The following is a 72,089-nucleotide window of genomic DNA, read 5'->3' on the forward strand; positions in this document are numbered from 1 at the left end:
ATACAAATATTGAGAATTATATTAATTAACTTGAAAAAAAAAGTAATACAGATGCAAATTGAAACCAAATCCCATTTGTCCATGGACGAATTTATCTTTACCATATGTAACAATTCATAGAATAAGTTCATAAGGAAAAAAAGAAAGAAGACCGATTTATAAATTCAAGAGGTATATATCTTATTACTTATATTTATAGAAGTATTTTTTAATAGAGTCCTATTTTAGGAGTATTTTTCTAGTTGAACAGTAGAAAGAAAAATATTAATTAATTTTTAGAAGTCCCATTTATTTTAGGAGTTTTATTTAATATAATAAAAATAATTAAATAATAAATTGAAGAAAATAGCAAAAAGACAGTTTTGTCTAAAGAAGAGTCTTTTAATGAAGGGCAAAAAGTTTAAGTCACTTTTCTAAGAGTCTTCACACTTTTAATATATTACAGATTATAGATATAGATTTTATAGTTCGATTTGTATTTGTATTTTATAGTTCACACAATTATTTATATTTTATATAATTCATAGTTGTATTTTAAAGAATTGTGTTGCATTTGTAGTATATAAGATTTGTATTTTGTAGTGTCATCTTGTTTGTATTTATATTCTATTTTTGTTGATGCACTTATATTTTTAAAGAATTATCTTATATTGGTATTTGTAAGTTGGCCGCATATTGTATTTTTATTTGTTATTTCATTTGTTTGTACTTGAATTCATAGTTGACAACATCATTTGTATTTTTAAATACTTGAAAAAGAGTTGTTATTTTTCTTTCTATGAACATTTGTATTTATAGTCATTGATATAAATTGAACAATACAAATATAAATGATAAATTATATAGATCAAATATTAAATTATACAAATACAAATGTTACATTTGTATCAAATGATACATGTTTATACAACTTAAACTATACAAATACAAATAATACTTGTTTACATACAAATAATAAATTTGACATACAAATACTTATGATACATCTGTATTGACAGATACGTTGCATATTTGTATATTTTAGACTCAAGCAAATATAATTAATTCATATAATTTTTTGTATATAAATACTAATGATAAATTATACATATTCACGTTTAAACTATTCTAATATAAATAATAATTTATTTAAAATATATAGTGTGATATAAGTAAATATAGAATATAAGATATATATAATATAAAATACAACAACTATAAAAAAATAAGAGGAAAACAATACAAAAAATAAAAAAAATGATAAAAAATAAAAAGCAAAATAAGAACAACAGAAAAAGAAATATAAAAAAGTCTGCAAAAGAAAAAAATAAAACAAAAAAAGGAGAAAGGAAAAAGGAAAATATAATAAAATGAGAAGGTGAAAAAAAAACGAAAATGAGAAAAAAAAAAACAAAAAAATGGAAAAGACAAAAGGAAAAGGAAAAGAAAAAGGAAAAAGAAAGAAAGAAAAAACAAAAAAGGAAAGAAAGAAAGAGAAAGGTATCATGAGGTACTAAACCAGTCTTTTAATGAGACATTTCTTAATATATCATCGTAATATATCCATATGCTAGTATGGTATCATTCTTCAACAAGACATTCTGAAATCCTCGATGATACTATCACAGTATATCGATATACTGTGATGGTATCATGCGAAAATTGAAGGAAAGATGTCTTTTAAGTCTTGAATGAAAAATTGGTGACATTGACCAACTTAAAGGGCCAAACATCATTTGAAAACTTTATTAAGTTAATTGTGGACTTGATTAATATTTTCAAAACTTTCTAATCTTTTCAAAAGACAAATCAACCCAACCCACACCCTCCTTCAATCCAAATCAACCGTCTCTCTCCTCTCTCTCTCGACAGCTTCTCTCAACTCTCTCCCAACAAGATGTTCTGCAAAATTTCTCTCTTCAATCCCTGGTGACTTCAACCTCCGATGATAAATAGTCGGGCGAGTTCCATTTCGACTTTCAATCGTCAATCGACGTGAAGACTTCTCCGGCGATAACAACTTCGAGTTCTTAGTTGTTCTATTTCTTTTTTCATAGGTAAAAAATTATGAAGAAACAGAAGAACTTGATCCAACTACTCTTCTAGTATTGGTTGATAATTTTATTATTTTTTGCTTAAATTTGAAATGTGAACTAAATAAAACCCTAATTTCTGACATTTCTTCTTCTTATTGTCGAACTATTGATTTAGATTTGTTGGTGATTTTTATTCACCGTTGATATTCTTAGTGTATGTGTATGATGTGTTGGGGTTGCTGGGTTGATTTGTTATTTGTCTTGGTAAAAATGGTGTTATAATAGATGCAACAGATGAACTATCTAACATATCATTCATATGTTGCGACAGAAGACTCTACTATTTTGAAGAAATCTAAACAATATTGATCCAATAGATAACTCATTTTGTAACAGATGAGTGATATATTTCAATAGATTAGTGATCTATTTTATTATTTCCAATGGATTACTTATTCATTGCAACAGGTTGGTTATATCCTGCAACATATAATATGCCAAGTGCAATAGATTAGTGATCTGTTTTACTATTTTCAATAGATTACTCATCTGTTGCAACAGGTTGGTTATATGTTGCAACAGATAACCTTCCAGGTGCAACAAATCAATGATCTATTTTACTATTTCTAACAGATCACTTATCTATTGCAACAAGTTGGTTATATATTACAATAAATAAACTACCTGGTGCAACAAATTAGTGATCTATTTTTACTCATTCATTGCAACAGGTTGTTTCAAGTTGCATAAGATAAACTGCCTAGTGCAACAAATTAGTAATCTGTTTTTACTATTTTCAGTGGATTACTCATCTGTTGCAACAGGTTGGTTATAAGTTGCAACAGATAACCTTTCACGTGCAATAGATGAGTGATCTATTTTTACTGTTTCTAATGAATTAATCATCCATTACAACAGGTTAATTATATGTTACAATAGATAAACTACCAGGTGCAATTGATTAGTGATCTATTTTTATGGTTTCCAACAGTTTAATCATCTGTTACAATAGGTTGGTTATATGTTGCATAAGATAAACTACCTGGTGCAATAGATTAGTGATTTATTTTTATTGTTTCCAATAGTTTACTCATTCATTACAAAAGTCGGCTATAATTACAACAGATAAAATACCTGGTGCAACATATGTTTGGTCTGTTGGAACTGTCATTTTACTATTGTGCATGTTAGATTTACTTTTATCCTTTTTTAATGATGCATTAATCAATTATAATCTATTTTATGTTCCTGTTAATTTAAGATAATATGGCTCCCAAAAGAAAAAAACCGAATCAAGTTCAAGTAAAAGAACAAGTGAAGCAGGTCGGCTATATCCACCACTTTATAAACTTGCTTTACAAGCATTATCTCAATCACGAACAGAAGATATTGAACATGGGGAGGAGAAATATTTCAAAAGAGATAATCCAAATGCTAATAGCCCTTCCGCTGAAGAGTTGGTCAAAACCTTCAGCATTGATCGTTATCCTATGAGAATGCAGTGCGATGGTGCCACAGATTTAATGGGTGATTTTATGGTTAAGTCAGCCATGTGAAAATATTTTGACGCCTTCAGAAAAATACTTTTGAGAATAAAAGTTGGATTCTTATTTCAGGGAAAGCTACTTTGGACAATATCTTGATTTGATGAAGGACAACAATGCTCCTTTTCAGATGAAAATGGCATACGATCTTCTCAAGCGTAGGCTTATGTATGAAAACAAAAATAAGATGGATGAGGTATGAATAAATTATTGTGGCATGCCTGTTTATTTTGGTTGGAAGGAGTTTGCCATAGTTACTGGACTAAAATTTTATCCTCCTTCTCAAGTTATACCTACTCTGACCCAAAAATGCACCCCGCACACCCAAAAAAGGAAAAGGCAAGTCGAGTGATCGTAATGACCTGATGTCCATTATTGGTCCAAGCTTTAAAAACAAAAACTTGATAGAAGCATTGAAAGATAAAGGACTTTCAAAGAAGCACAAGCAATTATTGTGCTTGGTTTGGTTTGTACCTAATATTCTTTAGGCGAGAGCGTTAACAACAACAAAAGCCTCAGTTTAATAAATCTCTCCAAGGATCTTGAGTCATTTAACAACTATCCTTGGGGTTATGAAAGCTTCAAAATGATGGTCAAATATTTGTTGACTCTGTTAACGCCAAAGACAGTCAACTTATATGGATTTCCATGGGCTTTCATGGTAAATATTTCTTTTATTATGATATGATTTATTTTTTTTCAATAATGCCTTCGATTTATTGGCTTTATGTTATAGGCTTGGGCATTTGAAGCCATTCCTTATTTGAGATAACAAGTGAACTACTAGGAAGAAGTTTCCTGTCCAAGAATCCTGAGATAGTTGTCGGCCAAACCTGATACAAATGCAAAATTTCTTGATCTTTTCAATTCCTCTAAGGAAGAAGTAAGTCTAATTCTAATCAAGTTTTTATTTTAATTAATAATTATTTTAAATGATTCATCATCATTCTAATAAATGTACTGATTTATTTTAGATTATCTATGCGTGGCTTGTTCCGACCAACCAAGAGTTCAGATGCTATTTTTTCTTACTTAATGGTCTGTGCAAACTTTATCGGACCCTAAGATTGTTGATGGAGTAAAAATAAAATTATTTAGAGAAACAACCATCACAAGAAAAATAATTTTGGGGGGTTGGCTTGTTGTTGTTGATGATGGTAGTGGTAGTGGTGCTTCTGTTGGGGTTAATGATGCTCCTCTTATAGTTTTTGAAACAACAAGCCATTATGATTATGATCATACTGGTTATACAGATTCTTCTCCAGATTTTGCCACATCTAGCAAATGTTTTTCATGCAAATATCAAGACTGCAAGGTGAAACATGATGGAGTGATTAATGCTATTAATGCACTTACTTCTTCTGTAAAGAAAATGATATCTAAGAGGGGTGTCATTCCATCAAAGAGGATTTCATATCCATATACTCCACTAGAGATCAAGGTGGCTAAGAGGAGAAGGAAAGATATTTCCAAGGCATCATCAAGTATCAAAAAAAGCAAAATTACAACACCTCTATCTTTGTCTTACACCGTTGTTCAGTATGCAAGGGACACATGAGAGCAACATGAGCTGAAGAAGGTGAATGTACATCACCTGTTCCAATAAATAAATAGACACTTATCTGTTTCAATAGGTGACACATCTGCTAAAAATTATCAAACAGATATATACATCTGTTGCAACTGTTGTCTAACATGTTACATCAGATGTATTATCTGTTGTAACAGATAAGTCTTATGTTGCAATAGATGGGTCATCTATTCAAAATTATCATTCTGCTCTGATTTACCTATTTGAATTTATCCCAACAGATGATCCATCTTTTGCAACATAAGACTCATCTATTGTAATAGATGGACAATATGTTGTATATCTGTAACTAGCATTAACAATTCTGGCTTTCCAGGTGGATGTCACAGTAGAAGCTACTGCTGAAGAGCATAATATCATAGTTGATAATCCATCAACTTCTTCCAAAAAAAAAAAAAGTGGAGTCTGTCAGTTTGGGAGAACGAAAGAATTATCTATTTGAAAGGATCAACATCTCGGACGAGCTTCCAAAAAAACGAACACAGTTGATCAACGACTATTCAGAATGGATTGTCGATGGGCTATTAAAGCATCATGCCAGCAAGTACATAAATTAATTTAAAATATATTGATTTATACGATATTTGTTGTAAGAACATGACATTAACAAATATAAATCATCATGTAGAAATTAAAATGACGAACACTACAAAGTGAGTGAATTGAATCTTTGTTTTGATATGTTCGACTTTGTTGTTGCACATTCCAAAATGAAGAATTGGTTCTATTTGATGTCACAGCCCCAAACTTGCTGGAATGATGAGGTTTAAATGCCATACATATTACTATTAATTAATACTTTATTTAATTGCATCTGCGTATTAATTTTTCATCATGTAATTCAAAATGTTTGATAATATGTGCAACACATTGATGTCATTTTTTACTACCTCCAAAAGAAGGCCAAGTTACAAACACAAAAATAATACAAATAGATGACAAGCAATTATTTGTACAAAGTTTACATCAATAATGCCTACGATAGGTATTATCAACAACAACTGAAAGTTTCCCGAAATAAGGAATGCTTAATCAACATCATCAAAGGTTTTAACACTCCAGTTGGCTTACCTTGGCATTTGGTCGATGAAGTGTACATCCCAATCAATTGTGGTGATGAATTCCATTGGGTGTTGGCTGTCGTCTTTCTAAAAGAGAGGCGCATTCGAGTTTATGACTCAATGTTGCGAAGAAGACATTCCGAACCATCATCTGAGATACAAATATTGGCCAAAATATTGCCTACTTACCTTGATATGAGTGGCTTTTTGGACCAAAAGGTTCATACTAATTGGTTGATGATTGAAGCATATCGGGATAAAATGCGTAATCCATTTGATGTATAATATGTTGAAGAAATTGCTCAACAATCCATTGGTAGCCTATAAGTATAAGTGTCATGATTTAGTTTTATTTCATAAATTTTGTAACGCTTGCATGAACTGCAAGATATCGATTATCTGTTTTTTTAAAATGCAGGAATTGTGGTCTTTTTGTTGCCGCCTATGCCGAGTATTTGAGCGATGGATTACAAGTACTAAATGATGACTTGATGCCGGATTACTAAGCAAAAGATATTCTTCTCTTATATGGAAATACGGAGAAGCGAAAGCTCAAAAGCCGTATGCAAGCGACATTAACGATCCACGACGACCAAAGCCGAATTCCGTAGCACCAGATATAGAACAACATGTCCATATTGAGTAGATCTTTATAGATTGAGTCTGTCAATGTAATAACCTATCTTCCTTGGTTTAACTTGTTTATTTATTTGTAGAGTAGATCATTTGTACCCATAATGATTTTTTTACATTTCATTTATTTGTTAAGTTATTTTATGTAATTCCCAAAGGGTTCGATTTATTTTATGTTTTCTATGAATATAATTTAATATTTAGTTTTGAACATGTTAATTGAAATGGAATACTAGATTCAAATATCACAACAGATAATGCGTCTGCTGTAACAGACGACATATATTATCAAATAGATTTAGACATACGTTGAAATATGTAGGTCATCTACTGGAAATTATATAATAGGTCTTCCTACTTTTTAGATTTGCTCCAACAGATTACCTATCGTTGCAATAGATAGATTATATATTGCAACAGATCGTATATTTGTTGCTACAGACTGACTGGGAACATCTGCATAATGCAGATGACTATCCTATTCCAATGGATAATCAATCTATCACAACAGGTACTATATTTTTTATAATAAATATACAATCTGTTACATCATAAAAATTTAACTTTTGCTCGACATAAAAATTATTGCCACTATATGTAAAGTGAAGTGGCTTGAAAAAAAAAATAATTATCGTGTTCGTCTCTGACTTTGTGCATATTCTTCTTTATACATGAGCTCCAACCATTTAGTTAGGTTATTTGTTGAAAATTATATAATAGGTCTTTCTACATTTTTTAGTTTTTCCAACAGATTACCTATCAGTTGCAACAGATAGATTATACAATAGATTGTATATCCGTTGCGATAGACAGACTGGGAAACATCTGCATAATGCAATAGATGACCAACTTTTTCCAACAGATAATCAATCTATCACAACAGGTATTATATTTGTTACAATAGATATAAAATCTGTTGCATTATAAAATTCAACTTTCGTCAGACATAAAAATTATTGCCACTACATGTAAAGTGAAATGACTTGAAATACAAAATTGTTATCATATTTGTTTATGTCTTTGTACATATTCCATATTCTTCTTTATACACGGAATCCAACCATTTAGTTAGTACACCATAAGCCCAAATCTCTTGCATCTTTCCCACAACAACATCGTACATATAGGTCATTTATGTGCCGGTCAGAAAACAATCGATGTATGCAACGAGTATGACCCACACGCTGCACCGGTTATATTTCGTTGGAGATGGATGTTCTTATTTCAACCTTCAAAATCCCATGATTCCTTCCTCAAGACTTCCACCGATAAATAATCCATCAACTTACTCTGCGTCAATAACTTGGGGAAGAACTTCAAGAGTGGCTTCACATGGGTTAAAAATATGTCCTCATTGAAGACAGGTAAGTTGCACTCATAAACCTTAATCTTTCCTTTGTAGAGTAGTATCTCAACAGTGAGAAAATATTTGACTTCCACATTCATGACTGCAAGGATTCTCTTTGCCTTGGTCCAGCTCTTGCCGTATGGATATGACCTCTTCTCTCTAACATATTTAATCATGTCTTCATCCTATTGGAACATAGAAAGTAACTTATCAAATCTTCGGACATTGGGACCAGCCTGCCTACGGAGATCATCATACCTACTTTTGAAATTATTGTAGAAGTTGAGGTCCATTATCCTATCGGCAGCATCATAAGCATCCGGGTACGCTAGTTGCCTATCCCTCATGAGGTGGAGAATTTCATCAACATACTGTGGTAAAAAAAGACAATTTTAAAATAGGTTAGTAATTGTAAAGAAGAAAAATATAGTGGAAAAATTGTGTTGCAGAAGGTTCTTTGAATTAGTTCACAGATTACCCAACTAACACAACTTATGCAACAAATGTGTATTATGTTACAACAGCAAACCCAGCTATTGCAAGAGATTACACATCTGTTGTGTAGCTTCTAGGTTAGAAAAAGTAAACTTACATTGTCAACGTACCACTCATGCATATTTGTCATACTCATGAAGTCTTGGGCGTCAAAGGAATGCATGGTGTATTCTTCTGGAGGTTTCGTCTTGTCAATCATGATTTTTTCAGTTCCCCCTTCTCCTCGTCGTCAAGTGCCTCTTATATGTCTACCTTCTTCAGCAACCCCTGAACTTCAATAACTCTTAGAGTGGGAGGAGTTGCAATTTTACTATTTTCAAAATGGAGAGTATTTGTCGAATGTTTCTTGTCTTCCTCCAAACTACCACTTTAGGAGTGTATGTGTCACGACTAAAAAATGAGGGTCATAATGGCACTTGTCGCGGTGTACCTTGATAAGTAAGACTATCACCTAAACTGATACGAATAGAGAAAAAGACCAAAATAGCCCAAGGTAAGGCTTCTAGAATAAAGCTGAACCATATAAATAATCATAACAATGCGGAAAGAACTTATCCAAAATGTCAATCGTGCTCAAAACCAGGTGTCAATAGTGTAAGAACTACTAATACAATGCAAGAGTCAAATACATCGGAAAAACAACCACAAAGGAATAATAACTGTCTCTGAATACTAATAAAGACATTACTAGTATAGAAAGATAGGTGAACTTTGGACGCATGAATGTCCAACCGCTACCTTGGAAGCTCCAATAATCGCCCGAATCAAGTAAACTGAGGCACACTCGAGCTAGGACCTGCACCGAAAGGGCGCAGTAGGCATGAGTACAGTCCACTTGTACTCAGTAGGTATCATAGGCCGACCAAGCAAAGTAGTAAATAAAGCATACAAAATATACACTAAGGGCACGTCACCTACAATCAGAAACTGTCCCACAATGGTAGTCCACACCGCTTGCAGTAACAGTTCTAATATATCTCACATATATTACAACAACACACCAAGGTATTGAATACAAGTATAAATTAAGTCATATATAAATAGAACAAGAGAGAACATGTAGATACAAGATCATCAAATATAAGTAAACAAAGGTAAGACAAATACATATATGACAAGTCAATAAGGCAACACAACACAACATAAACACAATAAAGTAAGTGCAATGTATATGATGATGATGATGATGATGATGATGCACGAGGTCGTCGCACAACCTCCGGGATCGTCGTACAATCCCTGTATACACCTACGGAGCTAAAGCTTCCCAACATAGAACCTATGGGGGGTTCATCAACCTATATACAATCCACATATCTCATATCTTCTTTCTGGTATATCCCTCAAAAAGGGTTTTATAAGGTGTTACAATATTTTCTTAAAAAGGTGTTGCCAGTGTTTCTCAGATGCTCCAACAGTGGTACCAATGTTTCATGAATGAGTATGATATCAAGATGTAATGCTCATAACCAATCACAATGAGAATTTCCACAACCAATTATATGATATATTTCCACACCCAACCACAATGATACATTCCCACAACCACATGAGCCAATATCCACTTATTATTTTCATTTCATCCATGAATTTTCACAGGTCTCATATGCCAATAAAGTATGAATATAATCACAATACACCAATGGTACCATATTAAACAACACTATACAATTATTCACACGTATTTAAAGCTATCACTATCACATAGGACCCCACACGATCAAATATATCACATAATATCTCAATTTTGATAATTACATCACATATAGGCCCCCCCACACGGGCACAATACATAGATAGCCATTTTTCATGATTAGTTCCCACCCTTAATGTGCATTTTGTACCATCATTTACTACCCAGCCCACTCTGAAGAATTAAGCCATAACCTACCTCAAAAGCCGAAACCCGTCTGCTACACTTGAACCTGCGACCTTACTTTTCACGAATAATTCCAAACTCCACTAAAAATATCAAATATGAAAGCTACGCGTCAAGACAAAATCAAGGACACCCATATTGACTACTTTTGATTCGGGGTCAAAACGGACCCCCAAAATGGATTTTTGAAAAAGAAAGGAAAATTTGAAACTTTATCTTAAAAACATGTTTTCCATATTTTTAGGAACCTACAGCTGAAAATCTAAGTTAAATCGAGTTAAAAACAGAGTTCAAATAGACAAAAAAAAACTATTTTTGAGTTTTACCAGGTAAAATCTTTGAAATTCGGGTTAAAATCAAGAACAAGAGTTGTTTTAAAAGTTAAATTGATGAAAAACTAGTAATTATAAGATAAAAATATTATTCAAGTGAAAATGAGTGAAATTTGGATTTAAAATCATGCCCTAAGATTTTTGAAATTTTGAAAAATTAATGAAGAAATTACTAAGAAAAGGGTGAATTCTTACCTTAAATCCGTAATATAAACAAGAAATAGGTATTAATCTAGCTTTCCAAGCTCCCACAAACTTCACTTTTAAGCTTTCAAAATATTTAGGGTTTAACTCTCAAGAGGCAAGATAAAAAATGAAGAAAATAAGCCAAAAAGGGTGAAAAATCTTCTATATATTGCAGAATTTTCTGCAATAACTGGTGCTGTCTTTTTTTCTAAGTCGAAATGGACTTCGACGGGGTGCCCGGGGTTTGTTCAGAGTCTGATTTATGCAAACGAACTATGCAACCACACTAAATTTGACGTTCCAAACGCGATACCGCTACCAGATTTTTCAGAAAAATTCGTTTTCACAAAATTGACCCCCGAAACCCGAAATTACAATTTTTCAAATCGAGGGTCGAAATTAGATTTAAAAGCTGTGAAATCATACCAAACATGATAACACACTAAAATTGGCATTCCGGATCTGCTAGCGAAGTCGGATTTTCCATCCGAGGTTGTTTCGATCAAATGTGGGTCCCACACTCATATTTCTAATTTTCCAACTTTCCGATCAATAGGTCAAAATGAGCTCGGGTGCACCGGGACTTGGACCAAAGGTCTACCTAGACTAAAATTGATATTTCGAAGCTGCTGGCACAGTTCGTTTGGTGATCCATAGCACGGATCAAAATATATCCACATTAGTCTAAAATAAAGCTCTCGAAGCCGTAAAAAACCACAATATAACATAAATGATACCAAAATGCATCAAAAATCATGTCAACCACTCCCACACCCCAAAAATATCATAATGCAACTACGGGGAGGGGAAAAATATTCAAATCACAAATTTCACATATTTCATTAAATTTTCAAGTCGTTACATCATCCACCACTAAAAATCTAGTTCGGCCTCGAACTAAGGCAAAAGAAATACCTGAATCAACAAAGAGCTGGGGATAAGGACTACACATATCAGACTCGACCTCTCAAGTAGCTTCATCTACAGGTCGATGTCGCCATTGGACCTTAATCACAGGGATCACTCTAGAGCACAACCGCCTAATATCCCTAGCCAAAAATCAAAACTGGCTCCTCAACAAAGGACAACCACTCATCTAACTGAACTAACTCTCAACGAATGACATGAGACTCATGAAGAATATAACAATGAAGCATAGAAACATGAAAAACTGGATGAACAGCTGATAGATCAGGGGGCAAAGACAACTCATAAGCCACATCACCAACAGTCCGAAGAATCTCAAATGGACCAATATACCAGGGGCTAAGCTTGCCCCTCTTCCCAAACCTCATCACACCCTTCATGGGTGAAACTCGAAGGGAAAACACGATCACCAACACCAAATCTCAAATCATGAAGTCTACGATTAGCCTAACACTTCTGCCTACTCTGAGTCGCTCTAAGTCTATTCTGAATGATCCTGACCCTATCCAAAGACTCACGAAGTTAGTCCATACCTCGAAGTCTCACCTTAGAAACATCAAACAAAGCTACTGGGGAGCGACAACGCCTACCATACAATGCCTCAAAAGGAGCTATATCAATACTGGAATGGTAGCTATTACTATATGCAAACTCTGCTAAAGCTAAATGCTGCTCCTACTGGCCACCAAAATCCATCACGTATGCGCAAAGCATATCCTCCAAAACCTATATAGTCTGCTCTGTCTGACCACTAATCTGGAGGTAAAATGCTATGCTAAGATCAACCTGAGTACCTTTTATCCTGAAAAGTCTTCTAAGAGTAAGATGTGAACACAGGACCTCGATCTGAAATAATGGACACTGGCACACCATACAGATGGACAATCTCACTAATATAGATATGAGCCAACCTATTAGCACTGAATAAGACTTGAACTAAAATAAAATAAGTTGACTTGGTCAATCGATCCACGATGACCCAAACACTGTCAGAACCATGAGATGTAAGAGGCAATCCGGCAACGAAGTCCATAGTGATCCATTCCCATTTCCACTCGAGAATGGGTAACCTCTAAAGCAAACGACCAGGTCTCATATGCTCGGCCTTCACCTGCTGACATTATAGGCAACGAGCCACAAAATTTGCTATATCTCACCGCATACCGCTCTATCAGTAGTGATGTCTCAAATAACGATACATTTTAGTCACACCTGGATGGATAGAATAACTGGAACAATGGGCCTCCTCCAAGATCAACCTAATCCAGTCACCGACTTTCGGCACACAAACTCGGCCTCCAATATGCAAAACTTCATCTGAATCAAGTGAGGCTTCCTTAGCCTCTCCACTCAATGCCTTGTCTCAAATCAACCTTAATCCAACATTATTAAACTGATAAGCTCGAATCTTCTTCATCAAAGAAGATCTAGCCTCCACAAATGACAAAACATGTCCTGGTGTCAAAATATTAAGTCCAACCATCTGGTTAGCTAAAAACTGAATCTCTAAGGCCAAAAGCCTCTCTTAGGTCAAAAATGTGCCAAGCTACCCATGCTAGTCGACTTCCAGCTCAATGCATCCGCAACCACATTAGCCTTTTCCAGATAGTAGAGAATAGTTAAGTCATAATCCTTAACCAACTCAAACCAACAGTGCTACCTCATATGAAGATCTCACTGGTAAAAAAGTGCTGAAGGCTACGATGATCTGAAAAGATCTCATAATGGACTCCATACAAGTAGTGCCTCCATAACTTCAAGGGAAACACAACTGTGCACAGCTCCAATTCATGGGTAGGATAATTCCTCTCATGAGGCTCCAATATTGACGAGATGTTTACATAATTACCTTGCCCTCCTGTATCAACATAATACCTAAACCAACACCTGAAGCATCACAAAAGACAATAAAGCCCACGCCCTCCTTGGATAAAGCCAATACCTAAACCAACACTTGAGCTTTAGGAAGCTCGCCTTACAAGCATCGAACCACTGAAAAGAAATCTTTTTTTGGGTCAACTTGGTCAATGGAGCTGCAATGGATGAAAAACCCTCAACAAAACTTCGATAATACCTAGCCAAGCCAACAAAACTCTGAATCTCAGTGGGCGAAGTAGGTCTAGTCCAATCACGAATCGCTGCAACCTTGGCTGGATCAACCATAATACCTTCCTAAGTCACCACATGCCCAAGAAAGAAACAGACTCCAACCAAAACTCGCACTTAGAGAACTTAGCATACAACTTCTCATCCCTCAATCTCTGAAGCACAATTCACAATGCTCCTCATGCTCAACCTCACTCTTGGAAAAAATCAAGATATCATCTATAAATACAATAACAAAGGAGTCAAGATACGATCAAAAAACTTAGTTTATCAACTCTATGAACGCGGTAGGGGCATTGGTCAACCCGAAGGACATGACCAAGAACTCATAATGACCATATAGAGTCCGAAAAATAGTTTTCAGAATATCCAAAGCTCTAATCCTCAACTGGTGATAACCAGACCTCAAATCAATCTTCAAAAACACCACAGCACCCTGGAGATGATCAAACAAATCATCAATCCGAGGGAGAGGATACTTATTCTTAACCATCACCTCATTCAACTACTAATAATCAATACACATCCGCATAGAACGATCCTTTCTATTCACAAACAAAACAGGCGCACCCCAAGGCAAAATACTAAGTCGAATAAATCTCTTATCCAACGACTCCTGTAATTGATCCTTCAGTTCTTTCAGCTCTGATGGGGCCATCCTGTAAGTAGGAATAAAAATGGTCTTGGTGCCTGACTCAACATCAATAATAAGACCAATATCCCGATCTGAAGGCATACTAGGTGAGTTCATAGGGAACACATTTATAAAATCACAGACGACACAGACAAAATCCAAGAAAGGAGGCAGTGGTGTCATGAATATAGGCCAAGTAAGATAAACATTCTCTTTCAACCTATTTATGAGCCTGAACATAAGATATAACCCTCTTAGGACCTGAATTAGGTGTACCCTTCCAACCTATCCTTGTCAAACCAGCCAAAGCTAAGCTCACAGTCTTAGCAAAACAATCTAAGACAACATGATAAGGAGCCAACCAATCTATACCTAAAATAACACCAAAGTCGACTATATCTAATACAAATAAGTCTATCAAAGTCTCACACCCAACAAAACTAACAACACAAGATCGGTATGCCCGATCCACCTCTAAAAAATCACCTACGAATTAAATACACGAATAGGCATGAAAGGAGGCTCACTAACAGAATCAAATCCCAAAGCAAAATTTATAGATACATAGAAGAAAGTCCAGCCAGGATCAAATAATATAGATATAGGTCTAAAATAAATGAGGAAGGTACCTATAATAACAATATCAGAAGCCTCTACCTCAGATTTGACTGGTATAGCATAACACTATCCACAACTACCAATTGGCCGTAGCCCCACGACCACTAATACAGGCTCTACTATCCTTACTTTTTGCACTTTTGGTAGAATACCTACCTCTCATAGTTGAAATAGGAATAGCACTAAACACACGACAAGAACAGTCCTTGGCCACATAGCTAATCTCATCACACACATAGCAACCTCTACGACTAATCTCAATAAGAGAAAGTACAACTAAGCCTGAACGGCCACCCTGAACTACTGAACTAAAAGATCCATTAGCTAAACTCTATAAAATCACCTCCACTAGCCTACCATGGTATCCATGAGATCCTTTAAATTCTCTGCCTCAAGAAGTCTGACTCCTGAACTCACCAAAATATCGCGCCTTCTTGGCGCCTCCCTGAGATGCACTAATAATACCCTCTGTCATCTTACCGTGATACACAATACTCTAAAGAGGAGCTCCAAGAATAGTCATCTGAGATGTAGCCAACTAAAGAGAAATATCTAAACCCTTTACAAATTTTCTAACCTTCCCAAACTCGATGGAAAAGCTATTATAAGAATATCTGGACAGGGCATGAAAGTATGCTTTATACTCAAAAACTATAATGGAGAACTGCTCCAAATGATCAAACTTATCCACATAAGATCTCACAATTGAAAGGCACAAATCTCTCGAGAAAGGCATTAACAAACTGATCCTATGACAACTCAGGAGCATTAACAAGCCTACAACCGACAAATGATATCTACTAATTTCTCACAGTATCTCTCAACTGTTATATAGTATAAGCCACACCAACCGCGCAAAAAGAGTGAAACACAACTCAGAACACAAAATATGAAAGAATTCACATAATAAGGAATAAAATGAGGGAAGTTTCTAAAAACATCCTATATTCTCTCGAAGATAGATACAGACGTCTACGTACCGATTCGAAAGACTCTATTAGACATTTAATTCTTACACCGTTGAGACCAATAAAACCTAGATGCTCTGATACTAATATGTCATGATCCAAAAACGAGGGTCATGATAACACTTGTCACGACGTACCTTGACAAGTAAGCCTATCACCCAAACTGATATGAATAGAGAAAAAGACAGAAATACCCCAAGGTAAGGCTTCTAGAATGAAGCTGAACCATATGAATAATCATAACAATGTGGAAAGAACTTATCCAAAATGCCAATCATGCCTAAAACCAGGTATCAATAGTGTAAGAACTACTAATACAATCTAAGAGTCAAATACATCAGAAAAATAACAACAAAGGAATAATAATTGTCTCCAAATAAAAATAAAGACATAACTAGTATAGAAAGATAGATGTGAACTTCGGATGCATGAATGTCCAACCGCTACCTTGGAAGCTTCAACAATCGCCCGAATAAAGTAAGCTGAGGCGCACTCAAGCTAGGACCTACACCAAAAGTGCCAGTAGGCATGAGTATGGTCCACTTGTACTCAGTAGGTATCATAGGCCGACCAAGCAAAGTAGTAAATAAAACATATAAAATATACACTATGGGCACGTCACCTGTAATTAAAAAATATCCCACAACGGTAGTCCACACCGCTTGCACTAATAGTTCTAATATATCTCACATATATAACAACAATACACGAAGGTATTCAATACAAGTATAAATTATGTCACATATAAATAGAACAAGAGAGAATATGTAAATACAAGATCATTAAATACAAGTAAAGGAAGGTAAGACAAATACATAGATGACAAGTCAATAAGGCAATACAACAAAACATAAGAACAATAAAGTAAGTGCAATATATATGATTATGATGATAATGATAATGCACGAGGTCATCGTACAACCTCCGAGATTGTCGCACAATCCCCATATACGCCTACGAAGCTAAAGCTTCTCGATGTAGGACCCATGGGGGGTTCGTAAACCCATATACAATCCACATATCTCATATCTCCTATTCAGCATATCCCTCAGAAAGGGTTTTATAAGGTGTTACAATATTTTCTTAAAAAGGTGTTGCCAGTGCTTCTCAGATATTGCCACGGTGGTACCAATGTTTCATGAATGAGTACGATATCAATATGTAATGCTCACAACCAATCATAGTGAGTATTTCCACAACCAATCACATGATATATTTCCACACCCAACCACAATAATACATTCCCACAAACACGTGAGTCAATATCCACTTATTATTTTTGTCTTATCCATGAATTTCCACATGTCTCATATGCCAATAAAGTATGAATATAATCACAATAAACCAATGATACCACATTAAAAAATATACTACAATTATTCACACATATTCAAAGCTATCAATATCACATAGGACCCCACACGGTCAAACATATCACATTATATCTCAATTTCGATAATTACATCACATATAGGTCCCCACACGGGAACAACACATAGATAGCCATTTTTCATGATTAGTTCCTACCCTTAACGTGTATTTTGTACCATCATTTACTACCCATCCCACTCTGAAGAGTTAAGCCATAACCTACCTCAAAAGTCGAAACCGGTCCGCTATACTTGAACCCATGATCTTGCTTTTCACAAATAATTCTAAACTCCACTAAAAATATCAAATATGAAATCTATACGTCAAGACAAAACCAACGGTACCCATATTGACTACTTTTAATTCAGGGTCAACGGACCCCCCAAAATGAATTTTCGAAAAAGAAAGGAAAAATCGAAACTTTATTTCAAAACCATATTTTCCATATTTTTAGGAACCTATAGATAAAAACTCAAGTTAAATAGAGTTAAAAATGGAGTTCAATCAAAGAAAAACTATTTTTGAGCTTTACCAGGTAAAATCTTTAAAATCTAGGTAAAAATCAAGAATCGGAGTTGTTTTAAAAGTTAAATTTATGAAAACTAGTAATTATAAGATAAAAATATTATTCAAGTGAAAAGGAGTAAAATTTGGATTTAAAATCATTCCCTAAGATTTTTGGAATTTTTGAGAAATTAATGAAGAAATTACTAAGAAAAGGGTGAATTATTACCTTAAATTCGTAATATAATCAAGAAATAGGTGCTAATCTAGCTTCCCAAGCTCCCACAAAGTTCACTTCTAAGCTTCCAAAATATTTAGGGTTTAACCCTCAAGAGGCAAGATGAAAAATGAGCAAAATGGACCAAAAAGGGTGAAAAATCTGCTATATATTGCAGATTTTTCTGCAATAACTGGTGTTGTCTTTTTTTTCTAAGCAAAAATGGACTTCGACGGGGTGCCCGGAGTTCGTTTGGATTTTGATTTATGCAAAAGAACTATGCAACCACACTAAATTTGATGATCCAGACGCGATGGCGCTATTAGATTTTTCAGAAAAATTCGTTTTCACAAAATTGACCCCCAAAATCCGAAATCACAATTTTCCAAACCAAGGGTCAAAATGAAATTTAAAAGCTTTAAAATCATACCAAACATGCTAACACACTAAAATTGATATTCTGGATCTACTGGAGAAGTGGAATTTTCCATCTGAGGTTATTTCGATCAAATGTGGGTCCCACACCCATATTTCTAATTTTCCAACTTTCCGATCAATAGGTTGAAATGAGCTCGGATGCACCGGGACTCAAACTAAAGGTCTACATAGCTTAAAATAAATATTACAGAGCTGCTGGCGCAGTCCGTTTGGTCATCCATCGCACGGATCAAAATATATGCACATTAGTCCAAAATAAAGCTCTCAAAGTCATAAAAAAACACAATATAACTTAAATGATACCAAAATGCATGAAAAATCATGTCAACCACTCCCACACCCCAGAAATACCATAATGAAACTACGGGAAGGGGTAAAATAGTCAAATCACATGAAATCACAAATTTCACATATTTCATCAAATTTTCAGGTCGTTACAGTATGGCTCCCTAACCCTCTTTGATAGTATGATACCCCTCTTAGATTTCAACTCCTCGGCAGCTTCAGCAGTAGCCTCTAGTTTTCAAGGAGTTTATCCTCTCTGTTCTTGCACACTTTGCATTTGCAATGAGAACATGAGGGTGAAGAGGGGTGAGAAGGACCACTGTAAGGGTGGGAGGGGCTGGTGTAGGGGTGAGAGGGAGCTGTGTAAGGGGTGTTTACAAACAAATTTATTTTTTGCTGACCACCAACATGCTCATAATCATGACTTGCAGCAAAAACAACATCAGGATGGTTACCACCATCATCAATAACTCCACCAGCAACACCCCTAGAAGAAGCATCCGAATCTATTGCAGTAGGTTGGTCGTGAAGAGCTTCAACATTTGGCCAGTCTTGCATAACTGATCTTCTTATGGCTGTTGCTCCAGCAAATTCCTTCTTTATCAACTCCATCGTTGGGTTTGCTTTTATATCAACAAGACCTAGAGTAAGAAAAAAAGTCATCCCCAGCTCATCATCTGTAAGCATGATCCAAGGATGCACAACCTATAAAAAAAGATAGGAGATATTTAAATTATATAATAATAATTTGCAGTCAGTTGGGTTACATGTTAACACAACCAACTTATGCAATAGGCGATCTAGCTGCCACTACAGCTGATCTCTATGTCACAACAAATTGACAATATGTTGTACCAGATTACCCATCTGTTGCATAATTACAGTAGATGGGTAATTTGTTGAGTCGGGTTCAGCGAACCAGAGCAACAGATGGTTAATCTATTGTGAAATATGGATTGTTTTTCACAACAGATTACCCATTTATTGTACCAGTTGTAGTTGGTGTGTAATCTATTGCAACAGACGACCCATCTGTCGTAACACATGGCACATCTATTTTAATATCTTTCGTTGAGGCAAATCATTTTAGTTGAAAGAGACTTGATGCATCATCCAGAGGGTTAAAGAGATTAGCCTCCTTAATATTTTTTATGCTGCCCTTTCCAACCAACCACCTAAGGATTTTTGGATGAGAAACTTCATCCGGGTAATCCTTGAACTACTTTTCGAGGGGAGGAAGGGCTTTACATGCCCAAGCCTAAAAAGTCTAAGCAGAAAGCAAGCCAAAAAAGTCATAATAACTATATTCAACATAAATTAATCGATGAGTAAAAATAGTGATCAATTTTATCATGAAAGTCCAAGAAAAGCCGTATAATGTGATCATCTTTGGGGATAGCTTTGTCAATAAATATTCGACAGTTAAGTAGTAGCTGTCATATCTCCAGGGATAATTGTTGAATTTTCCAAAATTATCAGCAAGCACCAACAAATCATCTTCTATGACTTTCTTGACATCTCTTGCCAATAAAATGGAATGGATAAACCAAAATAAGCACAATTTCTCCCTGTAGTACTTTGGTATGTTTTTATTCTCGAGATTCGCCATCAAATCCTTCTCTTTGTAGCTACATCCAACAATACCCAATAACCCATTTTTTTTCTTGCGTTTGTTGGACCCTTTATGGGGTGTTTCCTTGAAGAGAGATTTTTCTGGGTCATCACATCTCAAGCCCGTCACTATGACAAACTCTTTCAATCTAAAACAAACCGACATGCCACAATAGTTGATCCAAATTTCATCCATCTTTTTTTCACCCTCCTTCGAATCTTTATCATCCCTCGCATACTTGATCCTGTGCTTGAGAAGACCATATACCATGCTCATTGGGAAACAAATAGTGCGGTCCTCAGGCAGCTCAAGAGTATGCAAAGCAGCTGTTCTTAAAAAGTCCAGTTATTATTTGATTCTTCATAATACTCCTAAGTTCATCAAAATGTTTCCCCAATTGACATTTAAGTACAAGATCACTAGTTACTTCTTTAGGGCTATTCATCAGCATCACAACTTAAAACCTGTCGATACTAATGGTTTTGATAGAATCATACTGGGATTTTGATATTATTTCACACCCCATTGGTGAGAAGGAGCTATCACTTTCCTCAACTTCATTTTTCCCTGACTGAGATTGTTCAGAAAGTTTCTCTGAATCTATCTGTACTCTAGCCTTTTTTGTTGGGTGGTCAGAAGTTGATCCACTTTCAGTTTCTTTTCTTTTGGGAGAAATCTTTTAACTACAAACAATAGAAAAATAAAAAATACATTACATTTGATGTCTGGATAATTTTTTTATAAAAAGGTAAGACAAATTTCAATAAATTATTCTACGTCACTTTACAAAAAAAATACTCCAATGAATAACCCATCAGTTGGAACAGATGGGGAATCTGTTTGAAGACCTATTTAATATCTCCTAATAGATTTTCCACCTGTTTCAACAGATGGAAAAATTGCAATAAATTATTCTACGCCATATTATACAAAAATATTCTAATGAATAACCCATCAGTTGGAACAAATAGGGAATCTGTTTGAAGGCCTATTTAATATCTCCCAATAGATCTTCCACCTGTTGCAATAGATGGACTACAAAAATCACAACTAATGCCACCACCAATGCTACTAAGATTACCACCAATACCAATACCAAGACCACCGACACCACCACCAAAAATACAAATATCGACACCACCACCAACAGCCACCAACAATACCACAAACACCATCCAATAATACCATGATAGTCAACAATACACAGAGAGAAAACCTAGGGTTTTCTCGGGTGCTTCCTACTTTTTTAGGATCAAAACTCAAAATTGTTGACCCATTCTCAAAGATAATTCAACTAAAAGTCTTTTTTTTCACCATTAACTAAAAATCCCTAATTATTAGAATAAAGAACAAATGTAGAACTCTTATTGAACTCTATTACCTTCGAAGATAGAGAAAATAATGGATACAAGAGAGAATGAAGTAAAAAATAACAACTATATCATAGAAAATGGGAAGAAAATCGATCTGTTTTGAAGGGTTGAGCAATATATTGAGTAGTTGTTGTCTGTATTATTAAGAGAGAGAGAGAACTTCATATTTAAAATGAGCAAAAGTTTTTCACGCAAATGGATGGTTTGTATGGGTTGATTTGTAATTTTGAAAAGAATGACAAGTTTTAAAATTATTAATTTGGTCCGAATTGATATTAATTAATTTTTAAAATTTTAGAATATATAGTTTCTAAAATATTAAGTTAATAAGAACTCATTTCAACTTAGAGTGATCGATCGACGACTCGGGTCGGGATGAACGCAATACTAATACTATGCAATTGCAAAGACCCAATTGAAGTTGTTGTTGACCCTATGAACTCATTCATCCCTTGTTCCACCTAAATAAATTAAGGTTCTATCTTTTAATGAGAACTTATTTAAACTCAGAGTGATCAATCGACGACTCAGGTCAGGATAAATGCAATACCAACACCATGCAATTACAATGAATCAATTGAAGTTGTAGTTGATCCTATGAGCTCAGTCATCCCTAGTTCTACCTAAATCAATTTAGGTACTATCTTAACATTAAGTTAATGAGAACTTATTTCAACTAAGAGTGATCAATCGATGACTCTGATCAGAATGAATGCAATACCAACACCATGCAATTGCAAAGACTCGATGGAGTTGTTGTTGACCCTATGAACTCATTCATTCTTTGTTCCACCTAAATTAATTAAGGTTATATCTTAAAATTAAGTTAATGAGAACTTATTTCAACTTAGAGTGATCAATCGACGACTCAGGTCAGGATAAACGTAATACCAACACCATGCAATTGAAAAGAGTCAATTGAAGTGGTAGTTGACCCTATAAGCTCATTCATTCCTAGTTATACCTAAATCAATTTAGGTACTATCTTAACATTAAGTTAATGAGAACTCATTTCAACTCAGAGTGACCGATCGATGACTCTGATCGGAATGAATGCAATACCAACACCATGCAATTGCAAAGACTTGATAAAGTTGTTATTGACCCTATGAACTCATTCATTCTTAGTTCCACCTAAATCAATTAAGGTTCTATCTTAAAATTAAGTTAATGAGAACTTATTTCAAATCAGAGTGATCAATCGATGACTTGGGTCGGGATAAATGCAATACCAACACCATGCAATTGTAATGACTTAATTGAAGTTATTTTTGACCCTATGAACTCATTCTTCCCTAGTTCCACCTAAATCAATTAAGGTTATATCTTAACATTAAGTTAATGAGAACTCATTTAAACTCAGAGTGATCGATCGATGATTTGGGTCAGGATAAACTCAATACCAACATCATGTAATTACAACTACTCAATTGAAGTTATAGTTGACCCTATGGGATTATTCATACCTAGTTCCACCTAAATCAATTTATGTATTATCTTAACATTAAGTTAATAAGAACTCATTTTAACTCAGAGTGATCGATCAATGACTCGGGTCGGGATGAACGCAATACTAACGCCATGCAATTGCAAAGACTTGATAAAGTTGTAGTTGACCCTATGAACTCATTCATCCCTAGTTCCACCTAAATCAATTTAGGTACTATCTTAACATTAAGTTAATGAGAACTCATTCATCCTTAGTTTCACCTAAATAATTTAGGTACTCGCTTAACATTAAGTTAATGAGAATCTTTTCAACTCAAAGTGATCGATCAATGACTCGGGTTAGAATGAACGCAATACCAACACCATCCAAGTGCAAGGACTTAATTAAAGTTGTAGTTGACCCTATGAACTTATTTATTCATCCCTACTTCCACCTAAATCAATTGCAATGAAATCTATTACAACAAGCGACTTAGCTGTTGGAAATTTATATTCATATATGTTGCAACAGATGACATATCTGATTTAATTATCAAATAAACATTTGTATCTATTGTGGAAGATGACTAAGTTGTTGGAAATTTTCAAATAGATATTGTTATCTGTTGTAACAGATGACATATCTGATTTAATTATCAAATAGGTCTTTGCATTTGTTGTCACAGATGACTGAGTTGTTGGAATTTTTAAACAGATATTGATATCTGTTGTAACAAATGACTGGGCTGTTGGAATTTTTAAACATATATTTCTATCTATTGCAACAGATGACATATCTGTTTGAAAATCTTTTTTTCTTTTAATTTTAAAGCAAGCTTCTGTCCGAGTAGATAAAGCAGTACTACTAAAGACGGTAAAAATGTTTCTTGGATAACTAAAAGATGAGTTAATTGAGTAGTCGTATCTTATTTTTTCAATATCACTAGTCTTCCTCGTGCCCCTCAAATTATTAATGAATATTAACTAATAAATATTGAAACCCACGTCTACGTTCACAATACATCTAGAATTATCTCATCTCTCATTCAGCTTCAGCCTTAAATTTATTTTATTCATCTCTTATCTTTTTATTTCTCTTCTCTTTAGGGTTATCACAACCTTTTTTCTCTCTTTTCTCTTCCCTTTCTCATAAATATCCTTTCGGATCTAAATCGATCCATATCTTTCCTCGAATGAAATTTTTTTTGATCCCCTTTTGACATTAACGTATGATTCACTATTGCTCTTTTATTCTCGTCTTCTTCTTTGCAAGTTATTTACATATATTTTTTTTATTTAATTACCATTTATCCATATCATATTTATTTAAAAAATTTGAAGGAACTTTTAAGTTTTGAATAAATGAACTGAGAATTTTTATTACAATATGCGAAAAAAGTCATATGTTAGGAGAAGTTTAAAAGCCTTGTTGATAGTATCATTTTTTGTGTATGTATTTTGTTTGTTTCTTTGTTTTTGATGTTGTTATTGATATTGTTGGTGGGGTTAGAATTGTTGGAACTTGTAGTGTTGTGTTGTTGATGGTGTTGGAACAAAGGATGTTGCTTCTTTGTTATTGATGATGTTGTTGATGGTGTTGGAATAAATATTGTTGTTTCTTTGTTGTTGATGTTTTTTATTTATTATTTCATTGTAGTTTATGTTGTTATTGATGTTGCAACAGAAGAAGCAACTGTTAGAATAAATCAAACCACCAGCAAGGCTGGTTTGATGTATTCCAACAGACTCCACATCTGTTGCAACAGACTCTATATCTGTTGCAGCAGACTCCACATCTGATGCAATAGACTCCACATCTGTTGCAATAGACCCCACATCTGTTGCAACAGACTCCACACCTGTTGAAACAGACTCCATATCTGATGCAAAAAATAGATAACATTCTTTTTGCGATATTATTTTTTTCCTCTTCTTTGTAGATATAAAGAACTAAAAGTTGATCAAATTTTGCTCGACCAATACAAGATGCTATAGTAAAGATGGGTTCGAAGAAATAAGCTGCATGCAGATGAAACCACTTTATATATGGGAGGTATGTATTACTGATAATGTTATCATGGAAACACACATAGAGTACACTGATTTTGTAAATGTTGTTTTTACTGATTAGTCAGTAATCATTCAAAGAAGATATCTGCAATCTTACAGTTAAGTTTGGTAGGTCCGAACTAATAAGGCCGAGGGACCATGAATATAGCTCTGATACCCTATTAAGATTTAATGTCGGTTGTTGCTCATGTTTATGTGACAAACATTGTGAAGGGATCTAATTTTGGTGTCATTGTAAAGAGATTCAATAGAGATTGGACTAACTTTTAGCGTGCATTGGACTCTGAGAAGGCCTTTGAAGCCTAGCACTGCATCTAACAAGAACGAAAAACTAATATAGTTATTGCCCTAGCCTAAATTGTTGGGTTGCTCAGGGTGATGATTATACGCCAAAAGGTGCGGTAGGAGAATGCATTCGAGGAAAAATGGGTGGTTGATGAAAGACTATATCATCTGAGAGCTAATTGAAGAGGATACATAAGGTAGAAAGTAACTTCTAGTGAATCTGACCGACGAAACTATCTTAAAACATGAGAAATCTGCATCAAGTGGAAATATGAAATTGTATCCGGTAATGAAAAATCCGTCTGTTGTTTCTCTAAGAGAAAAATAGTGTAGATGGCCATTTTTCTAGGGAGCTTATCTAGGTAGCATTGTCGGGATTATCACCTAGATTCTAGATAAAATCAGAAGACCAAGAAAGCAACCTTACAAGCATTGAGGGTTGAAATAATGTATAGTAAGTCTAGAAAACTTGCGCCAATAACAATTGCAGTTAAAATAAGGAATCTAAGCGAAGGTGGCAATTTTTGAATTTTAAATTGCATCCCATGCCTTTTTATTTGTGGTTCCGATTAGGCCCATTGTTGTTGACCTGATCGAAACCACAAACAAGATTGAAAGATAGTTTGAGTATCATTACTTCCTTAGCAATATGGTTATAAGTGATTGTGTTTTCTATCCCTAGCATACTTTTAACATTTCTTGGAGAAGATCAGAGACTTGCTGTAGTATGTGAATTTTGATCATTTTCAAGTTTTACTCCAGCTTTCCGATTTGGTATTCAAGTTTGTCATAGTCGTCTTTGAAGTTGGTATAGAGTTCTTGATCTCTTGTGAGCTCAATCAGGAATACTATCTTCAAAGTTGTGGCATTATAGTAGATATCTTGTCATCTATATTAGAGAAGAATGACCAGTAGAAAGGTTAAGAGATTTAGCTCATTTGATTTGTCCACTAACCGGGGCAATGTTTTTTGATAGGGTAATGAGCTTGGAGTTACGTAACGTTTGATAGGCTTGGTAGAGTCAGTTTAGATCAAACGTTACATAACTCCTTACTTATTAATTTATCAAATCCCTTAAAGGTTTGTTAAGCAAGCTGCATTGAGAAATGCTCGATAAAAGTGAGCTATTCAATGGTTGGGACCACATCTTGAGTGTACATCAACACATTTTGACCTGAAACAATCACAGCGACCCTCCATATATCCTTTAAAGCTTCTGAAGAAAGTGTTCTGAAGGCGTTCTTCAATGCCACAACTTCAAAGGAGAAACTATTCCTGATCAAGCTCACAAGAGACCGAAAACTCTATACCAACTTCAAAGATGGCAACGATAAACATGAAGACCGAATCGGCAAGCTGGAGGCAACCTTCAAAATTATCGAGATTCACATACTACAGTAAGCTTTTAATCTTATCCAAAGAATGTTGAAAGCATGCAAAGGCAAGAAAACACAATCAATTAATCCATATTGCTAAGTAATGACACTCAATCTGTCTTTTAATCTCGTTTGTAGTTCCGATCAGGTCAACAGCAGTAGACCTAATCAGAACCACAAACAAAAAGGCATGGGATGCAATTTAAAATTAAGAAATTTTCCACCTTCTCTTAGATTCCTTACTTTAACTGCAATTGCTATTGGCGCAAGTTTTCTAGACTTAGTGTACATCATTTCAACCCTCAATGCTCATAACGCTGCTTTCTTGGTCTTCTGCTATTTTCTATCTTGGTGATAATCCTGACCACACTACCTAGTCGCATCTCCCTAGTAAAGTGTCCATCTACATTATTTTTCTTTCAGAGAAACAACAGATGAATTTACATTATCAGATACATTTTTATATTTGCACTTGATTTAGATTTCTCATGTTTTCAGATAATTTCATCATCCAGATTCACTAGAATTTCCTTGCTACCCTATGTTTCCTCTTCAATTATCTCTCAGATGATATAGTCTTTTATCAACTCCTCTTTTCCTCGCAGGCATTCTCTTTCAGCTCCTTTTGGCATATAATTATCTTCTCGAACAACCCTTCCATATAAATTTGGGCTAGGGGAATTTCTATTATTTTTTGTTATTGTTTGATGCAGTGCGAGACTTCGAAGGCCTTCTCAAAGTCCAATGCACACTTAAAGTTAAGTCCAATCGCTATTGGATCTCTTCAATGACACCAAATATTAATCCTTTCTTAAAACTTGACACGCATAAACACGAGCAACAACTTTCATAATTTGTAATAGGGTATTTGCACCATCTTCATGGGGCTCTCAGCCGTATCAATTCGAACCCATCAAATTAACTGTACAATTTAGGATCTTGTTTGAATAATTAGTGCCTAAACAGTTAAAAACTGCATTCACAAAAATATTGTACTTTATGTGTGTTGTCCCGATGACCTTATTAGTAATACTTAACTCCCACACATGACAGTGGATCCATCCATCTGCACGTACCTTATTCTTTTTATCCCATCTATGGCTTAAATTGAATAAACAGATGACTAACAAGTTACAACAGATGCCACATCTGTTTAAATTGTGAAACAATTGCAAACATCTATTACGAAAGATAATCAATCTGTTGCAACATATGACATATCTTTTGGTAAAAGCGAACAGATATATCCACCTATTACAACCGATTGTCAATATGTTGTAAGTTATCTAAAAGTAGAATATATTTTACAACGGATTACCCATCTGTTAGATTTATTTTAAACCAATTTTTTTTTCTAAAATACAATAAAAGATAAAATGTTGTATTTAGATCCATTTTTTTTTAATTTACATATTCAAGAAGTCACCAGTTTTATTTAATTAAGGAATATGAACAGTCGTGACTTTTTGTTTGACTAATCCCTTCCAATTCAATCATTTATAAATAGGTCCCTCCTTACTCGTTCATTCTACTACACTTACAAATATGGATAATCCAGATTCATACAAGAAGATTCATATCGAGTCCTTGCGGGAACTTCAAAGGCAGTTTGATGAACTCCAGAGGGATTTGGCCGACTTCGGAGCAAGGCTGAGGAGGGCTCTGTTGCTACCGGATGAAAATTGTCCGGTTGACAATAATAATAGTAATAATAATAATAATAATAATAGTAATAATAATTAGGTTATGTTTTTTCTTTTAACATATGTATTTTCCTCCTTTTGTATATCGGATCTACCCAAGGGATTCAAAAATCTAAGTTTGGTACTTGAGTTTGAATTTTTAATTCTTATTTAGTAGTTAATTATCATTCTGTTTATTCCTTATTCTCAACATATCAACGGCTGGTGGTAGGGATTGAGCATTTGTGGATATAGAGATTAATCTGATGCGACAGATCGATCATATATTGCAACAGACAGTTATTACTAAAAACGAGTTATTGTTATTGAGAGGGTGAAAAGACATGACTTTCCGATTATTTAATATGAAAAATGGTTTGTAAATAAATAATAAGGAAATAAATGATAAACACAATTTATAAGCGTAAAATAACGGTTATTTGATTTTAATAACTAATCGTGACTTTTCACCATTTTTGTTTTTAAATTTATTTTTTAAAATAATTTAATTATTAAATAATTAAAAAAAAAGTCACAATATTGGATTAAGTAACTTATATGATTATTGTTAAGAAAAAGGTGAACAGTCGTGACTTTTTGTCTAAAGCACATTCAATAATGTTGCTATTGCATCAAATTCTTCATCTGTTGCGACTAATGTATCAGCTGTTAGAAGAAATAAAAAAAACTATTAAGACAGATCGTCCATTTGTTGCAACATATGGTATATCTTTTGCAACTGGTGGTTTATCTGATGCAACAGATATACAATTTATTGCCAGAACTCAATAAAAATGATTATTATTTTATTAAAGAAACGGTTATTGAAAATGTTTTTTTTTAATTTATATAGTAAAAAAGTCAGCAAATTTGGATTAATGATATGATGATAATTTTTTTTTTAAAAAATATACATTATATGTTGCAACAGATAGATTATCTGATGCAACAGGTTCTATATTTGTTGCAACAGATGGTATATTTGTTGTCATAGATGAGTTATCTGATGCAACAGATATAGAATTTGTTGTCACAGCTCAATAAAAATGATTCTTGGAAAGAACTAATTAATAATAATAATCTGAAAAGTCACGAATTATCACAATATTTCTTAATTTAATTAGGCAAAATGGCCTTCTAGACCCCTGTACTATGTTGGTTTTTTAAGTTGGACTCTTCTACTTACATGTTTCTCATCTGGACCCTTGAAACCATTATAAAGCAACATTTTGCACCCTTTGACCGTTGACCTTGCCTATGTGGCATTGAAATAGTGACTAGGACAAAGAGAGTGTAGCCACTCGCCTTGGGGTGTGAGTAGGGGTCAATTTTTGACTAATTTTACATTAAAATAATTTTTAAAAAATAAAAATACTATTAAAATTAAAAAAATTAAAAAAATTAAAAAACCTTTGTTTTCCTCTATCTTTTCTAATTTAAAAATATTTTTAAAAATTTAAAAATATTTTTGAAAATTTAAAAATATTTTTGAAAATTTAAAAATAATTTAAAAATATTTTAAAAAATATTTTTTCCCTCCCCACCCCACCCCAGCCCCTCCCCATCCCTCAACCCTACCCCAGCCCCATCCCCACCCCCCACACCTCACCACCCTCATCCAGCCCTTCCCCAGCCCCCATACCCCTCCCAGCCCCATCCCACCCTACACCCAGCCCCTTTCAGTCCCCACTCCCCACTCCAATACTCTTCCAGCCCCCTCACCACCACCTTCACTTTTTATTTTTTATTTTAACTTTCCCTCAATTCAATTCTTTTTTTTGAATAAAAAATTAAATTTGAAATATATTTTTTTTTGGGGATTAAAATTTAAATTTGAATTGAAATGAGTGATAGTGAATATTAAAAAAATTAGTGAATTTTGCTTGAAAAATATTAAACTTTTTGTGAATTTTGTAAAGATATACAAATTTAAAAATCGAAAATTTATTATGTTTGTATATATGAATTTATAGTTAAAAATTTAAATTAGTTGGAGAAGAATTTTAATTATTTGGAATGAATTTGATGTTTAATTTATGAGAAAAAATAAAAACATGATTATTCAATTTTTTCTACAATTATAAATTTTTCTTATTTAATTAAATAAATTTTAATATTTAATTAGCTATTTATCATTTTAAAAATGATTTGGAATTTAATGTAATACTTTTTTTAAATTTTTTATTTTTTATTTTTTTATTTTTTTAATGATGTGGCAGATGATGTGGTAGATGAGGCAGATGTGGCAGCTGATGTGACAGCTGACGTGGGAAGAGTGTGTTACACTCACCAAAAAAGGGTTTAAAATATTTCTTTTTAGTGGGTTCAGGGGTCCAGATGGCAAACATGTAAGTAGAAGTATCCAACTTACAAAACCGACATAGTACAAGGGTCCAGAAGGTTATTTTTCCATTTAATTAAGTCATAACTTTTCACAGTAATAAAAAATATAATTAATAAATGGAGGTGAACAGTTAGATTATATGTTTCAACAGATAGATTATCTGATGCAACAGGTTCTCTATTTGTCACAACAGATGGTATATATGTTGTCACAGATTAGTTATCTGATGCAACAGATATAGAATCTGTTGTCACAACTTAATAAAAATAATTCTTGAAAAGAACTAATTAATAATAATAATCCAAAAAGTCATGATTTATCAAAATATTTCTTAATTTAACTAAGTCATAACTTTTTACAGTATTAAAAAAATGTAATTAATAAATAGAGGTGAATGTCGCACCTTTTTGACACTCATTCAAATTCAATCCTCTATAAATAGGTCCCTCCTTACTCATTCGTTCATTCAACTACACCCTATTTATTTATTGTATCTTGTCTTTCATATTACACCTTCCACCACTTTCTCTTTGACTTGGATAAATTTTTTTCTTGCCAATTTGTAGAATACGTTGTATTACATTCAGATATTTTTTTCTTTACTTCTGTTTTTACTTTTTTTATCAATTTATATGTGTTCTAGAAATGGCTGATCTAGTGTGGGACGTTGCTTTTCTGCAAGACGTCGTGAATAAACTTCGGATGCAGGTTCATGACCTGCAATGGGAATTGGGAGCAGTTAGAGCAAGGATGCTCCGTAAGATCCGCAGGCTGAGGAGGGGCTTGCTGCTGCCGGTCGAAGATTGGCCGGCTAGCGATAATAATAATAATAATAATAATAATAATAAATTAGATTATTTTATTTATTTTAGTCTATGTATATATATGTTTATTTTTTTTAGTTTAATAAAAAAATTATGTTTGATCAACTTTAACGTTTTAATTCATATTTAATTTTCATTCTGTCTATTTTCTTTTCAACAAACATGTCGACGATTGGATGTAAGGAGTAATTTTGAATCTAGTAGCAATAGTAAGATTTATCTATTAGGTTTGTGGCAGGGGGTGATTTGTGTTGTTCCAAATAGATTACTCATATGTAGCAACAGATATGCAGTCTGATGCAACAGATAATCAGTCTGATGGAATAGATAACTAGTCTATTGCATGGCCTTGACATTTTAATTCATACTCCCTCCATCTCAAATTATCCATTCCAAATTGAGATGTCACATTGATTAAGAAAAATAATTAATAACATGCCTAGTTTACCATAATACCCCTATTAAATAATGTGTACATTTTAATTTGAAGAAAAAGTGAATAATGCAAAGGGTAAAACATGAAATTTTTTTTATCTCTTCTTGATTAATGAAAAAAGATAAGTAAAATAAGAAATCAAATTAGGAAATTTGAGACGGAGGGAGTATTTAATTTTTATTATGTCTATTATATTCTCAACAAACATGTCGACGATTGGACGTAAGAAATAATTTTGAATCCAGTAGCAATACCAAGAGTTGAAACATATTGGTTATCTGTTGGGTTTGTGGCAGGGGCTGATTTTTGTTGTTCGAAATAGATTAATCATTTGTTGCAACAGATAAGGACAGGTAATTTGAGATGAAGGGAATATTTAATTTTCATTCTGTCTATTATCTTCTCAACAAATATGTCGACGATTGGACCTAAGAAATAATTTTGAATCTAGTAGCAATAGTAAGAGTTGAAACATATTGTTATCTATTGGGTTTGTGGCAAGGGCTAATTTGTGTTGTTCGAAATAGATTAATCATCTGTTGCAATAGATAAGCAGTCTGATGCAACAGATAATCAGTCTGATGCAACAAATAATCAGTCTGATGCAATAGATAACTAGTCTATTGCAACAGATAAATCTTATGTTGCAACAAATTACTCATCGGATGCACCAGATGAGTGATCTATTTACATTGTGGGCACTTATGTTGGATTCATGATTGGGTTAGATCTATTATTGGAAAAACAACAGTAACTATGTACCCAAATGACAAATTCGAATAAAAATCATAATTTTGCTTACCAAAGTCACCTATGAAGTAATGCCAAAGTGGAAAATGATGTAGGAAACAAAGTTTGACCTAAGAATTGGTCAAATAGCAGCAGTAGTGGTAACAACAACAACAACAACAATGGTCGACAAGAAGAAGAAGAAAATGATAATGAAGTAGAAGATGATGAATATAGCAGCAGTAGTAATGAACAACAATAATCGTGAAGAGAGAAAACAACAACAGATAAGAAGAGAGAGAAACACGCCTTTTCGCTCTGTTTCCTGTTATATTAACTAACATTTAGATCAAAGTGTAAATTAAAAAACTTGTGGATTATTTTCAAACTTTCCCAACTTTCTTAATCCATAATAAAGTAACTGTCACCTCCACTCAATAATTAAGACTTGTGTCACCTACACCTCATTTTAAAACTCTTTTGTCACCTACAGTCCAAACCCCCTGGTATCATAGAGGACTACTTCAATCCTTCAATGAGATATTCCTAATATACCACCACGTTATATTCATATATTTACATGATATTGACCTTAAAAAGAGATGTCAAAATCACCCTAAAGTATATTCGAAAAGTTGAAGACACACTTAAATTATTAAAGTGATCTAATACACTCTTGAATTATATAACAGTGAATTTATTTACCCCCTAAAACTGACGTGACAAAACAAATTAACTTGAATAAAATTAGAAGAGTTTGAGTATAATATTAAAGCGACAAAAACCTTAAAATTTTCGCACCCTACCCTCACCCCTTCTTCTTCACACCCACTTACTGTACTCTACTACTAATTTTCTACAACTCCATTCCTTCCTGAAATCTTTCAAACAATAATGGGGAAAAATATCACATCATCATTTTTTTCTCCATATCAATCAAGAAAAACCATCAAAATCACCATTAATTTTACTATCACCATCAAAATCAAAATTTTATCACCAATTTTACTACCTCCATCATACTTTCATCACATAATCCATCAGCGACCAGCACCACCAATTTCATTATCTACCACAATCAATTTCGTCACATTTTCACCCTAATTTCATCACTTGACCTATCACTGTAAATTTCATTACCTATAATTTTTTTAAAACTTTGGCGGATCTTTATCGAAAAAATTGTCTCCCTCAATTTTGTTTCTCTCTATCATTATCTCGATTAATTTAATATCCCACCTTTTTTTCGTCTAAAGAAATTGTTACCCTCATCGAAAAATAAATAAAGAATGAGGAAAGAGGAGTTGAAGATGAATGACACAAAGGGATTAAAACAAATTGATAGTGATGATAGATTTATTGGTGGATGATAAAGTTAATGATGGTGAAAAATTGATGACTGAAGTTGGGGATGGTGATGACATTGGTAACAATGGAGGTATGAGTATAGAAGAAGAAAAAAGGGAGAGGTTTAATTTTTTTAAAAAAAGAAAAAATAATAAATTTATTATATTTTTTGTGTGATGCTGACGTGACCCACGTGTGTGGAATACCTCACCTTGTCAAAGTGGTATAATACTTTACGAGGCAGAAATAAATTTACTTTTATATAGTTCAGATATGTATTAGGTCATTTTAATAGTTTAAATGTGTCTTCGACTTTTCGGGTATAGTTAAGGGTGAATTCGATGTCTTTTTCCCCTATTATCTTAATGAGACACTCCTCAACATACTATCATAATATATCTCTATACTGGCATGATATCATCCTTCCCCTATTATCTTAATGAGACACTTCTCAACATACTACCATATTATATCTCTATACTGGCATGATATCATCCTTTAAGACACTTCTAAGCCTTTTATGATACCATCACGATATATTCGTATATGTAAATAAGACACTCCTCAGTCTTTCAGAATACCATCACAATGTATTGGTATACTAGCATGGTATCATCCTTCAATGAGATATTCTTCAATCCTCCATGATACCATCACAATATATCATATATTAATATGTTGTGATGGTACCATGAAGAGCTAGTCCAATTCTTTATTGAGACGCTTCTTATCATTCTTTATTATTATTATTATTGAATTTATCTATTAATTTTTATATTTTAATTAGTCTTAAAATAGTAAGATAATATCTTTATATTTATATATATTTTATTATTCAAAAGAAACGATAAAAAAATTTCTTTCTTCATATTCGGGTATGATAAAACTCCTCAATCCTTCATTATATCATCATAGTATATTAATATATGGACATGATAACACAGATGAGTGCTTCAGTTATTTATTTTTAAAAATTTCTTTGTCAAAAAATAATAAGCTACTATATTTATTTTTATATTTAAATATAAGAGAAATAAATAACACAAGAAGACAAGAGAAGCACAAATATATATATATATATATATATATATATTATATGTATGTATGTATGTATTAAAAAAGAGAAGAATTGAACAGAGAGAAATGAGCAAGAACTGAAATGAATTGCAAAGCGGCGCCACAATTTATTGAATCGATTGAAATTGAACTTCAAAGGAAGGGGGTATCAATCGTAAACACTTTGTATGCCGCCTGTGCATGTTAGAATTTATTAAGAGAGTAGATATTTGAGTGTACATGCTTTAATTTCTTAGTTCATTTTATCTACGTGTCCCAAAAAATAATTAATACATGATACAATCAGGATAAAAATACTAAAAAAATAGAAGCCCGAAGGCCCATTATTTTCTCATAACAGAAGGCTCAGTCTGTACAGTAGAAAATACAAGAAAGTATCTGTCACAATATGATGGAGTTTGGACATTTTTTATATTAATTATATGCATTATTACATGCATAATATGTTACGTCCAAGTGGCCATGCATGAGATAATTTTCATTCTTTCACAGTTTAACTCTCATTTTGAGAGTTAACCGTAACAGTGAGCATTTATCAGTGGTAGTAAATTGGCTAGCATTCTTTCAACTTGTTGACAATTACTTGGATTTAATTTCTTGGTAACCTATTTTGGCCATTAGTTGCTCATTATGTTAGCATTCACCTTGGTCATTATTTTTGAGAGTTAGTGGTAATAGAATGTAGACATAAGTTACTTGTAACTTATATTTTTATTCTTCCATTATCCTACTCATTATATCTTATAACTCATGTAACTCTTGTAACCTAAAAGCCCTTGATATTTCATCTTTACTATCCCATTTATGTAAGACCCCGTAAAATCCTAAGCTTAATTCAGTCCTTTAAAACTTGTTAAGAGGTCCCAGACTCAAAAAGTTTTAGCTAAGTATTCATACTTAGAGTTATTTTAGCCTTCATAGTTGGTGATCCTATTCGCGATCCATACGACCTTTAAATATCGATTTTTGGGTTGATCCATGATCAGGAATGTCAGTAGGTTTCCTCGAACGAGTTTCAGATTTTTTGAACATTGTTTGAAGTACGTTTGGGAGTTCAAACCAGTGTATCGACGCGATCTCGACGCACCGTGTCGCCTATGGTATCAATGAATATTTCCTCCCAGTGCAATTTTCCGTGAACCGATACGGACTTGACACGACGAGTTAGCCATCGCGTCGTTCTGCACGTTGCTAGGCCAATTTTCAGTCATTAAAGAGTCACGTCCTCAGGGGTATTTGGGTCATTTTTCCACGTCTATCAGTCCCCAAAACACAAGATTTAGCCACTTTAGAGGCAAAATCCATTCACTATTCTCAAAATTACTCAAAATCCATTGATTATTATGTGTGTAGTATCATGCGAATTCATGTTAAAGCCATTGAATTTGTGAATTTGAAAATTTAGGTTATGATGCCTATATGTTGTTTTAGTATCATGTGCATAGTTGTGAGCCCCAAGTGTTTGTTAAAATGCTCATGTGAATTAAATGGAAAAATAAATCATAACATGCTAGTATATGTGTAAACTTATGCCTTACAAGTATTTGATAAAATGCCCCTATGGATGAGTTATAAATAAGTGCACAGTGTTATGTTTTTCAAGTTTACTCTATGCTTTACTTTTCATGCTATCGAGTCCTGGGGATATTCAATACCCAAAAAATTTAGCTGTTTACCTAGAGCTATAGTAGTTACAGAACAATCTCAGTAGTGTTACGAACAGTAGTACTCAGTAATCAGTCACAGTCTCAGATCAGTATTCAGTTCAGAACTCAGTGAACTCAGTCAGTTAACCAGATTCAGTAGTACTCCGTTAGTTAGCGGAACCCAGTAAACTCAGTTCAGTTCAGTTAGATAGTATGATTAGTAACAGTTCAGTCAAGCCCAGTATGGACTAGAAATCAGTTCAGTGTCTATTCAGATGAGAGTAGGATTCAGCACCGAGCGAACCCAGGGATGGGGGCATTCCTGCCAGTATAGGGTTTGATCCTTAGTAGCAATCCCTACGTTAAAGAACTACATAGCTAGCATAGGTTGAGATATCTTTCTTCTAGACTAGGGTTGATACATCTCGTATGAGTTTTTCTACTAGCGAGTATTGATGAAAGAGCTTCCTGTCAGAGAGGGTTAACTCACAACTTATCTTTACCCGTGGTATGGTACTGAAACCCTTTCAACTGGGGTTACAGGTTGTACCCCAATCCATTCAGAGATGGGCATGTCAGTTAGATGATTACCTCCCATAATTTCAGTTTCAGTCTCAGTATAGTACTTAGTTTAGTTCTACAAAATTAGGACTGTCAGATACAGTCATCCAACTCAGTATAGAACTCAGTTTAGTTCTACAGAATTAAGACTGTCAAAAATAGTCACCCAGTTATCAATCAGAACTATTAGAAATAGTCACTCAGTTATTAGTATTACAGTATCAGTAAACTCAGCTATCAGTTAATTGGTATTTAAAACTCAATAACTAATTTTAACATGATCTCAGTTACAGTTTATGCATTCATGCATATTCTCTCATTCTGTTATGTTCATGTTATTCAGTCATTTATTGTTCATGCATATGAACCTATGCATATTAGCCTACCTCACTTAGCATACCAGTACATTCAAAGTACTGACGCATACTTTTCTTTTATGCTATGATATCTTATATCATAGGTTCAGACACACGAACTCCTGACCGTACTTAGCAGCCTAGCCTATCAGCAATAGACTTAGTGGTGAGTCCTCATAGTTCGAGGACAGAATATTATTTTAGTATTTTAGTACAGTTCTCAATAGTCGAAGTTAGTTGGGGGCTTGTCTCATCAACTTCATAATCCAAATAGTTAGAGGATTTCAGACTAGAGTATTTCAGATAGATATTTCAGTATTTAGTTTTTCAGTATTTTTTTCAGTTATGAACCTTATGGTAATTTCAGCCTACCTTCCGTATTTATTTTTGTAATATCAGTATTGCAGTGTTATTATTATTTAGTGCTCCCAGCAGGTACGAGTCAGATTAGCTGGTGGTCCTTCGGGGTCGCTAGCACCATGTAGCATCCGAGGTACAGACTCGAGGTGTTACAAACTTGGTATTAGAGCCTAAGGTTCAAAAGAGTCCTAGAAATTCTAAAAGCCACATCTAGTAGAGTTTTGTACATGCGTGTGTAGCGCACCACACTTAGGGACAGGAGGCTATGAGATGTCTTAGGAAAAGTTTCCCTTCTTTCAGTATCCACGTCATGCGAGTGAGCATAATCTCCAGTTAAACTCTCAGTCTAATATTTTACCCTTTCATTTATAGAACATGCCTCCAAAAAGGACTCAGGGAAGAAGAACGGGACACCAGCTAGCACCTCAACGCATCCAACCAGATCCTCTAGACGAGCATATCTTCTATGTGGAATTCAGAACAGCTTTCACCACCCTAGCTCATTCTATGGCAGTCTAGAATGAATGCCCAGTTGTTGTTCTAGATAACCCAGTGGCCAATATTCTTGCAGCTAGGATTCGGGACTTCACCCGAATAAACTCTCCCTCTTTTATCGGGTGAAAGTCAAATAAGGACCCACAAGAATTTCTTGATCAGGTGCAGAAGGTTACAGATATTTTGGGGGTGACTGCTAGTGAGAGCGCTAAGTTAGTCGTATATTAGTTACAGGATGTGGCTCACTCATGGTTCAAATAGTGGAAAACAAAGAGGGCCGCAGATGCAGGGCCCATAGAATGGGAGAAGTTTGCTATTGCTTTTCTGGATAGGTTCTTCCTGCTAGAGTTGAGGGAACCGAAGGTTTTAGAGTTTATTAATCTGAAGCAGGTCAACATGACAGTACAAGAGTATTCTCTCAAGTTTACTCAGTTAGCTAGATATATCCTTTATGTGGTAGCAGATAGCAAATCTAAGATGAGTAAGTTTGTGTTTTGTATGTCTAATAGTGTGGTCAAGGAGTGTAGGAATGCAATGCAGATTAAGGAGATGGATATATCCATGCTCATGGTCCATGCTCAATAGATAGAAGAGGCTAAGAATAAAGAGAAGAAGAATAAGAGAGCTAGAATAGGTAGCTTCAACTTCACTGAGCCTAAGTTAGAGAGTGGGAATCATTCCTAGTTCCACTCAAAATCTTTAGTTCCAGCTCCATCCTCAGCCAGTGCTCCTATGCCGAAATTTAAAAACGACAATAGAGATAGGGCATCAGGCCCTAAACCCCATGGTAGTATTAGCAGTTCCCAAACAAATCTTCTCTGCCAGAAGTATGGCAAAAACCATCAGGGTGTCTGCAGAGCTGGCAGTGATGTATATTTCGAATATGGCAAGCCAAGCCATAGGGTCAGACAGTGAGGTTTGAAGAGTCAGCATAATCGTCCCCCAACTTAGTTCGGTCGCTCGAATCAGCAGGGTGTCACTTCCAGTGCCACCAGTAAGCAAAGCCTAAATAGACCCCATGCACTTTAGTCCCGACAAGATCAGGAGACTCCTCCTAATATGGTCACTGGTATGTTACAAGTTTATCATTTGCATATTTATACTTTGCTAGATCCAGGAGCTTTTTTGTCCTTCGTAACTCCTTATATAGCTGTTGACTTTGGAGTCAGTCCCAAAATTCTAGCAAAGCCTTTATCAGTCTCTACCCCAGTGGGTAAATCTATCATAGCTCGGTGGGTATACAGGAACTGTCCAATTATAGTATCTTAGAAAGTTACTTCAGCAGACTTAGTAGAATTAGAGATGATAGATTTTGATGTCATTCTCGGCATGGATTGTCTTCATTCATGCTATGCTTCAATTGGCTATAGAAACAGAATTATCCAATTTTAGTTTCTGAATAAACCTATCTTAGAATGGAGGGGTACTACCTCAGCACTCAGGGGTCAGCTTGTTTCTTACCTAAAGGTGAAAAAAATGATATCTAAGGGATGTGTCTATCATTTCGTTTGAGTTAAGGATTCTAGTTCTGATACTCCCAGTTTTGAGTCACTTCTAGTAGCATGTGAATTCCTAGACGTGTTTCCCAAAGTTCCTTCCAGGAGGGAAATTGACTTCATAATAGACCTTCTTCCAGATACTCAGCCCATATCTATTCTGCCATATAGAATGGCTCCAAAAAAACTTAAAGAATTAAAAGAACAGTTGATGGATCTCCTAGATAAGGGATTCATCAGACCCAGTATATCCCCTTGGGGTGCACCAGTTCTATTCGTGCGTAAGAAAGACGGTTCTCTTAGAATGTTCATTGACTACCATCATCTAAATAATGTTACAATCAAGAACAAGTATCCACTTCCCAAAATTGATGACTTGTTTGACCAACTTTTGGGTGCCAATTACTTTTCTAAGATAGACCTTAGATCAGGCTATCATCATCTCAGAGTCAGAGAATGTGACATTTCAAAAACAGCTTTTAGAACTCAATATGGTCACTTCAAATTCTTAGTAATGTCCTTTGGTCTTACCAATGCCTTAAGAACTTTCATGGACTTGATGAATCGTGTGTTTAACCAGTAGTTGGACATGTTCATTATAGTCTTTATAGATGATATTCTTGTCTACTCCCACAGTGAATATGATTATGTAGACCATCTCAGAATAGTATTACAGACTCTCAGAAACCATCCGTTGTTCACCAAATTTAGTAAGTGCAAATTTTGGCTAAGGTCAGTAGCTTTTCTTGGCTATATAGTTTTCGGTGATGGCATTAGAATGGATCCTCGAAAGATTAAAGTAGTAAGAAAATAGCCCAGACCCATCTCTCCATCAGATATCTAAAGTTTCTTGGGTTTGGCCAGCTATTTTCGATGGTTTGTTGAAGGATTTTCGTCTATTGCATCCCCTACATCCAGATTGACTTAGAATAAAGTCAAATTCCAATGGTCAGATTCTTGTGAGAAGAGTTTTCAGAAGTTGAAGACTCGACTCACTACAACCCCAATTTTAACTCTACTAGATGGTTCAGATGGGCTTATGGTATATTGTGATGCTTCTAAAGTTGGTTTGGGGGTGTGTTTTGATGTAGAGAGGTCAGGTCATCGCCTATGCCTCTAGACAACTTAAGCCCCATAAAGAGAACTACCCCACTCATAATCTTGAGTTAGCAGTTGTAGTATTTGCCTTGAAGATTTGAAAGCACTATTTGTATGGGGTACATGTTGATGTGTTCACGAGCCTCCAGTATGTGTTCTCTCAGAAAGACCTAAACCTCTGTCAGAGAAGGTGGTTGGAGTTGTTGAAAGACTATGACATGAGTGTTCTGTATCATCGAGGCAAGGCCAATGTAGTGGATGATACTATTAGTAGAATGTCCATGGATAGTGTTGCTCATGTGGAGAATGATAAGAAGAAGTTAGTTCAAGAAGTTCATCAGCTTGCCCGACTAGGTGTCTGCTTAGTCGATTCAGCTGAAGGTAGTGTATGGGTGCAAGTAGTTCAGAATTATCTCCACTTTCTGGGGTAAAAAAAAGCAGGATAGGGATCCCAGTTTAGTTATGTTGAAGGAATCAATCAGAGATCAGAAGATAGAGGGTTTATCCTAAGGGGAAGATGGTGTATTGCATTGCCAGGGTCAGCTATGTGTGCCAGGTGTAGATGACTTGAGGCAACGGATTCTTGCATAAGTGCATGGTGCGTGCTACTGAATTCATCCAGGAGCTACTAAGATGTATCTCGACTTATGGTAAGTCTATCAGCGGAGTGGGATGAAGAGATATATTGTAGATTTTGTAGCTAAATACTCAATATGTCAGCATGTTAAGATTGAACATTAGAAGCCTAGTGGGTCCATGCAGGAGTTCAGTATTCCCACATGGAAATGGGAAGAAGTGAACATAGACTTTGTGACGGGTTTGCCTCATACTCATCGCCAGTATGATTCTATATGGGTTATCATAGACAGGATGACCAAGTCAGCTTATTTTTTACCAGTCCATACCTCTTATTCAGTTGAGGATTATGCCAAGCTCTATGTCAGAGAGTTGGTTATGTTACATGGATCTCTATTGTCTATCATCTTAGATAGAGGTATGTAACTAACCTCTCATTTTTAGAAAGCCTTCCAAAAGGGTCTCGGTACCCAAGTTCACCTCAGTATAGCCTTCCACCCTCAGACAGATAGTCAAGCCAAAAGGACCATTCAGACTTTGGAAGATATGCTAAGGGCGTGTGCCATTGACTTTAATGGTAGTTGGGATGACCACTTTCCTTTGATTGAGTTCGTATATAATAACAATTACCATTCCAGCATTTAGATGACTCCTTTTGAGGTGCTCTATGGGAGGATATGTAGATCTCCCATTGGTTGGTTTGAAGTGGGTGAGGCCATAGTGATGGGTCCTGACTTGGTATTTGGTACCTTAGAAAAATTTCAATTGATCAAGAAAAGGCTTAAAATAGCTCAGAGCCGCCAGAAATAGTATGCCAATATGCGCAGAAAGGATCTCGATTTTAAGATTGGTGGCTTTGTGTATTTCTCTCCTATGAAAGGAGTGAAGAGGTTTGGCAAGAAGGGGAAGCTTAGTCCCCGATATGTCGGTCCTTATTGAATTCTCAGCCGTTTTGAAAAGGTAGCTTACGAGCTTGAGTTGCCTTCAGACTTAGCTTCAGTGCACCCAGTGTTTTATGTCTCCTTTCTAGAGAAATGCATAGGTGACCCAGCAGTTGTAGTCCCTGTAGAGGGTATGGATGTTCATTACAACCTCTCTTATGAGGAAATTCCAGTCGAAATTTTTGATTATCAAATTTGCAGACTGAGAACAAAGAAGCCCCTCTAGTCAAACTTCTTTGGCGGAATCACGCCGTTTAGGGAGCTACTTGGAAAGCAAAAGTAGATAGATGGACCAATTATCCTCACCTCTTTTTTGAAAACTCAGACTCAGTTCAAGGTAACAATTTTCCTTAAATTTACTCAGTTTCATGTTTAGATGTAGTTACCAACATGGTATCAAGTAACGTTGCATACTCAGTCATGCATTCATGAATCAGTTCAATTGTGTACTCATGCATTAGATATGCATGTTCAGTAAACAAACTCAGCTTATCAGTAATATCAGTTATAAAATCATGCATTAGTTATGCATGTTCAATACGATAATTCAGTATATCAGTAGTTTATGCCATGAAATCATCCTTTAATTGTGCATGTCTAGTATGTACTTTCAGTCTATCAGTTCTCCCATCTTAGTCAGTCTCATTTAAGGATGAATGTTCCTAAGGGAGAGATATTGTAAGACCCCGCAAAATCCTTAGCATAATTCAGTCCTTTAAATCTTGTTAAGGGGTCCCAGACTCAGAAAGTTTTAGCTAAGTATTCATACTTAGAGTTATTTTAGCCTTCATAGTTGGCAATCTTATTTCGCGATCTATACGACCTTTAAATATCAATTTTTGGGTTGATCCATGATCAGGAATATCAGTAGGCATCCACGGACGAGTTTTAGATTTTTCAAACATTTTTTGAAAAATGTTTGAGAGTCCAAACCAGTGTATCGATGCAATCTTGACGTGCCGTGTCGCCTATCGCATCGATGACTATTTTCTCCTAGATCCCAGTACAATTTCCAATGAACTGATGTAGACACGATGTGGTGCGTCAGCCATCGCGTTGATCCCATTGATGCGGTGTGTCGGTCTGTGCATTGGTAGGTCAGTTTTTAGTCATTAAAAAGTTGCGTCCTCAAGATATTAGGGTTATTTTCCCACGTCTATCAGCCCCCAAAACATGAGATTTAGCCACTTTAGAGGAAAAATCCACTCACTATTCTCAAAATTACTCAAGAACAAAACCCTAGGGCTTATAATTCAAGGTTCAAGATTTAAGAATTCACCATCAATCTTCATAAATTCAAGTACTCAGGTATGTGAAGTGTTCATCCAAGGGTTTCTTTCACCATTGGAGTCCAAGAAACTCTTTTAAACTTCAAGTAGACTGTTTTCATGATTTCCATGATTGGATTTGTGTATTCATGATTATAATGTTAATTGGGTTACCAATCTATGGTCTATTACAAGTTTTATGTGGAATTGATTATTATGTGTTTAGTATCATGTGAATTCATGTTAAAGCCATTGAATTTGTGAATTTAGGAAGTCATGTTATGATGCCTACATGTTGTTTTAGTATCATGTGCATAGTTATGCTCCCCAAGTATTTGTTAAAATGCTCATGTGAATTAAATGGCTAAAAATCAGGACATGCTAATATATGTGTAAACTTATTCCTTACAAGTGTTTGATAAAATGTCCTTATGGATGAGTTATGAACAACTGCACAGTGTTATGCTTTTCAAGTTTACTCTATGCTTTACTTTTCATGCTATCAAGTTCTGGGAGTATTTAATACCCAAAAATTTAGTTTTTTACCTAGTAATACAATAGTTACAGAACAATCTCAGTAGTGTTTCGAACAGTAGTACTTAGTAATCAGTCACAGTCTCAGATCAGTATTCAGTTCAGAACTCAGCAAACTCAGTCAGTTAATCAGATTCAGTAGTACTCCATCAGTTAGCGGAATCCAGTAAACTCAGTTCAGTTCATTTAGACAGTATTATCAGTAACAATTCAATCAATCCTAGTAGGATTCGCACCGAGCGAACCCAGGGATGGGGACATTCTTGCCAGTATAGGGTTTGATCCTTAGTAGCAATTCCTACGTTAAATAACTACATAGCTAGCATAGGTTGAGATATCTTCCTTCCAGACTAGGGTTGATATATCTCGTATGAGTTTTTCTACCAGCGAGTATTAACAAAATAGCTTCCTATCAGAGAGGGTTAACTCACAACTTATCTTTACCCGTGGCATGGTATTGACACCCTTCCACCTGGGGTTACAGGTTGTACCCCAATCCATTCAAAGATGGGCATGTCAGTTAGATGATTACCTCCCATAATTTCAGTTTCAGTCTCAGTATAGTATTCAGTTTAGTTTTGCAAAATTAGGACTCTCAGATACAGTCATACAACTCAGTATAGAACTCAATTTAGTTCTACAGAATTAAGACTGTCAAAAATAGTCACCCAGTTATCAATCAGAACTGTCAGAAATAGTCACTCAGTTATTAGTATTATAGTATCAGTAAACTCAGATATTAGTTAATCGGTATTTAAAACTCAGTAACCAGTGCTAACATGATCTCAGTTATAGTTTATGCATTCATGTATGTTCTTTCATTCTATTATGTTCATGTTACTTATTTAGTTATTGTTCATGCATATGAACCTATGCATATCAGCCTACCTCACTTAGCATACCATTATATTCAAAGTACTGACGCATACTTTTCGTTTGTGCTATGATGTCTTATATAATAGGTTTAGACGCATGGGCTCTTGACCATATTTAGTAGCCCAGCCTATCCGTAGCAGACTTAGTGGAGAGTCCTCATAGTTTGAGGATAGAATATTATTTTAGTATTTCAATACAGGTTTTAGTAGTCGGAGTTAGTTGGGGGCTTGTCCCATCAACTCCATAATCTAGACAGTTAACGGCTTTCAGACTAGAGTATTTTAGACAAATATTTCAGTATTAAGTTTTCAGTATTCAGTATTTGTTTTCAGTTATGAACCTTATGGAAATTTCATCCTACCTTCCACATTTATTTTAGTAATATTAGTATTGCAATGTTATTAATATTTAGTGCTCCCAGCAGGTACCATTCATAGGTTAGCTTGTAGTTTTTTGGGGTTGCTAGCACCGTGTAGCGTCCCGGGTACAAACTCGGGGCGTTATAATTTGCTTCTTCCTATTCATTGCATGGAATACTTTGTATCCTATAAATAGAGGTGGTGTTTCATGGTTTTGGGATATACACAAGATAATAGAGAGTTCACAAAAAAATTAGTAAGAAAAAGAGTTTTCTTATTGAAGGGAGGTGTTCTTTTTGTGGAGCTTTGAACTCAACTTTAGTCCAGAGTTGTTGAGTTATTGTGAGAAGGCTTTTGAATCGTGGAGGGGACAAGTCAAGAAGATTACTGCTGAATCGGTGAAAATATTTGCTGCAGTGGGCTTGAATCTCCTTAAAGAGAGCGAGATATCTACGCATCAGCCGAAGAAGAAAATAAAGACATTTTTTTCTTTTTTTCTACAATTGTAATTTTCAGTTGTAATTGTTATTGTAATTTCACCAATAATTTTAAGGAGAGTCAATGGAAAAAATTTAAAAACCCGTGGATGTCAAGATGGGAGATCTCAACAAGTCATTCTGATTCAACGGTACTCATTTCAAAAGGTGAAAGGGTAAAGTATTTTTCTACTTAAGTCTTCTCAATGTCTCTTATGTTTTAACTAAGAAGAACCCAAACAAAGTAGATAACTCTTCTATGACCGATGATGAACTTATCTCTCTTCAAGAGAAAGTGAAAAAATATGACGGTGACTACTATGAGTATCGGTATTTTTTACTTAATTGTCTATCCGATAATTTTTATGATTATTATGATAGAAATTACTTTAGTGCAAAGAAAAATTGGAAAGCCTTGCAGAGTATGTATGACACTGAGAAGGCGGGAGCAAAAAATATGCAGCTAGAAGACTTTTCTGTTTCCAAATGGTGGACAACAAATCAATGGTAGACCAAGCTCAGGATTTCATAATGATTGTTGGTGAGCTCAGGTCCAAAGAAGTCAAAATTGGAGATAACCTTATTGTTTGTGGCATAATTGATAAACTTCCACCTTCGTGGAAGGAATTTCAAAAAACTATGCGCCACAAGCAAAAACAACTTCTCTTGATACTTTGATAATGAGAATCCGCATGGAAGAAGAAGCAAGGGGCCAAGATGAACTTTTGCAAACAGAAGAGAACAACATCATACCGAAGGTAAATTTAACTTCTTCAAATAATGCTACCCCTGAAACTAACAAAAATACTACTTTGAAGCCTAAGAAGAAACAATTCAAGAAAAATGATGGTAGACATCCCAAGGACAATAATGGTGGAAACAACCAAGAAAAAAATCAACATGTACAAGAAAAAGAACTGTGCTTTGTCTGCGGAAAGAGTGTGCATATTGCTCGATTTTGCAAATTTCAGAAACGTGGGCCTAAACCTTAGGCAAACGTTACTGAAGAACCATTTGTGATGGTGATAACAGACATTAACATGGTGGAGAATGTTGATGGATGGTCGGCTGACTCTGGAGTAAACCGTCATGTCTGTTATGACAAAGACTAGTTTTAAAAAATATACAAATTTTGAAGAGCCCAAAACTATCATGCTTAGAGATTAACATACAATTCAAGTACTCAGAGTAGGAAATGTCAAATTGAGGTTTACTTCTGGAAGGGTATTAATCTTAAAGATGTTTATACTCCTTCTATGATAAAAAATTTTATGTTTAGTTTTCTTCTTAATAAAGCAGGCTTCAAACATATAATTAAATCTGATCAGTATGTAATTGTTAAAAATAATGTGTTTTTGGGAAAGGGGTATGCATGTGATGGTATGTTCAAGTTTAATGTTGAGATGAATAAAACATCTACTTCTGTTTATATGCTTTATTCTACTAATTTTTGGCATGCACCTTTGTGTCATATAAATGATCGTTATGTGGGAATCATGAGTAGTTTAGGATTAATTCTAGTGATAATTTTTTTTAAAAAAAATGTGAGGCTTGTAGTAAAGCCAAAATCACAATAAGGCATCATTTTCAAGTTGAAAGAAAAACCGATTTATTAGAATTAATTCATAGTGATATTTGTGAACTTGGTGAAATTTTAACTCGTGGAGGAAATAGATATTTTATCACTTTCATTGATGATTTTTCTAAGTTTACATATGTTTACTTAATGAAAAATAAAATCAATGCATTTGAGATCTTTAAAACTTTTCTCCATGAAGTTGAAAATTAGTTTAATAGAGAAAGAAAAGGAATAAGAAGTGATAGAGGCCGTGAATATGAGTCATATGAATTCAATTCTTTTGTTAAATCATTAGGTATAATTCATGAAACTCCTCCTCCTTATTCTCCTGCATCTAATGGTGTAGCGGAAAGGAAGAATAGAACTTTGGTTCAGTTAACTAATGCCATGTTAATTGAGTCTTATGCACCTTTAAGTTTTTGGGGTGAAGCTCTTTTGACTGCTTGTTATGTGTTGAATCATGTGCCTCATAAAAAAAACCAATTAACACCTTTTGAGTTATGAAAAGGTCATAAGCCAAATTTGGGATATCTAAGAATTTGGGGTTGCTTAGCCTATATAAGGTTAATGGATCCTAAAATCTCTAAGTTGGGTAAAAAAGTTACTACTTGTGCTTTTCTTGGTTATGCTTCAAATAGTACGGCCTATAGATTTTTTAATCTTGAAGATAGCATGATAATAGAATCAGTTGATGCTATTTTTCATTGATATAAATTTCCTTTTGATTCTAAAAATAGTAGGGGTCATAGGACTGAAAAAAATAATTTGTCACTACCTAGTTCTTCTACATCTACTTTGAAAAATCAAGAAAATGATGATTTTGAGTTAAGAATAAGTAAACGAGCAAGAGTAGAAAAAGATTTTGGTCATGATTATTATGTTTTTAACATTGGAGATGACCCTATCACTTTAAAAAAAGCTTTGTCTTCACATGATGCTATTTTCTGGAAAGAGGTTGTAAATGATGAAATGGAATCACTAATTTCCAATAAAACTTGAAAGCTAGTTGATTTACACAGGTTGTAAAACAATTGGATGTAAATGGGTCTTACGTAAAAAGTTAAAACCGAGTGGATCTGTTGATAAATACAAAGCTAGGCTAGTAGGCTAAAGGTTTTAAACAACTAGAAGGCCTAGAATATTTTGAAACTTTTTCACCGATAACTAGAATTATATCCATTAGACTCTTAGTTGTTATTGCAACAAATTTTGATTTACAAATTCATCAAATGGATGTAAAAAATACTTTTTTCAAATGGAGACCTATATGAAGAGATTTACATGGAACAACCTGAGTGTTTTGTTGAGGCTGGCCAAGAAACCAAAGTGTGTAAACTTACTAAATCCCTATATGGCTTAAAACAGACACCAAAGCAATGACATAAAAAGTTTGATTCCTGCATGATTGATAATGGGTTTAAAACAAATGAGAGTGATAAGTGCATATATCATAAGTCTTGGAATAATTTGCATGTTATTATTTGCCTATATGTTGATGATTTTTTTATCTTTGGCTCTAACATGAATATTATTGGCGAAACTAAAAATATTCTTAGAATCCATTTTGATATGAAAGATCTTAGTGAGGTAAATTTTATTCTATGGATAAAAATAACTAGAACATGTGATGAAATTTTCCTTGATGAGTCACATTATGTTGAAAAAATATTAAAAAATTATAATTTCCTTGATTGCAAGCATGTTGTAACTCCATTTGATTCTAGGGTTTACTTGTTTTCTATTGAAATTGAAAATGATGCTATAAATCAAAAGGAATATGCTAGAATAATTGGAAGTTTGATATATGTGACTGATTGTACTAAACCTGATATTTCATATGTAGTAGGAGTATTTAGCAGGTTCACTAGCAAGCCAGGTAATGAACATAGGCATGCTATAACGAGAGTAATGAGATATTTAACTGGAATGAAAAATTATGGTTTGTTCTATAAAACATATCCTACTGTACTTGAAGGCTTTTGTGATGCGGATTGAAATACTTTATCAGATGATTCCTTATCCACTACTGGTTATTATTTTACTTTAGGTGGTGGTGCTATTTGTTGGAAGTCTAAAAATCAAACTAGAATTGCTAACTCTACCATGGAGGCTGAACTAATTGCTTTAGCTTTAGCTAGTGAGGAAGTGAATTGTTTGAGAGATTTGTTATTTTAAATACCTTATTTTGAAAAACCAATTCCTCCTATATTAATTCATTTTGATAGCACCGCTGCAATTGGTAGAGTTCAAAATCATTATTAGAACGGTAAATCCAGACTTGTATGGAGAAAACACAGTAATGTGAGATCATATTTGACAAATGGTACCATTAATATTGATCATGTCAAATCTTGTGATAATTTTACAGATCCGTTGACTAAGGCCTTAGCAAGAGAAAAGGTCTGGAGCACATCGAGAGGGGTGAGATTGAAGTATATTGAATCTTGAGTCAAATATGAGAAAACCCAACCTGGGGACTAGAGATCCTATAACCAGGTTCAATGAAAAAATGAATCACATGATGACTTGATGTGAAAAATACACTTTTTTCATCCCTCCCTATGATGTGAGTGCATTTACCTGTAATGATATTGAGGTTGAGTTTTAAAAAACTCTTAATGAAAATTTGTAGCTCGTATGAGTAGGGTGTTAAATTACAGGTTCAATCTCGATGAATTTCACCTATATGAGTGTAGAGGTAGGCCGCTTCCTATGAGAATTAGGCTCATTCTCAAAAGACACTTATTAAAACTGAGATAGCACAAGGCCGTAATGTGTTGGCTATAAAGCTCATATCAACAATTTGACTCTTATGTGTAAGCAGTAACTTTTTATTTCCCTTAAGCAGTCATAGTTCAAGTCTGATATCACTATGATTCTAGAGTAAAAATTATTGTTTTACTAAGGAGGTTCAATGCAGAGCACACCTTCGTTATGCATGGTAGTCTTCCTTCAACTAGTAGGTTCTCTTGTGTTAATATTAAAAATGAGCGGGGGATTGATGGAGTTTGGACATTTTTTATAATAATTATATGCTTTATTACATGCATAATATGTTACGTCCAAGTGGCCATGCATGAAATAATTTTCATTCTTCCATAGTTTTACTGTAACTCTCATTTTGAGAGTTAACCGTAACAGTGAGCATTTCATCAGTGGCAGTAAATTGGCTAGCATTCTTTCAACTTGTTGGCAGTTACTTGGATTTAATTTTTTGGTAACCTATTTTGGCCATTAGTTGCTCATTATGTTAGCATTCACCTTGGTCATTATTTTTGTGAGTTAGTGGTTAGAATGTATACATAAGTTACTTGTAACTTATATCTTTATTCCTCTATTATCCTACTCATTATATCTTATAACTCATGTAACTCTTGTAACCTAAAAGCCCTTGATATTTCATTTTTACTATCCCATTTACTTCTTCTTATTCATTGCATGGAAGACTTCCTTTCCTATAAATAGAGGTGGTCTTGCATGGTTTTGAGATATACAAAAGCTAATAGAGAGTTCACAAAAGTTAGTAAAAAACAGAGTTTGCTAGTTAAAGGGAGGTGTTCTTTTTGTGGAGCTTTAAACTCAACTCTTCTCATAGTTGTTGAGTTATCGTGAGAAGGCTATTGTATCCTGAAGGGGATAAGTCAAGAACATTACTACTGGACCGATGAAAATATTTGTTGCAGTGAGCTTGAATCTCCTTAAAGAGAGCGAGATATTCACGCCTCAACCGAAGAAGAAGAAGAAGACATTCTTTTCTTTTTTCTTCACTTGTAATTTTCAGTTGTAATTTTTATTGTAATTTCACCAACACAATACAAAAACAAGGATCATGATGTCACTTGCCGCGACAAACCTTAACAAGTAAGCCTTTCACCCAAACTAATACACACAAAGAAAAGACAGAAATGCCTCTAAGGTGAGGCTTCTAGAATGAAGCCGAACTACATAGATATAATAAAAGTGGAAAGAAAAAAATCAACACATGCAGCCATAAATCCCAAAACCTAGTATCAAAGGTGTAAGAACTACTAATTTATACAGGATTCAAATACATCATAAAATAACCACGAAGAAATAATATATGTCTCCGATTACTAATAAAGACACAACTAATACGGAAAGATAAAAATGAACTTCGAACGTATGAATGTCTAATCTAAGGCGCACCCAAATTTGAAGTTGCACCAAATGGATGAAGTAGCAGTGAGTACGGTCCACTTGTACTCAGTAGGTATCATAGGTTGACCAAGCAAAGTAGAAAATAAAGCATACAAAATACACACTAAGGGCACGTCACCTGCAATCATAAAATGTCCCACAGTAGCCCACACTACTTGTACTACTAGTTCTAATATATATCACATATATTAAAACATCACACTAAGATAGGATAAGGGAGAACATGTAGAGATAAGATAATCAAAAATAAGTAAAGAAAGATACAAAAAATACATAGATGAAAAGTCAGTATGATACTATAACACAACGTAACACAATAAAGTAAGTGCAGTGTATATGATGATGATGCACAAGATCGTCGCACAACCTCCAAAATTGTCCCTGTATACACCTACGGAGAAAAAGCTTCCTGATGTAGGACCCATGGGTGGTTGGTCAATCCATATACAATCCACATATCTTATATCTCCTTTCCAGCACATCCCTCGAAAAGGATTTTATAAGGTCTTACAATATCTCCTCCCCGACATATCCCTCGGGGGAGGTTTAAAAAGGTATTGCCAGTGTTACTTAGGTGTTGCCGCAGTGGTACTAATGTTTCATCAATGAGTATGATATGAGGATTTCACTCTCACTACTAATCACAATGAGTATTTCCATAACTAACCAAATGATATACTTCCACAATCAACCACAATGATATATTTGGACAACCATGTGAGCCAATATGCACTCATTATTTTCGTTTCATCCATGAATTTCCAAATGTCTCGTATACCAATAAGTATGAATATATAACCATACACCAATGGTACCACATTAGTCATTTCAACAACACAATACAATTATTCACATGTATTCTGGATTATCAACATCACATAGGACCCCACACAGTCACGCACATCATATAATATCTCAATTTAAACAATTACATCACATATAGGCCCCACACAGGTATGACAATAGATATCTATTTTTCATGATTAGTTCCCACCCTTAACATACATTTTGTATGATCATTTACTACTCAGCCCAATCTGAAAAAGTTAAGACATAACCTACCTCGAATGCCAAAATCGGTCCACTACACTTTGAATCCACAATCTTACCTTTTATGAACAATCCCAAAATCAACTAAAATCAAAAAATGTAGAATCTACACGTCAAACAAAGCCAACGATACCTATATTGACTACTTTTGGTTCGGGGTCAAAACGGACCCCCAAAATAAGTTTTCAAAAAAGAAGGGAAAAATTAAAACTTTACTTCGAAAACGTGTTTTCTATATTTCAGAAACCTGCTACTGAAAACCCAAGTCCAATTGAGTCAAAAATAAGATTCAAATCGAAGAAAAACCATTCTTAAGCTTTATCGGATAAAATCTTTGAAATCCGGATTAAAATAACTAATCGGAGTTGTTTTGAAGGTTAAATTGATGAAAAACTAGTAATTATAAGAAAAAAATATTATTCAAGTGAAAAGGAGTGAAATTTGGATTTAAAATCAAGCCTTAAGATTTTTGGGGGTTTTAGAAATTAATCAAGAAATTACTAAGAAAAAGGTGAATTTTTACTTTAAATTTGTAATAGAATCAAGAAATAGATGTTAATCTAGTTTTACAAGCTTCTACAAGCTTCACTTTTAAGCTCCCACACTATTTTAGGGTTTAACTTTCAAGAGGCAAGATGAAAAATGAGCAAAATGGATCCCAAAACTGCTATTAACAATGCAAAAAAATCTGCACCAATTTTTTTCCAAGTCCGGATGGAATTCAACGGGGTGTCTGAAATTCATTTAGGATCTGATATATGTAAACGAACTATGCAACCACACTAAATTTGACGTTTTAGACGTATTGATGAAGTCTAATTTTCAAAATTATATCATTTTCATAGAGTTGACCCCCAAAACTTGAAATTATAGTTTTCTAAACCGAGGGTCGAAAAGAGATTTAAAAGTCATAAAATCATACCAAACATGTTACCATCCTAAAATCAACGTTCTGGATCTGCTGGAAAAGTTGAATTTTCCATATGAGGTCGTTTCAACTAAATGTGGATCCCACACCCATATTCCTAACTTTTCAACTTTTTGACCAACAGGTCAAAATGAGCTCGGGTGCACCGAGACCCAAACATAGGTCTACCTAGACTAAAAGCAATATTTCAAAGTTGATGGCATAGAACGTTTAGCAATCTGTTGCACGGATCGAAAGATGTCAACGTAAATTTAAAATAAGGCTCTCAAAGCCATCAAAAATCACAATATTGCATAGATGGTACCAAAATACATCGAGAACCGTGCCAATCACCCCACACCCTAGAAATACCATAATGCAACTATGAAAAGGAGCAAGAAATTCAAATCAAACAAAATCATAAATTTCACCTATTTCATCAAAGTTTTTGATCGTTACATCATCCACCACTGAAAATTTAGTTGGTCCTCGAACTTTGAAAAAGAAATACCTATAAAAAATTACGCATATCAGATTCAACCTTCCAAGTAGCCTCATCCACAAGTTGATGTTGCCACTAAACCTTAACGATAGGAATAACTTTAGAACGCAACTGCCTAACATCCCCAGCCAAAATGGAGATCGACTCCTCAACAAATGACAAGCACTTATCTAACTATATCGACTCCCAACAAATAACATGGAACTCATCAGGAATGTAACAAAAAAGCATAAAAACGTGAAAAAAAATGGATGAACAGTTGATTGATCAGGGGGCAAAGCTAACTAATAAGCCATATTACTAACAGTATGAAGAATCTCAAATTAGCCAATATACCTAGGGCTAAGCTTGCCCCTCTTCCCAAACCTCATCACACCCTTTATGGGTGAAACTCGAAGAAATACATGATCACCAATACTAAATCTCAAGGCACGAACTCTATGATCAGCATAACACTTTGGCCTACTCTGAGCCACTCAAAGTCTATCCTGAATGACCAGGACTTTATCCAAAGACTCATAGAGCAAGTTTGTACCTTAAGGTCTCACATCTGAAAAATCAAACCAACTCACTGGAAAGAAAACGCCTACCATACAACGCCTCAAAAGGATCCATATCAATGTTGGAATTGTAACTATTATTACATGCAAACTCTGCTAAAGCCAAATATTGTTTCCTCTGGCCACCAAAATCCATCACGCATGCACGAAGCATATCCTCCAAAACCTGGATGGTCCACTTTGACTGGCCATCAGTTTGGGGGTGCAATGCAGTACTGAGATCCACTCGAGTACCCAGCTCATCCTGAAAAGTCTTCCAAAAGTTAAATGTGAATACAAGACCTCGATCTGAAATAATGGACACCGGCATACCATAAAGACACACAATCTCATAAATGTTAATATGGGCCAACCTCTCATCACTTAATGAGACCTGAACCAGAATAAAATAAGCTGACTTCGTCAATCGATCCACGATAACCCAAACACTATCAGAACTATGAAATGTACGTAGAAAACCAGTCACAAAGTCCATAGTGATCCATTCCCACTTCTACTCAAGAATGGGCAACCTCTGAAGCAATTCACGAGGTTTCATATGCTCAGCCTTCACCTAATAACAACATAGGCCATGAATCACAAAATTTGCTATATCTCACCTCATACCAACCCACCAGTAGTGTTGACTAAAATCACGATACATCTTAGTCACACCTGGATGGATGGAATATCATGAACAATGGGCCTCCTCCAAGATCTAGCCTCCGCAAATTCCAAAACATCTGGTTAGCTAAAGACTAAACCTTTAAGGTCAAAGGCCTCTTCTAGTCAAAAGATGCGCTAAGATCCCCATTCTAGTCGACTTCTGGATCAAGACATCCGCAACCACAATAACCTTGCCCGAATAGTAGGGAATAGTTAAATCATAATCCTTAAGAAACTCAAGCCAATGGCATTGCCTCAAATTAAGATCTCGATGGGTGAAGAAGTACTGAGGGCTATGATGATCTGAGAAGATCTCACAACGCACTCCATACAAGTAGTGCCTCCATAACTTCAAGGCAAACACGACTACACATAACTCCAAATCATGGGTAGGATAATTCCTCTTATGAGGCTTCAACTGACGAGATACATAAGTAATCACCTTACCCTCCTTTATCAACATAACACCTAACCCAATACCTGAAGTATCATAAAAGATGGTAAAACCCACACCCTCTTTGGGTAAATTTAAGATAGGAGATGAAGTCAACAAATCCTTGAGCTTTTGAAACTTCACCTCATTGTGAATCAAACCACTGAAAAGAAATCTTCTTCTAGGTCAACTTGGTCAATGGAGCTACAATCGATTAAAAACCCTCAACAAAATGACAATAATAACCTGCTAAGCCAACAAAACTCTGAATCTTGATGGGCGAAGTACGTCTAGTCCAATCACAAATCGCTGCAATGTTGGCTGGGTCAACCATAATTCCTTCCTTAGTAACCACATGACCCAAGAAAGAAATAGATTCCAACCAAAACTCACATGTAGAGAACTTAGTATACAACTTCTCATCCCTCAATCTCAACTGCACTCTTGGAATAAACCAAGAAATCATTTATTATAAAATAACAAAGGAGTCAAGATACAGTCGAAACACCGGATTTATCAACTCCATCAATGCGACAGGGGCATTGGTCAACACGAAGGACATGACCAAGAACTCATAATAATAATATTGAGTCCAAAAACCTGTCATTGGAATATCCAAAGCTCTAATCCTCAATTGGTGATAACCGAACCTCAAATCAATATTTGAAAACACCACAACATCCTGAAGTTGATGAAACAAATCATAAAAGTGAGGAAGAGGAAACTTATTCTTAATCGTCATCTTATTAAGCTGTCAATAATCAATACACATCTGTATAGACCTATTCTTTTTCTTCACAAACAAGACAGGCGTACCCCAAGGTGAAATACTAGGTCGGATAAATCCCTTATCCAAAAACTCTTGTGATTAATCCTTCAGTTACTTCAACTCTATTGGGGCCATCCTATAAGGAGAAATAGAAATGGGCTTGGTGCCCAGCTCAACATCAATAGCAAAATCAATATCTCAATTCAGAAGCATAATAGGAAATTCCATAGGGAACACATCCATAAACTCACGAACAGAATCCAAGGAAAGAGAAAAAACAATACTGGTGTCACAAATATGAGCCAAGTAAGATAAACACCCCCTCTCAACCAATTTATGAGCTTGAACAAAAGATATAATCCTCTAAGGAGAAAAAAAAAAGTGCACCCTTCCAAGCTATCTTTAGCATACTCGTAAAGCTAAAGTCACAGTCTTAGCAAAATAATCAAAAACAGTATGATAAAGAGCCAACCAATCCATACCTAAAATGACATCTTAATCGACCATATCTAACACAAACAAATCTACTAAAGTCCCACGCACGGCAAGAGTCACAATACAAAATCAGTGAACCCAATCCACCACTAAAGAATCACCTACTGGGGTAGATACACAAATAGGCATGGAAAGAGGCTCACCAGCAAAATCAAAACCCAAAGAAAAATACATAGACACATAGGAGAAAGTCAATCAAGGATAAAATAATACAAATGCATATTTGAACTAAATGGGGATGATACCTATAATCACAATATCAGAAGCCTCTACCTCAGGTTTGACTGGTATAGTATAACACAGACCACGACCATCAATTTCTTGAGTGGTCCCATGACCACCCCCTCGATCTTTATTACCTCTTCTCCTTGTACCTCTGGCATCACCCCTACCCCTCACAGCTAGAATAGGAGTAGCTCAAACCACCCGGTGGGGATATTCTTTGGACACATGACCAATATCAGCATATAATAGAAATCTATATGAATAGACTCAATAGAAGAAGGTATAATTGGGCCCGAAAGACCACCCTAAATTGTTGAACTAGAGGTTCACTAATTGAACTCTATAAGGACACATGAACTGGCCTACCATGGTATCCACGAAAACCTCTAAAATCTTTGCCTCGAGAGTTCTGACTCCTGAACTTACCAAAATATCGTGCCTTCTTGGCGCCTCCCTAAGATGCACTAAGAATACCCTCTATCATCTTAGAATGATCCATAATATTCTAAAAAAAAGCTCTAAGCACAACCATCTGAGATATAGCCAACTGAAGAAAGACATCCAAACCCTTCACAGAAAGACATCCAAACCCTTCACAGACTTTTCAATCTTCTCAAACTAGATAGAAATGCTATCATAGGAATATATGGATAGGGCATTGATGTGGGCCTCATACTCAACAACTGTTATGGATCCCTAATTCAAATAATAAAACTTATCCCACATACGGTTTCTCAAATTGAAAGGCCCAAATCTTTTTAGAAAAGCCTCAGTGAACTAATCCCAAGTCATCTCAAGAGAATCACGGGATCTACAAATCACAAATGACCTTCACTAATATATCGCAGCATCACTCAAGTGATAAGATGTATAATAAACTCCATGAGACTCGAGAGAATCCAAATTATGCAACTTCTCTTGGTAATCAATCAGAAACACGTAGGCATCCTTGCCCACTACGCCATCAAATCTGGGAGGACCCAATCGAGTAAACCTCTCAAACCTCTTCTAATCTTCAAAAGGCATCACTGCAATAGCTACGAGATAAGTCATAGTAAATCTGGTAGGCTGTGATCCTATTTAGGGAGGTAATATAGATAATGGCTGGACTCTTAATCTCAGAACCCCATAGTCAGATGTTAGCATTAAATGTGGAATAGAATTCAGGGTCTGAGGAGTACCTTAACCAGAATTAGGTGCAATAAGAGGATCCATACTTTAAATTGGAGGAACACCTGGCATGACCAAAGGAGAACCCTCTAAATGGGTCAGCAAATGCAAAAATATCCCTCCTATATTAAGGAAGAACTCTGAAAAACTAGTGTAGGATCTACATCTCCAACTTGCTCAATGTGAGGCTTATGGGAGAGTCACCTAGCACTCCTTTTAGATGGGACTAACCCATAGGGTCGTACCCTTCCTCAAGTTTTTCCATGACTCGAGGATCTCTCTCTGGGTGAAGGTTCTTTATCACTACTCTTGTAGGACCTAGTCAATACCATCTGTGTAGAAAGAGTAAAACATAACTCAGAACACAAAATATGAAACAACTTAGCATGGTAAGGAATAAAAATAAGGAAAGTTTCCTAAAGACATCCTATAGCCTCGCGAAGATAGACATGAATGTCTACGTACCAATACACGAGACTATATTAGACATTCCATTCTTACATCATTGCGACCAATGAAACCTGATTGTTTTGATACCAATTTATCATAACCCAAAAAATAGGGGTCATGATGGCATTTGTCGCAGCAAACATTGACAAGTAAAACTCTCACCCAAACTGATACACACAGGAAAAAAGACAGAAATGCCCCAAGGGTAAGGTTTCTAGAATGAAACCGAACCATATAGATATAATAAAAGCGAAAAGAATAAAATCAACACATGCAACTATAACTCCCAAAAGCTAGTATCAAAGGTGTAAGAACTACTAATACTATCCAAGAGTCAAATACCTCAGAAAAATAACCACAAAGAAATAATATTTGTCTCTAGATACTAATAAAGACATAACTAATATATAGAAAGATAGAGGTGAAATCCACACGTATGAATGTCCAACCGCTACCTTGAGTAATCTAAAGGAAACTGAAATCAACCCTCTGAGGCACACCCAAACCTGAAGCTGCACCAAAAGGGTAAAGTAGGAGTGAGTACAATACACTTGTACTCAGTAAGTATCATAAGTCGACTGAGCAAAGTAAAAAATAAATCATACAAAATACACACTAAGGGCACGTCACCTGCAATCAGAAAATGTCCTATAATGATAGCTGACATGACCCAAACTAGGGCCTATTCGTGTCGGGCATCTCAAGTCTAACCAGGACCGAAAACCTCCCCCGATACCCAACCATAATTGCCTTGCACCCTATGTTGGATGAATTTTGAATATATAACAAGATGAAACAATAATAATCTAAAGACATTAAATAAAGTCTATAAGCATAATCCAACAACCTCAATCAAATATTCAATCAGTTTTAACGCTAGTGCCAATACCAACACTAAGGCTGACACCAATACCAACATTACCCATACCCATAGTTATCTGACAAAGCCTATAACTAGAATCAATAACATCCGGTCACGATATGCCCCCAACCTTATCCAAATCCAAACTAAAGAAATAGCAAAAATAAAAGAAGTCCATAGCATTATATAGAGACTTTCAGAGTATTGAAGTTCACCACTTTAGTCTGACTTAAAGTTGTCCCGAATCCAAGTCACTGAGTAGGAGGAATGGTAGGATGGCCGGTTCTTGCATTGCATAGGGATAGAATGCCCAAAGAAAGTTAGCAGAGTGAAAGCTAACATGTACTTAGGGATAAGATAAAATAATGCAGTAATTCAAAACCAAAGTAAATAACCATATGCTACATATATTTATATATATATATATGTGTGTGTATGTGTGTATGTATATCGTGTCTGGAAAAAGGAACTAGGTTTAGCATGCATTAAAAATTGTAACCCGGGTAGAGTAGCTTGATTTTTCTAAAACCACCCATGGGCTATATGGGTTCAGCTCCCCCTGCTGAAAGGGCGCAGTGCATGTTAGTCGCATGATCAGAGTAAAAAATCTGATATGATTAGTACATCCCTCAAAATATAAAGTGTGACATCATGCACATAGTCACCAAGACCACCCTCATATTAACAAATGTGAGTTTCCAGTGTCAGTCCACCCCGGGACCCTTTTCTTTCATAACTTTGCTACTCGACCCTCTTTAATCCCAATTAAACCTTTTACATATAACCAAACCATTTAACAAGGAGTATTTTGTTTAGGCATTAACCGTTGATATCGTCATACCAAAATTAGAGCTTGCAAGTCTATTCTTTTTATGTCATACCAAACCATTAGACTAAGTTGACTCCCAAGTTTCCATTTAAACCAAAACCATGGCCATCAAGGCCTCTACAAACCATTTAAAACCAACCAAATCAATTTAAGTTCCATTATCTCTTATGCAATGCAATGATTTCAACAATAGTCAAACTATGTGACAAAATCATTCTCATTGGCATTTTAACAAATAGGTTAAGGGTACATATATTTCAAAACAATAACAAGTAATTTGGGGAAATCCAAAGTACCACTAAATCCATTTACCATAACCAAGCATTCCATAATGTAAAAATCATATTAAAATCATGAAAGAAACATCATTAAACTATAAGAAACACTATTCAACCATGAATGGCCAAAAACCTCAACCATTAGTTCCAACCATAACAATATCATGAAATTCATACATTAAAACACATACTCTTTGTAAAATAACAATGAGGGAGGAGTAACATGCCTTAGACACCAAGGAAGATGAAAAGAAACCACCCTTGGAAGCTTTAGTTGATTATCTTGAAGAAACCCTATTGTTTTGCTTGAGAGAGAGTTAAGATAGATTTTAAGAGTTTTTGATTGAGAATAATAGGTTAATGATGCCCTAAAAGGTGTTTTATGTCGTGGTATCAAAGGGAGTTTCAAAGGGGAAATGTCCAGAATACCCCCAACTTAAAACTTTAAAATTACCATAGGTAGGTACAAGTTGACTCTCTAGCTCGTCACAAAAACATACGACTGGTATGATTAAGTCATAACTAGAACAGATAGTTGGACACCACATTCTTTCCAACATATGACTACCTTGCCCAACTCGTCACCATACTATACGACTGGCATGGTCCATCCATACACAAGACAAAAACTAGAGAGATTGACCCAACAAACCGCCACCACCCCTAATGACCTGTACCCACCAAACCATAACCAAAATAAAAACCCAACCACCCTTCACTGGTCTCCTAACGATTGGGGACTCCTGATCCATACCCACACCATATTACTCGTATGGTGAGTTTTTACAAGGACGGTAAGTCCAAAACTCAGGAAATTTCCAAGGGCCAAAGCCCAGGGTGTTTCAATTCTCCCCCGCTTGGATCATTCATCTTCGAACGATGGAACAAGGTAGTGACTAGGATGATTAAAACCCCAAACACCCATACGCTTACCCTTAAGACAGAAAGCAAAGACACCAAGGAAATCAATCTCTACTTTAAGAAAGTCAAAAAACAAAGATACTAAGAGAAACATATACCTTACGCATGAATCTTCGGAAAAGGAAACAAGAATGGATACTTGGACTTCATGTCCTCTTCTGCTTCCTATGTAGATTCTTCCACTTTGTGGTTCCTCCATAGAACCTTTACTGAAACTGCGTCCTTGGTAAGCAACCGACAAACCTATCGATCCAAAATCTTCACAGGGACCTCTTCATAAGATAGAAAATATGAAATACCAATATCCTTGATAGGCATAATTCTTAATGAATCACCAACACACTTTATTAATATAATAACATGGAACACCTAGTGAATGGAGCTTAAACTAGAAGGCAACTCCAATATATATACAACATTGCTGACTTTTCTTAAAACTAAGTATGACCAAACATACCGGGGATTGAGCTTCCTTTTCTTCCCGAATCACCTTCACCTTTTCCATGTCTTGGTGAACCAAATTTGGGCCAAACATCTCTACCTCACCATCCTTGAACCACCCAATAGGAGACCTATACCTCTTATTATACAAGGCCTTAAAGGAGTCATCCCAATGCTAGAGTAGTAGCTATTGTTGTATGCAAACTCTATAAGAGGCAAATGCTAAACCCAACTACCACCATAGTCAATTACACAAGCTCTATGCATGTCCTATAATGTATGAATAGTCCTTTCTGCTTTCCGATTTGACTGCGAGTGGAAAGCAGTACTAAGATTCACCTTAGTCCATAAACCTTTCTGAAATAATCATAAAAAATGTGTTGAAAAATGCGTACCACGATCCGAGATGATAGAAATGGGTACCCCATAAAACTTTACAATCTCTTGGAGATATAACATTGCATAGTCCTCTAACGAGAAATTAACCCTTACTGGAAAAAAGTAAGCAGAATTAGTCGTCCTATCCACAATGACCCAGATTGAATCAAACTGATTCTGAGACCGAGCAAGATCGGTAATGAGATCTATGTTGATCACTTCCTATTTCTATACAGGCAACCTAATTTCTTGATACAATCCTTCGGGCCTAATGTGCTCAACTTTCACTTATTGGCACACATACACTTAGCCACAAAACCATCCACATCCCACTTTATATTGTTCCACCAATACATCTCCTTAAGTTTATTAAATATTTTTGTTGAACCGGGGTGAATAGCATAGCGTGACTCATGCGCCTCATCCAAGATCTTCTCTTGCAAACCATCTATATCAGGAACACATAACCTCCCTTAGTGTGGTACCATCATCACTAATCTTGAAGAATATAACCTTATGTCCACCTATATCACCTTTGATCCTCATCAAGGCAGGATTTAACACTTACTTTTCCTTTACTTTAGCACCAAGAGACGACTACGCCACCTCCTACATAACCACACCACCACCCTCAGAGTCCAAGAGAAAAACTCTAAGGTTAACCAAACGTGAATATCTTTCACCAACTCCCACTTTTATCTACATGAGCCAGACTCCCTATGGATAACTTTCTAAGAGCATCAACAACCACATTAGCTTTACCTGGATGGTAATAAAAACTCATGTCGTAATCCTTGAGACGATTAATCCATCTTCTTTACCTGAGGTTAAGATCTTTCGAAGTAAATACATATTATAGACTCTTATGATCAGAAAAGATATCCACATGCACGCTATACAGATAGTGACACCATATTTTCAGTGCAAAAACCACAACCACCAACTCCAAGTCATGAGTTAGATAATTCTTCTCATACACCTTCAACTTTCTAGAGGCATGCATAAGCTATCACCTTGCCATATTATATCAAGACGCTGCTAAGACCCATACGGGATATGTCACAATAGACTACAAAATCGTTAGTGCCTTCAGGCAAGGTCAAGACTGGAGCCAAAGTTAGCTTATTCTTCAGCTTCTCAAAACTACCTTCACAAATATTAGACCATAAGAACTTTACCTTTTTCTCAGTCAACTTAGTCAATAGGGCAGCTATAGAAGAGAAACTCTCCATAAACCTCCTACAGTAAACCCAAGAAGCTCCAAATAACGGTTGGAGTCATTGGTCAAGGCCACCTCTTAACCACTGCAACCTTCTATGGATCCACCATGATCCCTTCAATAGAAATGACATGACCCAAAAAAGTGACAGCGTTCAACTAGAACTTACACTTCAAAAAATTGGCATACAATTGTTGCTCTTTTAGGGTCTATAACACTATATAGAGGTGATTGGAATGATCCACTTCACTCTTTAAATACACCAAAATATCTTCAATGAACACAATGACGAATAAGTCCAACAGTTTTTATGAATGTCATCGGGTCATTAGTAAACCCAAAAGACATAACCAGAAACTCAAAATGCCCATACCTAGTACGGAAAGCAGTCTTAGGGATATCTACCTTCCTAATTTATAAATGATGATACCCATACCAAAGATCAATCTTGGAGAAAAACTTAGCACCCTGAAGCTGATCAAACAAGTCATCTATCCTTGTAAGAGGGTACTTATTCTTTACTGTTACCTTATTCAACTATTGGTAATCGATACACATCTAAAGGTAACCATCCTTATTACGTATGAATAAAATTGGTGCACTACAAAGGCATAGTAGGATGGAAGAAACCCTTGTCTAAAAGATCTTTTAGTTTCTCCTTAAGGTCCTTCTTAGAGCCATTCTATACGGAGGAATAGAGATTGGACGAGTGTCCGGAACAAGATCAATCCAAAATCAATCTCCCTATCTGGAGGGACACCAGAGAGGTCATCAGGGAAGACCTCAGGAAATTCATTCAACACCAGGATGGAATGCAAGAAAGAACCCTCTAAGTTAGAATCTTTAACCTAGACCAGATAATAGCGACACCCCTTGAAGATCAATCTCCAAGGTCTAAGATACATTATGAACTTCCTCTTTGGAGCTAGGGAACTATCCTCCAACTCAATAACTGGCTCCCTAGGGAATTTAAAGACAACTTTATGGGTCCGATAGTCTAGAGAAACATAGCTGAGTGCAACCAATCTATCCCCAATATGACATCAAAATCAACGATGTCTAATTCAAATAGGTCCACCAAAGTCTCTCATCCATCCAAAGACACCACACAACCCCTATAGTCTCTTTTAGCAACCACAGAGTCATCTACTAGGGTAGATATAGAAAAAGATTTGGAATACACTCGGGACCAAATCCAAAATACATAAACAAAGGGGGTCAGAAAAGAAAGAGTGGACCCCAAATAAAGTAAACAGTACATATCAAAGGAAAAGAGTTTGAACATACCAATAACGACATCAGGTGATGCCTCAGAATCCTGATGAGTAGTGAGATCATAGAGTTGATTCTGACTAGTGTCGAAACTAAATGGTGCACCCTTTGGTGCCGGAGCTGACGAAGAGGCAACAGACACCTTGTTTTCCCCAGAAGCAACCTTAACAACAAGACAGTTTCTAATTATGTGCCTTGGCTGACCGAAAATAAAAGTTTTGTCCTTTCCTTTATCATAGTAACCCCAATACAATCAACCATAAAATCTGCAGGAAGGATATGATGGAGCTGACTAGGCCCCACTAGCTTGAGATTGGGCACTCTGTGCCCTATAATTATCACTACTCTAAAAATATTTATCACTAGACGGCTTTAGGTAGAAAGCACTAGCCATTCAGTAAGACCCATAATTGCTCAATTTCTTCTTGGGCCACTTCCTACTTTCCCTACCACTCTACTGTTGGCCATCATATTGCTCAGAAAATCTAAACTTCTTGCTCTGCCTCTCTCCAATCTCAACCAGCCTCTTCTTCTCTTGCTAAACCTGCTGCATGTACACATAACCAAGAAATGTCAATTTCCTTGTTCAACAAAGCAGCCTTACTCTCCAAAATCAAGTCTCAAGGCAGTCTGAAAGTGAACTTTCTTATTCTAGCCCTCATGCTAGAAACCAACTTCGAAGCATACCACAATAACTGGTGAAACTTCAAGGCATACTCCTTGACCGGCATCTTGCCTTGCTTAAGGTTAATGAAGTCTTCTATGTTTGCTTCCCTCAACTCCTGAGGAAAAAAGTGGTCTAGAAAAGAATTAGAGAAATTACCCCACAGGGCTGACTCAACATCGTCACCCCTTAACAGCTCTCATTCCTAATACCATTGGTATGTTATATCTTTGAGTTTATAGGAAACAAATTCCACACCCTCCATATTATTAGCATGCATAACACAAAATATTTTTTCCATCTCATCCACAAAGGCTTGAGGACCCTCCTCCACCTTAATACTAGTGAACATATAAGGGTTTAACCTCATGAACTAGACAACCCTTTTGGCCTCAAAAGATGGAGTAATAGAAGTACCACACTTTGCCTAAGAAGCTACCAATTGCGCCAACATATGAATAGATTAATGAAACTCATCATTTATAACATCAGCTTGAGGAGCTTGAGGAGCTTGAGAAAGACTGAAGGGAACTGATGGAACTCCAAGAGGACAATCAGGAACTGGACCTCTAGACCGGGTATGAAGCCCATATGTAGAATGGGTCCCATTAAAATTATCCTCGGGTAGGACAGAGGAGTTTCCATGAGTTTTAAATTATCGATGAGGCATGATCTGAAAAGAGAACAAACAAGAATTAGAGAAGATTTTAGGACGTTAGACTCTACAACTTGAAAACAAACACAAGAAAAAGAAATATTCCTAAATTCTTTGTGGCCTTTCCCTTATGAGTGTGGTGCACTACACAGCCTTAAAAGAAACGTTACTCAGTACGGCTTTGTCAGACACCCAATTGACGATAAACCTAAGTCTTTGATACCAATTTAACATGATCCAAACTTGGGCCTAGTCATGTCGGGCATCTCAAGACCAACCAGGACTTGAGAGCGCTCTCGATACCCAACCATAACCTCCATGCATCCTATGTTGGATGAATTCCAAACATATAACAAGATAAAACAATAATAATAATCTAAAGACATTAAAGAAAGTCAATAATCATAATCCAACAACCTCAATCAAATATCCAACCGATGTCAACCCCAATGCCAATACCAATACTAAGACTGACACCAATATCGATACCGTCCATGCCCATTATTATCTTATAAAGCGTCTAACCAGAATCAATAATATCTGATTGGGACATATCTTCGATCATAGACAAAACCAAACCAAAGAAATAAAAAAAAATAAAAGAATTCCATAGCATAAAATAGAACCTTCTGGAGTATAGAAGCTCACCATTTTAGTTTGACTCAAAGATATCCCCGAATCTAAGTATTTAAGCAAGAGGAATAGTAGTATGGTTGGTTCTTCCATCGCATGAGGATACAACATCCAAGGATGGTTAGCGTAGTGAACACTAGCATGTACTCAGGGATAAGATAAAATAATGCTAGTAATTCAAAACCAAAGTAAATAACCATATGCAATCATATAGATGCATATATATACCATTTCAAAAAAGGAAATCGAGTTTAACATGCATTTAAAACCTTAACCTAGGCTGAGTAGCTTGACCATCCTAAAATCACCCACCGACTATATGGGTTTAGCTTTCCCTGCTAAAAGGGCCTCAATGCGTGCTATCCGCATGACCAGAGAAAAGAACCTGAGATTACTAGTACATCTCCCAAAATATAAAGTATGACAACATGCACACGATCATCAAGACTAACCTCATATCAGCAAATGTGAGTTTTCAGTGTCTGTCTCCCCAAGACCCTCACCTTTCACGACTTTGTTACTCGACCCTCTAAAATATACCAGTGTGGTACCCGATCTAAAATATACACATTCGTACCGGCGTGGTACCCGTTCCAACATATATATATCCATACTGGTGTGGTACCCGATCCAACATATACATATTCGTATCGATGTGGTACTCAATCCAATATATACATATCCGTACCGACGTGGTACCCGATCCAAAATACAATATCCGTATCGGTGTGGTACTCGATCCAATATATACATATCCATACCGACGTGGTACCCAATCCAACATATACATATCCGTACCGGTGTGGTTCCTGATCCAACATAAATAAGTATTATCAATATCAAATTTACACAATCTCACAGCATACAACATAATGTACCAAGTTTACAAGTACACTTAAAGTCATAAGACAATTCCATTAAGTAAATTTTTAATAATCATTTATACACGTATCAACAATACAAACATCAATAATTTCAAGCATGTCCGAATACCAATCAACAAGTATTCATAGCATTACTTTAAGGAGTTATCATTATCAAACAATCCTCTCATAGGCACAATTAATAAATCACCATTATTACCAATATAGCCTCTCATGGGCATCCAATAGATATAGTATTTTTATCAGTATCAAAACAAGAATATCATTAAATAAATCACAATTTAATTCTTATGCATACAAGTCACTATTGGAGCCATAATTACCCAATAATTATTAAAAATATTATTATCTTCTTAAATACTGCAATTTGAGTTCTAACATCACCACCTATAACCAACATATTCACGCGTATCATGATCCTCTACCTCTTTTCACATAATACAATCATCACACTAATTCAAGTCATCTATCCCTTATATATTACTATGCTTATCAATATTCGATCTTAGCATAATTTTTCTCATCATATTATTTCACAATACATAAAACCTAGTATAATTACAACTCAACTAGGTTCGTCACTAGAACAACTAAAAAAACATCATGTTCATATACTACATTTATAACAATCTCCTTTCAGGAACATAACACAAAATATCATAAATATTACATAATCAATCAATAATATAGTTTTGGGGATAAAAGGTAAGTACTCGTATCTTTATACACCTCAACTCCATGCCCGCAGACCTAGACATATTTTCTCCCATCAATTCTAAATTATGAAAATATAAAATAACACAATAATCTACTCATTAAACCTAGCCTACCTGGACGCCAAGCTTTTGAATGAAGCAAGATGCAATAAGAATGTTATTTCTTTTCCTCCATGCCTTGGAATAATCAACCATCTAAAAATCAAGCAATAATATTACTCTTCAAATAAATATCTTGGAGGTTCAAAATCACTAGTTATATCCTTAATTCAAGGTCTATATCACCCCTAAATTCAATAATCATTAATTAGCTCTTTCAAGTTTAACCCATCTCCATTAATGAAGCTTTTATACTAAAGGTCTCATCTTTATGGAATTCAAGGTTCCTAACCATCAAAATTCATAATTTAGTTTATGAAATTCAAATTACAAACCTTTAATTTATAGTTACGAATCAACTCTAGGTCATATCAAAAACACCCATGAGTATTTCCCAAAAGGATTCCACCATTAAAGGTCTTTATACGGATTCTAAGATATTAAAGGATTAAAAGACAAAGAAAATAATGGAAAAACTTATCTACACAAAGGAATTTCACCTTAAGCTTTGGAAAATCACCTCTCTAGGGTTGGAGAATGAAATTTGGTTTTTTAGACCTAAAATACGGCTGGAAGTGATTTAAATATCATCAGAATTTCCGCTACAGCAAAATCCCATTTCAGCCCGAACAGTGCTCAGTAAACTAGTCATAACGTTTTACTCCAAATTCAGATTGAGTAACGGTTTGTTGATTTGGAAAGAGGATTTAGAGATATTTAATTTGATAGGTAATGGGATCCCTAAATCCTTATATTCTGTGAGATATGATCATTTGAAGTTGGCTTTCATAGAAACTCATATCGAAACTGCATTGGAAAGAAAGTTTTATAATTAACTTTGTGTTAGAGATATTGTACGGCCTTAATTCTTACCTAATGAAATTTCAAAACTAAAGTATTGATATTAGCACTCACAAATTATTAAAATCATCAAGCTTCAGTCTATCTAGACACATTCGAAGGCTAAAATCTTCACCGAAAAGTTTGAGGCGACGTAATAAATAAAATATTGGCTATTTTGGACACAAGTTAATGTTGAGGAATGAAAATTAAGAATTTTCAGAAATTTATTACGAATAATTTAGTAATGACGAAATGGGTCGTTACATTCTATTTCAAGTTCTGCACCCTCAATAACCTCAGGTGAAGGTAAAAACCCAGTGGGACCATCAGGGTCAAGAATTGGTTCTTCTAAAACATGAGAGACATAAAAATCAATAGAGACTTAATGTTTTAAGTCTTTGACTAGTTCAAAGAGATGTCGGTCAGTTTTCACCAAGTTGAACTCTTTAGTTACTGCATCTTGATAATAAAATCCACTAACAGTTTCATACCCTAATTCTTTAGTATAAAATAACAATTTCAGTAGGGAAAAGTGGTCCTTGACAATGTACCTTAGTTCTGGTACACAACTTGTAACATATGTAGGGATACCCGTATTGAAAAAGGTCCCTCCATGGTGAAAATTTATGAAAATAATCTCCATTTGTTAGGTCACCTGCAACAATGGGTAAAAATTCAAAGTTAGTTAAACGGAATATACCCAAAGTACACACCAATAAGGTAGAAGCTACAACTTTTAATGCACTTTAAGAAAGTGATGGAATATTCCCAAAATCACAGCCCTAATAGTGAAATTTGAAAACCCTAAAAAGTAAAATATGCTAAAATTAAACAAATTTAACAAATATAAATCATAATAACACTTACACGCCGAAGATCTAAGGAAAAACCTCAAATTTCTCCTTTGATCTGACATTGAATTCCATTTATATGAATCAAACAACTCATATTTTTGTTCTCCCATCGTAGAATAAATATTTTTGTGGACGTGTGCCTAGTACTTACTCACCAAAGTCAGAAAAGGCTACTCCCTATATTAATATTATCTATCTGGATGACACCACGTACGTGCTCTTTAAAAAGAATGAGATGCTCTCACTCAAAGCCTCTTTATCGCTGAGCCCCATGGATGAGATACACCACATGATTGCTTTTCAACAATGGACTGCAGAAACTCAAAAATTTATCATCACAAGGTCACAAGAATGACACCAAGTACATGCTCATTGAAGCTAAAATGGAAAACTTTCTGCGTCGTGAAAGATGAAATTAGATCATTCCAAGTCACTTTCTTATCAAGCATTAAGGAAGTAGTGCACTAAATGGTTTAACATCAATCATGTCGACCTTTTTGGTTTGACATCAAGACCATTTGCATAAAATGGTTAAAAAAAATAAAGATGGAACACATCTACGGTGTTGACCGGATGAAGCTTCTCAGTTCTACGCGGATTGATGCCAATTATGTGAAACTTCAATCTGGCAATAAGTGTCAATACCAAATGTACGACGCTTCGATATGGCATGCTCAACATTGGGAGAAACACAACATTTTAGTTTAACATAGCTTATATTAGTGTCAATTAACATGAAATTTGGTTTTCAACCATTGATCTTCTATGCCAAGATGCAAGGAGTTTTCTATTCTAAGATT

This window comes from Capsicum annuum, chromosome 1 (genome assembly GCF_002878395.1).
Source record: "Capsicum annuum cultivar UCD-10X-F1 chromosome 1, UCD10Xv1.1, whole genome shotgun sequence".
Lineage (NCBI taxonomy): Eukaryota > Viridiplantae > Streptophyta > Magnoliopsida > Solanales > Solanaceae > Capsicum > Capsicum annuum.